Source organism: Chenopodium quinoa, unplaced genomic scaffold (assembly GCF_001683475.1).
Source record: "Chenopodium quinoa cultivar QQ74 unplaced genomic scaffold, ASM168347v1, whole genome shotgun sequence".
Classification (NCBI taxonomy): Eukaryota; Viridiplantae; Streptophyta; class Magnoliopsida; order Caryophyllales; family Amaranthaceae; genus Chenopodium; species Chenopodium quinoa.
The window spans coordinates 2,192,851-2,244,493 of NW_018744647.1; the positions used below are offsets into that span (position 1 = coordinate 2,192,851).

General features: G+C 36.3%; 2 protein-coding genes across 2 annotated transcripts; one reads left to right on the forward strand and one right to left on the reverse strand.

The window, feature by feature from the left end:
* Positions 1-15,861: 15,861 nt before the first annotated feature.
* On the reverse strand, positions 15,862-17,665 carry LOC110701669. Its single transcript, XM_021879282.1, has 3 exons — positions 17,551-17,665; positions 16,275-16,679; positions 15,862-16,076 (listed from the first exon to the last, which is right to left on the reverse strand). The coding sequence occupies exons 1-3, from the start codon at positions 17,663-17,665 to the stop codon at positions 15,862-15,864; spliced, it is 735 nt and encodes a 244-aa protein (XP_021734974.1).
* A 26,469-nt stretch (positions 17,666-44,134) lies between these two features.
* LOC110701670 lies at positions 44,135-44,909 on the forward strand. The gene is made up of 2 exons (XM_021879283.1): positions 44,135-44,483; positions 44,596-44,909. Exons 1-2 carry the CDS (start codon positions 44,135-44,137, stop codon positions 44,907-44,909), a joined length of 663 nt encoding a protein of 220 aa, XP_021734975.1.
* The last annotated feature ends 6,734 nt before the right edge of the window (positions 44,910-51,643 follow it).

Sequence of the window (51,643 nt, forward strand, 5' to 3'; positions counted from 1 at the left end):
CTCCCACTCATTTTTTTATTATGCAAAAAAAAAGGGTGCATGAACCTAGTATACGATCATAAACGACCTGGTGTACGAATCGAGTCGGAACATAAAGAAAGTGAGTGGACTATAATTGACTCGTGAGTGATTAAGTGATTTAATAAGACTCGTGGTATGATCGTATATCTAGACATGAGGACGTTATGAAAAACAAAGACCCAATGACCATATAGCACGAAAGACTAATAGACAAACTAACTTGATTAATTTTGTCCAATTTTAATGTCTATGATATTTACTAGGTGAAAACAGTCCATTGGAAATCATTAGTCATAAATAATATCAACAACAATCAAAGACAAAGAACACATGTTAAGGTTAGCACAAAAATCGATCACAAGAAATTAGGAAGAGGATTATAAATCTAGAAGAGTTATGACTCATGGGTATAAAAAAATAAATAAATAAAAATAAAAATCAATAATCCTATGTGATACGAGTTGACACAAATTAAAGGACTTGACTAAGACTAGATTAACACTAAAAGATAAAAAAAAAAAATAAAAAAAAAAAAAAAAGAAAGAAAGAAAGTTGAAGCTAAAAAGACAACTAAACTGGATAGGTTGTAGTATATAAGTTATAACTTTTGATCTGTCACTTTAACTGGTATGAAACCAACTCTAAATCAAAGAGAAAACTCGGGGCTACAGATCCATAGGTGGCACAACACGTAAATCTATCTAGAAGTCCGGCTTTGACCAAAACAAGTTGACTCTTGTGCAGGATACGAGAATAAAAATCCGGGTTAACTCAATTTTAAAGAAATATATATATATATGACTCGTCTCTAAAATAAAAAGGGGGTTTGATAAGAGAAAAAAAAATAATAATTAAAAAAATTAAATAAAAAAAATGCACATGTAAGCATATTTTCACGTATGATACTATGAAGTTCGCAACCTAAAGTCAAATTCTATGTTCGACCAGGGAGACGCCAACAAGTTTCTAAGGAACTTGTAAACCTTTCACGGGTCATTTAAGGCAACCACGATAAGGGACAACGATAGGCAACAACGATTGACCCGTGAAGGTTACATCCCATTCATAATCCATGAGATTACTAACTCCATATGGTTCGGAACCACGAAAGGAGGATCGGGGATGATGGTACGAAGTGAGTCATGGAGTCACATTCGCCCGTATTTGCCTCTTCTCGATTCTTATAGTGAAAAGCATTCCTGCGATCTCAAAGGCATACAAACAGAGATTCAATTTGATCCAAACTATTATTAAGCTAAATTAGTTTAATATTAATGCAACATATAATTCTATAAAATTAGTGATCACTTGATTAAATAACAAGATTAAAAAGGATCCTTAACCGATCGTCCAAATTATCTTATGAGGCGTGATTTTTAATTACATATTCCCTTTAAACATGCAATATAGTGATTAATAAAAAATAATAGAATAAACATTAATATTGGAAGAAATTTAACAATAATAGCATTAGTCAAATCAAATAATAATAATAACCCTAATCATGATACTAGCAATATTAAAATAAAATAAGTAATTAAATTAATTAATTACTCACATTTTGTGCGTTCCTTAAAATTGCTACATCATGGATAAATTGTTAGTAACTTCAATAAAAAAATATAAATCATATGAAAATTAAATTAAAAAGTAGAGTTGATTTGGTCTAAACCCTCAGTTATTTATACCTTTCACGCCTTGGTTTAAGGAAAAAACCCCGGGTTTAGTATAAACTCCTTGGAGTGCTTAAGGGAAGTAATAATGTAGTTAGGAATATATGTTTAAGGCTTAGAATATGGGAGAGAGAGAGAAGAGAATGATTTGATGATCAAGATTGTTGATGATTGGAAAAGGGGTGATATGACCTCTATTTATAGAGAAAAAAAGAAGGGTCGAAGAATTTAGATAAGATCCGAATTAAATCGGAATAAAACACGATAGAGTGCAATTTTTGTGGTTTTTGTTTTTTGTCATATCTTTTGATCCAGAAATTGGAATAAGATGAATAAGATATCGTTAGAAATCTCTTGCAGTCTACTTTCTAACCCAGTTTGACTCAGATTAAAATATTTTATAGAATAAAAAAAAAAGCCGAAATATGGAGATGGTGTCAGTTTTGGATTGAGTTTGATATTTTAGTCATATATGTTCCGTTATAGCTCGGAATTGATATTAAAATATATCATTGGAAAAATAATTTCAAGGGCTATCCAACCATATAAAATTTGGATAAAAACTATGAGGTACTAAAATAATATCTTTCTATCTTTGAATGTCTTTCAATTCGAATAAAATTAGGACTTTCAAAAAGGAGTTTTATTCAATTTCAAACTCTTTAATCTTATCTTTTTAAAAAGGATAATTAGGATCTTTTAGAAACTTATAGAAGTTTCTAAATCCTAATTGTTTTAGGAATTGGATTAAATCATTTGGATCATCCACATGATCATTGGGTCGTAGGTAAGGTGGGCTTAGGTTCGGTTTGGGCTCATTTTAATATTTTGGCCATAACTTATTCGTTATAACTTGGATTTGGGCTTATAATATATCGTTGGAAAGATCTTTTAAAGACCCATCCAACTATTAAATAATTGGACTAGATTATGGACCAAAATAAACTAGATTAAATATTTTTATAAATAGGACACGAAATGAATTATTTTGGGTTTAAAGGCACGAAAAAAAGGAAAATAAGTTATGGTTTGGGGAAATGGGCTAGAATTTCGGTTGGTTTATGAAATGGAAATATAGATTTAAGCACTCCAAGATTAAATACTCAACCGAAACAATAATGGCGGGGAAAGGTTCTTCATCATCGGGTTTGGTTTTGGGGAGACATTTTTAGGTGTCTACACCATCCTAAAGAGTCATCATCTTTGACTCTTCTCATATATAATTCCATCACCATAACCCTTGCAGCCAGCCTTAGTATCACATTCACACACTTCACTCACACATCCATACCCATATCATCCTTCCCTCTAGGAATCCTTTATCATGAAATCTTGTTTCCCTACCGTGCATGCTTCATCATCTTTCAAGATAACATTCATTAGAAGAGACGTTGTATACTTGCTTAGCTTCCTGACCTGAGCAATGTACATTGTTTCACGCATCGCATAATGTGCTTAGCAACATTTATATATTATTTAATACAACTCATATCATGCTTAGATCCTTGACCTAAGAAACATTCATTATGCAATACTCATCAATCATTTCATCTATATACGTGCTTAGCTTCCAGACCTAAGTGACATTCAAGATCGCTTCTTTACACCATATATGATTCTTTGCTCCATGACCTAAGTTCATTCATCTATCGTGTCACATGATGTAATTTTCCTTAGCCTCCTGGCCTAAGAACATTCATCATGCATACATTATTTTCAAGACAAGCAATTCAATCCATACGTTTCATTTCGTCTTGCTTAAGGAGGAAGTTCAAAATTTCTTCCCTTTTTCATTATTTTCTTTTGGGGAAGTTCAAAAACTTTTTCAAAATTTTTATCGAGGGAAGTTCAAAAATAAAACTTCATTTTTCACGTCTTTCTTTTTCGGGAGAAAGTCAGTACCTTCCACTTGTCTCACGACAAAAATGACGAAAATTTTTGCTTTTTGCATTGTTAATTGCTTGTGTTTGCTCATACATTTAAATCATACTTGTACACAAACAATCACAAGTCATACACATGTCATGTCGTGTCAAGTCAAAGCTTGGTCAAGTTAGTTGGTCAAGTCAATCATAGTCTATACGAGTCCCTTGGCAAATTTTATTTTGCTGGTCTCAATTACAGCCCACGTCCGGGGACAAGCGGACCATCTACAACCCCGTTCGGGGATAAGCGAACCATTTACAGCCCACGTTCGGGGATAAGCGAACCATTTACAGCCCACGTTTGGGGACAAGCGATCCATCTACAGCCCACGTTCGGGGATAAGCGAACCATTTACAGCCCACGTTCGGGGACAAGCGGACCATCTACAACCCACGTCCGAGGACAAGCGGACCATCTACAGCCCACGTTCGGGGAGAAGCGAACCAACTACAGCCCATGTTCGGGGACAATCGAACCACCATCATTTCACGGCACAAGGTTCTCGATACACAGAGACTTGCAATCTCATCATCTGTTGACTTTCCTCAAGCATGGAAAGTATTATCCGGTGGATTTCTTAAATCATAGAAAGCTGCCAAAATGATCTGTCAACTTTCCTCAAGCATGGAAATTGTCATCCAGTGGGTTTCTTCAAGTATAGAGAGCTACCAAACTCATCTGTCAGCTTTCCTCAATCATGGAAAGCATTTCAACAAAACATCATTGATAGAGGAATAAACGAGTCGTCAATTGTCTATCGCAAAATCAAACACAATTTATAACAACCTATACAAACCTAATACAAGTATAAGGCAAGTATAGGGTCGAACCCAAAGGAGTGAGTCGGTATTAACTATAGCCTAAGTCAAGCTACTTCGAAGATTGTAGTGAGAAAATGGTTGGTACTATAGTATCAAAACTAGATTGATCAAGTAATTCAAGAAACTAAATACTAGGGATTTAGGTTCCAGATGCAAGTTCAATAATCATACGAATTGAAAGTTCATTCAATTGATTCAAGCATTGCAAAGGACAAACAATAGTAGCAATCAAAACAATTCAAGAGCTATCTCCTAGAGGCCAAGCTAGGGGTCACTATGAATGGCTAATCAAGAAAATTCACAATCAAACTCAATCAATTAAAGAAATTCTCAAAATGATGGTTCGTATCATTAAGAATTGCAATGCAATCTAGATTAATCTTATAGGTTGATCACTCCTAATATAATTAATCACATGCAAAACTATGTCAACCAATTTAATTGCAACAATTCAATCAATCAATGATAATCAACTAGCACAAAATATCAATCAAGCATGCTTCCCCTTCTCCCTAGCAACTAATCTACTCACTAATCATGGTGTAACTCAAGAACAATTCACTAGAAATTGCATTTATCGCCATTCTAAATCAAAATAAAGAGAAAATAATATCAATTACATTATCAAATTCAAATCCAAGCAAATCAAACAATTAAACATGAATCTAGATCAAACAAGTAAAAAGATGAGCTAAAAGAAGAGATTCTCACTAATATTAATGGATTGAAGATGAACAAATCCAAACACAATTGATCCAATGTTGAAATAGAAATCCAAAACCAAGAACTTCTCTCTAACTTCTCTCTCTAGAACTAAGTTAATGAAAATTATCTAAAAGTTGGTTTTCAAACAGGAATTACAAGTGTATTTATAGGCAAAGAAAGAAAACGGAATCCCCGCGCCCTCTCTAAGAAACCCCGCGCCCTCGGGGAAATGGGTACAGAAGACATAACAAACTCAGCGGGCTATCTGGGCAACACCCGCGCCCACGGCAAAAGCCTCCGCGCCCGCGGCAAGGGCGCGAAGAATCCCCTGCTCCCAAAGGGTGATCAGAGGGTCGCGGTTTCTCTAATCTGAAGCGGTCTCTCCAATCTACCCGATCCCACGGGGAGCCCGCGGTCAGACCGCAGAGAGTTCCTGGTCGAAATTAGCCAATTTGGTGCAAACGAGCCCGCGCCCGCGGCAACCTCCTACAAAAAAAAAATCAATATAGCATCAACTAAAATTTGTTGCTATTCACCAAAAATCCGTTGCCAACTCTATTTAGCAACGGGTTGGAAACAAAAAATTTTTGTTGCTAAAAGGGTTGTTGCCATGGGATTTTGGAAAGCAGTTGCAATGCAATTTTGTTGCAATATTGCATCAATTTAAATATAGTTTCCATGATTGTTGCTGTTTTTGGTGCATTCATTGCCAACTTTGGCAACTGATTACCATTGGTTGTTGCTAAAATTAGCAACAAATTATGAATGTTAGTTCCTAATATAGCAACAAATTATTAATGTTGGTTTGCAAAATAGCAACAAATTATTAAAGTTGGTTCATAAAAATAGCTACAAATCATTAATATTGGTTGCTATCAACACTACGAGACAAAAACCCAATCCCTATTAGCAATTCGGTTCAACCCGATCTCGGCCTTACCAATCTGAAATCTCACTCAGGTTAGGTCAACTCGGCTCGACTTTGCATGTAAGGCTCTTTGAATCCCCAGTCTCAAGAATCGCATTTGGTAGGAGTCGAACTTACGACCTCAAAGTCAGATAGTGAATCTCTTACCAACTATACCAAGTACTATTTGTTTACTTCTATGCATATAATTTATAATAAGTGAACAAAATATTAGAGACGAAATTGAAAAATTTGTCTCCAAATTAGGGACAAAATCAAAAATCCGTCTCTAAATTAGAGACGAAATTGAAATCCGTCTCTATTTGATGTCATTTTAGCAACAAATAATTTTATACATTACAACAAAAAGTGGCTTACATATAAATTATCAACAATAAGTAACACAACTCGTTTCCAAAGGCAACAAACAAAATAATGCGTTATCAATTAGCAACAATAATTTAGAAGACTTGTTTCTAATGGAAACAATTCAAAAATTCATTGTATTTGTTTGTTTCTAAATCAATACAATAAAATATTTGTTGTCATAGTTTGTTACTATTTGGAAACAAGAGGAAAATATGATGTCATCTAGTAACAACTAGTAAGACATTTTGTTTTATAAAGAAACAAATCAAAAATATGTAGCCATTGTTTATTAAAAACTAAAGCATAAAATGTCGCTTTTGATTAGGCAATGAAAAAATTTAGATTCGTTGCTATTTAGCAACATTTTAAAAATCTGTTGCCAAACTTAGTTGCTAAAAAGCTATTATTTTTGTAGTAATTGGCAGGACTTAATGCCCTCTCAAAGGCCTCTCCAAGCCCTCTTTGAGACCTCTCCAAGCCCTCTCCGAGCAGATTGCTTCCTCCTTGCTTAGTCAATATAGCTCATCTTGATCCCCTTGCAAAGACAACTTCTAGGTACCTACAAGAACAAACAAAGGAAAGGAATAAAAGTGAAAAAGGGCTAAATAAAAGGAAAACACTAAGAAAACACGAAAAACACAAAGAAAGAAAGAAAGAAAGGAACTAAAGGAAAAGGACCAAAAATAAGATAAGAAAGCATGAAAAGTATATGAAATTATCCTAAAAGGCTACCCTATGAGTGCCATGAATGACACTCATCGAATTCCCCCAACCTAGACTTTTGCTCGTCCCGAGCAAAACAAAGGCTAAAAGGGAAAAAGAAGGGCTTATTCAAAATAAAAAGGAAAAGAAGGAGGTGAGAATATACACTAACTCACTTTCGTAGGAATCACGGTCAATTTTAGCAACAAAAGACGAACCATTTAAACCCCTAGATCGCCCTAGAGGACGAGTGATGCTCTCGTAAAGGTTTCCTAGAGATAACCTATAACTCTTATTAAACAAAAAAAAGAAGAAAAAATGAGACAAAATACAAGAATAAAGAGCAAATTTTGAAAAACAATGATTTAAAAATCTTTGTGAAATGGACTTTACAAAGTGACTATAATTCAAATGAATAACAACCTTTCTAAAGTTAATCATGGTATGCACGTTATAAGATACCTTAGGTTGATTGAAACATAAATATGCTAAGCATAGGAACTAGTTGTCACACTCCACATTCATCCCAAACGATCTTACCGCGTTCCCCCTACTAATCTCATATCTCCCCTTAGTGAGCATCTTATAGATTTCGCGAAGGAACCGGAAAAAGATCAAATTTTTGGCTACTCGACATCTTGACTTCGCATCCCCTTTCCTTAGGCTATAACCCATGATTCCCTCCACCGATGAATGACTCAACCCCTAGGTCAAAAGGTCTTCCCAAAGGTTGTAACGTAAGGCAAAAAGGGTTAAGGTAGGCTAAATTTAAAATCTGGTGGTTAACCTAAATTGTGAAGCAAAGATTGCGCATTTCTTTACACCATAACTAAGAAATCACCAAACAAAAATACCAACACCCCCAAGCTTATTCAAAGCTAAGATCACAAACATATACAAAAAAAGCGTGAGAACGTATCCCCCCTAAGCTTAAATGGAGCATTGTCCTCAATGCTCAAAAAGGGAGAATACTCACATCAAAATATTTTTGCATTCTTCACTTTTTTCACTTTTTTCATTTTTTTATTAGTGCTTTGTCCTCGCTTCTTTTAACTTTGGACGGCTTTTTCAACTTTGCACTTGCATTATCCTTGCCCCTTCTTTTTTTTATTTACTTTGGACGGCTTTTTTATTTAATCACTTGCCATTATTCACAAAATATACACAAAACACGATCTTGCTTTCATTTTGAACCAATAACCAAACTTATATACCACAATCTCCAAAATATGACCATTTGCTTCACAAAAACCCAAAGATGAAAACGAAAATGAAACAAAAGGCTCAAGATCTAAATATGTGGCTTGAAAAGAAGGGTAAAAGGCTCAAAGGGTTAGCAAGTAGACAAATGTATCCCTAAACCCAAAAGTAAAATTAAAAAAAGTACACTATCCTAGAAAAAGGAAAAATACCTCCCCGAAAAGATGTCTTTGTCCTCCCTAGGTGGTTCGCTCTCGGTCTTAGGAAACATACGTTAAGATTCAAGATTAGGTTTGAAAAAGTCAAGGATCCACGCCGCTCATTCAAGAATATGTTGAAAGCTTGAAAAAGTATGAATCTCACATGGTTGTAGCAAAAACTCGCTAAGGTTGTCAAATCGAGGATAGGGAGCAACTACCAACATGCCATAAACAAGTATAATCCGGTTTCATGATCCCCCTAGTTCTAGACAACTACCTTAGCATGCTTTATCCTAGAATAAACCAAACGTATTCTCAAATCGTGCATACCATGAACACCTAGTAAGATTATTATTAAAAAGCAAGGGTCCATTGTTTACAAGTCCAAGTCAAAATAGAAAGAGTGAAAAATAAAGCCTCAAAAAGCTATGTACAAAACCAAGAACAAAAAGAAAAGAAAAGCAAATAAAAGAAAACATGGAAAGTAAAGATAAAGGAAAAGTAGGAGAACAAAGAAAAGGAAAAAGATGCAATCATAACACGTATTTCCCAATTGACATACAAGCGGTCAAATGGCCACATCGCCAAAGACCCCAAACACACTAGGTGTTATAATCATACATCCTCGAACCGTTCAACTCCCCTAAAACAAATCCTAATCTAAGAAACCAAGAAAAGTAAAGGAATAAAAGTAAAGAGATAAAACAAGAAAGGTCTCACCAAGCGTCCAAGTTATGCTACAATAACCAAGGAGCAAGAACGACCTCCTTCAAGAAGCTTCAAAGACCAAAGCATAAACTACGAGCAAGGTGAGAAAAAGAAAAGGACTATATACAAAACAAAATTGTTAGAAACTTCAAAACAAAAGCAAACACAAGAAATCTTACTTGAATACTATGTACAAAAACCCTAAGAAACCATCATCATCATCATGATCAAAAGAAACCTCAAAATATCATCATCATTAAAATTAATACAACAAGACAAACACCATACAAACTAGACTACCAAGAGCGGAGCAAGAAAAATCCACCAAAGCCTTTTCAAACACATTCCCATGAGTCCAAGGTGCCTCCCCCAAAACCTACCCAAAACATCCGTTTTAATTCCCCCCTCACAAAATAAGGGCATCGACCGCGATGCTCAAGAACATGCAAAGCTAAAAGAGAGGAAACAAAAAGGTAATCAAACAACCATGAGGGAAACTATTGGCCACTAGGGCTGGCACCGCCATCTCCCACATCCCAACCTCCGGTAAAACCGGGAGGGAACCCATAACGACCCTTGAAAAGGTCAAGTTGGGATGTGGAAAGTTGGTCAAATGGCTCGGGCTGCATACAAAGCGTGAGTGGGGTGAACATAGTAGTATTCGTGGTCACCCCGATAATCACTCCACCCCCCTCCCCGAAACCCGATAGTCATAATGCCCGGACTCATCAAGGAAGTCACGCCTTGGCTTATTGGGTGTGTAACTCCCGGGCCAATAGGGGTACGTGGGGAGGTTGTCACCACCCCAAGATGGCACCGGCCCATGTTGGGGCAGCACATATGGGTAGTTCACTAGAGGAGTGACCTCCCCCCTACGCACACTAGCGTCATATAGGGCGCTAGTTTGAAAACACAAAGTTTGATGGTTTGAATACATACCTTGCATGCTCAATTGCATGCGCTCCATATGCTCACGCATAGCCTCCATCTTACGGAGATAGGCATCTCCTCGGTAGTCTTGTTGTTGATTTTGTTGTCTTCTTCTTTATCTTTGATGGGGTTGTTGTTGTTGTTCATGTTGAAATTGTTGTTGTTGTTCTTCTTCTTCTTCTTCTTCTTCTCCATCTCCACCATCTCCTTTCCCACCTTTTCCATCATCATCATCATTATCACCATCACCATCATTCACATCAACATCATCCTCCTCCATAACATCCTCAACTCTCCCATTATCCATAGAAATCCTCTATACAATCCTATCCTCTCGAGTAATTGAGGTGGCAGGCGGGTTTGGGAGCAAACAATGGTGCACGTTACGCACTAGCCAAGAATAAACACCGTTTCCCTTAGTTTTAGAAATGAAACGCAAAGCGTTAAGTTCCTTCAAACCCAAATACATGTCTTCACTCCCTCCAACCGGAGTGCAAGACCTCAAGAAACGTTCTTGCTTGAAATAATGCACCAATCTAGTAATCATACCACCACAATGAATCTCACCCGTCCTCTTCCCATTGATGATTACTTGACATAAATTCATGAAAATATACCCCAAATTCAACCTCGGCCCCGAATCCGGCCTTGTAGCCATCCAAAGCACTAAGATCTCCTCCCTCGAAAGCTTTCTAAGATCTTGCTTATTAAACACGGTATAGCCAAGAATCCGATGAAGAATTCTAAGAGCTGGGTGAATGATCTCACTAGCAAGTGATTCCTTAGAGTTAAACACCTTCTTTTTAGCTATGGCTCTCCACCATGCAACCTCATTGTAATCGGACTTGAGAAGGGAAACAAAGGGCTCATAGATATCGGTATTGTGGTTGAAGCCAAGGGCTTTGTTGAATTCGGCAAGGTTCATGGTATGCTTGGAATTGAATAGCTGGAAAGAGATGATATATTCGGTATCCCCCGTCCTATTATACTCAAAGGTGGAGAAAAACTCAATGCACAGTACCAAATAGGTTCGCGGGGATGACTTTACAAACTCATCCAAACCAAGGTTATGGAGCAAGATGTCAAGATCGGCATCAACTCCTAATTTGACCATATCATCGGGAAGATAGTTACGGGTAGGTCTAAATTTCCAGGATTTCATTTTGTTATAGATAGGGGCATGTTTAGACCGATTGTGAAATTTGAGAGGAGGTAAAGAAGGAGGAGGGGTATCATCTTGAGTAGTTTGGTTTTGAGGAGGTTCGGTGTTTGAAGGTTGGCTACGAGAGGATTGGCCTTGGGAGGATTGGCCGGGGGATTGGTTTGAACTTTTCTTGCTACTCTTAACTTTCCTTAACAAATCCATAGTCTCAAGCTAAACCAACACAAGAAAGTACCCAATCACCCAAAATCAACACCAACAATACCACCAATTTTTCAAACTCCTTCACAATACCACCCAAAACCACCACAAACTACAAAGTACCTGTTACAAGCAAGAAAACAACAAAAAATCCAATAACAACATTAACAATCTATCAGAAAAATAAGCACAAATCACTCAAAATAAATCCAAAATCAACATACAAACTGCCAAAAACATCATAGTCATGCTTAATCAAGGCAAACCAAAACCAATGTATAATAATCAATTGAAATTGACAAAAATAAAACAAAGGTTAGAAGTATACCAAGATTGAAGACTCAAAGTAAGCTCAAAAACCCGTCTAGGACTCGAATTTCCCGAAAAAAATACGAAAAAATAGATTATACTTGATGAAAATGGAGTGAAAACAAGGGTGAATTTGTGTGAGAAAGATGATTTGGGGATTAGGGTTTGAGAGGAGGAAGAGAGAGAAAGCGGAAAAATAAGGGTGAATTGGAAAATAAGAGAGGAGAGAGAGAGAGAGGGGTGAAGCCGGGTTACTATACAACCCAGGTGCCCGCGCCCTCTCTCTACATTGCCGCGCCCACGGTGATTAGCCAGCGCCCGCGGAGAGACCGTGGGGCAACCGTGGGGCAATTCTGGAAAAAATTTGATTTTTTACCTTTAATGGGGCCGCGCCCTCTCGCGACTTTGCCTTTAATGGAGCCTGTGGGGAAACCACGGAGAGTTCCTAATCCATTTTCGAGAAAATAGGCCGCGCCCTCTCCGATTCTACCCGCGCCCGCGAAGAGCCCGCGGGGAGACTGCAGAGAGTTCCTTGTCCGATTTCCCTCTTTTTGAAGCAAGGACACCCTAGGCCTCTCCAAGCCCACGGGGTGCCCTCTCCCCTGCACTCTGAATTCTCCTTTTTCCATCTTCATCAAACACATTAAGTCCATAGATGATGAATGAAGGCAACCTACAAAACAAACCAAAAACACAAGGAAAGGTAAGAGAAAAAATCAACAAAGAAAAATAAAAGAAAGGAAAGAAAAGAGAGTAGAGGTGAGAATCCGGGTTACCTCCCGTAAGCGCATTTGTTTAACGTCGTTAGCTCGACGTTTACCACCCCACTCAAGGTGGCTTGAAAAGAATCATTTTATGAATAAGACCAACAAACACTCCATCAAAATATCTCTTGAGCCGATGACCATTAACCTTGAAAGAAGATGACGAATCCAAAGAAGAAATCTCAACGGCACCATTAGCAAAAACATCTTTCACCAAGAAAGGGCCACTCCATCTTACATGAGCTTTCCGGGAAACAACTTCATTCTTGAATTGTAGAGGAGGACTTTATCGCCAATACAAAACTCTTTTTTCTCAATAAGCTTATCATGAGCTTCCTTGGAACGAGCTTTGTAGGTGCTAGCACAATCGTAAGCATCAAGTCTAAGCTCCTCTAGCTCATGAAGATCCAACCACCTTTTCTCCCCCACACTTTCTAAATCAAAGTTTATCTTCTTGATTTTCCCACAAAGCACGGTGTTCAAGCTCCACCGAGAGATGGCATGATTTGCCATAAACAAGGCGATATGGAGTGGTGCCAATAAGTGTCTTGAAAGCCGTTCTATAGGCCCAAAGAGCATCATCTAACTTGTCTGACCAATCCTTTCTATTCCTTGCAACCGTCTTCTCAAGAATAATCTTTATTTGACGATTCGAGACCTCGATTTGGCCACTCGTTTGAGGATGATATGGAAGGCCGAACCGTTGATGAACTCCATGTTTCCTCAACATCTTTTGGAAGGCATTGTGAACAAAATGAGAACCGTTATCACTTATCACAGCCTTAGGCACACCAAACCTTGGGAAGATGATTTTTTTGAACAACTTCAACACTACTTTGTGGTCATTTGTTGGGGCAATGGCCTCAACCCACTTAGAAACATTGTCCACAGCCACAAGTATGAATTGATTCCCATATGAAGATGGGAATGGTCCCATGAAGTCAATCCCCCATACATCGAACACCTCCAACTCAAGAATAGGTTGTTGAGGCATTTCATTCCGCTTGAAGATATTCCAAACTCTTTGACATCGGTCACATGACTTTACAAAGCCCCATGAATCCTTGAAGAGATGAGGCCACCACAAGCCACATTGAAGAATCTTAGTGGCGGTTTTGGAAACACCCATATGGCCACCACTAGGATCCGAATGGCACATCTTTAGAACACTAGGCACCTCTTCCTTCGGAACACAACGCCTAAGAAAGACATCAACCCCTCGTTTATACAAGATGGGATCATCCCACAAGTAATGTCTTTCCTCCCTCTTGAGTTTCTTCCGTTGGTTCTTGGAGAAAGAAGGTGGAAACTCCCCACAAGCTAGAAAGTTCACCAAGTTGGCATACCATGGGAGCTCTTTAACCTTAATGGCATACAAGACATCATCAAGCACTCTGTCTTCAATTGGTAAACCATCATCATGAATTTGATCACCCTCAAGGCGAGAAAGATGGTCCGCCACAACAGTTTCTGCACCCTTCTTATCCCTAATCTCTATTTTAAAAGTTTGTAATTCAAGCACCCAACGAATCAACCTTGGCTTGGACTCTTTCTTGGCAAAGGGATACTTGAGAGCCGCATGATCCGTGAACACAACGGTCTTGGAACCCAACAAATAACATCGGAATTTCTCAAAAGAGTGAACAATGGCCAAGAATTCTTTTTCCATTGTTGTGTAATTCTTTTGGGCCCCATTTAGTGTCTTGGACATATAGTAAATCACATAAAGCTTCTTGTCCACACGTTGGCCCAAAACACCTCCAATTGCCCAATCACTAGCATCACACATCAATTCAAAGGGTAAATCCCATCTTGGGGCTTGAACAATGGGGGTAGAGATATGGGCCTTCTTCAATCTATTAAATGCCTCCAAGCATTTACCATCAAAAACAAACTCAACGTATTTTTGAAGAAGATCATTAAGGGGCTTGGAAATGAGTGGGAAATCCTTGATGAATCTTCTATAGAAGCCCGCATGTCCTAAAAATGATCTCACTCCCTTGACATTCACCAGAGGTGGAAGCTTCTCAATAACCTCGATCTTGGCCTTATCCACCTCTATTCCTTTATGAGAGATCTTGTGTCCAAGCACTATTCCTTCCTCCACCATGACGTGGTACTTCTCCCAATTCAAGAAAAGATTAACCTTCACACACCGTGCCAAACATTTCTCAAGATTCACAAGGCAGTCTTCAAATGAAACCCCACCTATGGAGAAATCATCCATAAATACCTCAATTTCTTCCTCCAACATGTCTCCAAAAATGCTCATCATCCACCTTTGGAAAGTTGCGGGGTCATTACAAAGACCAAAGGGCATTCTCCTATAAGCAAAGGTCCTATAGGGGCATATAAATGTTGTCTTCTCTTGATCTTCGGGGTGGATTGGGATTTGGAAAAATCCCGAATAGCCATCAAGGAAGAAATAGAACTTGTGCCTTGTTAGTCTATCTAACATTTGATCAATGAATGGAAGGGAAAGTGATCCTTTTTGGTGGATTTATTTAGATGTCTATAGCCTATACATATCCTCCAACCGGTGATCGTCCTAGTTGGAATGAGCTCACCTCTCTCATTCATGACTACGGTCATACCCCCCTTCTTAGGAACGACATGAACGGGAGAGACCCACCTAGAGCTTGAGATGGGGAATATGATTCTCGCATCTAAGAGCTTGGTGATCTCTTTTTTCACCACCTCTCCCATTTGAGGGTGTAGCTTTCTTTGTCGTTCAATAGAAGGAAGGATGCCTTCCTCAAGCGTTATGTGGTGTGTACACAAAGAGGGGCTTATACCCTTAAGATCATCAATAGTATAGCGCCCAAAGCACCTTAGTGATTTCTCAAGACACAATATAACGCTTGAGCTTGGCTTTCACTCAAGGATGCACTTACAATTACGGGGTCAATGGAAATTTTGCCTAAGAATTCATACCTAAGGTGTGATGGTAGAGGTTTGAGCTCTACCATAGGCATACCTTTACCTTCTTTTGTTGTGGCCGCTTGCAAAGCTTCATGGCTTTAGATCTTCAAGCACAATTGTTCATCCACTTCCTCCAAGCTTCCATTAAGCAATTTCTCATACAATGCCATCTCCTTGCATGGTGCACCTAGCTTATCTTTGTTCAACAAAACATTCTCAAGAGCATCGTTAAAAGTGAGCAAGTTCTCATGAATGGAAGACACAACATGATCAAGAGAGTCAATCATCATGCAATTTTCAAGAGAAGAACTTGGATATTTCATGCTTTCATTCAAATCGAATTATATGACCTCATCTCCTACCTTAAGGGAAATCTTTTCACTTTTGACATCTATCATAGCACCCGAGGTAGCAAGAAAAGGTCTACCTAGAATGATAGGAATGGTATCATCTTCATCCAATTCTAGAACAACAAAATCCCCCGGGAACACAAACTTCCCAACCCTCAATGGAACATCTTCCACTTTACCTTTTGGAAACTTGATTGACCTATCGGCTAGTTGCAGGGTAATGTTAGAATGTAAGAGTTCCCCTAGATCAAGTCTTTGATAAACCGAATATGGAATTAGGCTTATACTAGCTCCTAAGTCACATAGGGCATTATCAATTTGCATCTTGTTAATGGCACAAGGGATGGAGAGGTTTCTGGGGTCTTTCAACTTGGGTGGCATTTTATTCATGATGATCACACTACAATTCTCAGTCAAGTTGATGATCTCCACAACATCACAAGTCCTTTTCCCACTCAAAATGTCTTTGAGGAATTTGGCATAGTTAGGCATTTGGTTAATCACATCGGTGAAAGGTAGAGAAAGGTGAAGTTGTTTGAGCATATCAATAAATCTCCCAAATTGCTCATCCAATTTGTGTCTCATGAATTTTTGGGGATAAGGGAGCTTGGGTTTCACAATCTCTTTCTCTACTCTCACCTCTCTAGGTGTCTCAACCACAACCTCATCTAAAGATGCTTTATCTCCCTCATTCTCTACCAAAGCTTCCTTGGGGACCTCCTTGTCTTCACTCCTCCTAGGTAATCTCTCCTCAAGAACCTTCCCACTCCTTGTAACAATAGCATTCACGGGTTTCTTGGGATCTAGGCCTTAGGAAAGTAAATAAGAAGGGCTTGCTTGGTCTTTCAAAGCATTAGCAAGTTGAGAAATTTGGTTTTTGACCATTTAGTTATGGGTCATCATCTCATTGAATTTCTTGTCACTAACGGCCATGTATGTGTTCAACAACTTGGTTTGATTTTCAATTATTTCCTCCAAATTAGTCCTAGAAGAAGAAGAAGTTTGTGAATAGGAATTTTCACCTTGAGTCTTTGGAACAAATCCGGGTGGGGGACTTCTTGAAGAATTATTTTGAAAATTGCCCCTACATTGATTGTTCCAATTACCCCTATTTTAATTTTGACCATAACCTTGATTATGGTTTCCACTAACTTGGTTATGATTTCCATAACTTTGGTATTGATTACCATAATTTTGGTTTTGATTTTGACTACTATAACCTTGATTGTTATAGTTACCATGAGAACCTTGGTTCCCTTGGTTCTTATAACCACCACCTTGGTTATAGTTGTCAAAATTACCTTGGTTTTGGTAATTCCTATTCCATTGACCTCTTTGATTATCAAACCTTTGCACATTATTATTTGACACATAATTCACATGCTCACTCTCATTGTTATCAAAAAATCATCACCACATTCCGGAGAAACATGAGGGCAATTACAAGAGTCATGATCATAAGATCCACATGCATCACAAAACAAGAAACCACTAGGAATATTATTTGAGGAGGGAGGGGTTGAGAGTTAGAAAGAGTACCTCTCCCCTTAAATTAGGAGGGAAGATTCGAAGCTTGAAAAGAAGAGGAGCTTTCCAACTTGGCCTTGATTGCGGTCATTTCTTTCCCCAAGTTTGTCATTTGTGAGGATAGGTTGTTGATTGCATTTAGATGGTCTATACAGTACACTGAAGAGCCACTCTTGCTAGTTGAATCCCTCTCACCATCTTGCCAATCTCTATAGTACTTCACAACATCCTCAATAATGTCCACCACTTCTTCTTCCGTCCTATTCATTATGGGACCTCCGACTCCCCCATCAAGGCATAATTTGCCTTGAGGACTTAGGCCACCATAGAAAATTTGAATGACTTGATATGTTGGAATTCCGTGGTGGGGACACTCCCTTTGGTACTCATTATACCTCTCCCATGCTTCGTAAAGGCTTTCATTAGGTCTTTGCTTGAACCCTTGAATCAAAGCTCTAGCCTCCGCCGTTTTCTTTTGTGGATAGAACCGGGACAAAAATTCCTTGGTGACTTCGTCCCATGTTCTTAGGGAATTTGGCTTTACCTCCTTATCCAACCACTCCAAGGCTCGGCCTATGAGAGAAAAGGGAAACAACTTTAGCCGGATGAACTCTTGAGAAACTCCGTTTACTTTGATAGTGTTGCAATATTTTTCAAACTCCTTGAGATGGTTCAATGGACTCTCATTCTTAGCTCCGCTATATTGTCTCCTCTAGATCAAAGCGATCATAGTCGGCCCAATTTCAAAATCATTCGCCGGTGTTGTAGGTGGAGCAATTCCACTCTCAAACTTGTACACACCGGGAATTCCCTATTCTTTCAAAGCAACTCTTGGTTGTTCTCCCATGCTTAGTTCTTCATCAAATCCTTCTTCGCTTGAGGAACTAAATTCCAAGGATCGACTAGAAATTCTTCTCCTTGAGAGAGTCCTTTCGATTTCCAGGTCAAAAGGCACATTGGATCGATTACGAGCTCTATGCATGCAAAACTCAATGAAAATATTAGTAGCACGGCTACAAATGTAGCCTTAAGAAACAAAATTTTTTTGTATTGTTCAATTAAAGTGAAATAGACTCAACAACTAAAGCTAAGCACCAATATCACTCCCTAGAAACGGCGTCATTTTGATAGAGGAATAAACGAGTCGTCAATTGTCTATCCCAAAATGAAACACAATTTATAACAACCTAAACAAACCTAATACAAGTATAAGGCAAGTATAGGGTCGAACCCAAAGGAGTGAGTAGGTATTAACTATAGCCTAAGTCAAGCTACTTCGAAGATTGTAGTGAGAAAATGGTTGGTACTATAGTAACAAAACTAGATTGATCAAGTAATTCAAGAAACTAAATATTAGGGATGTAGGTTCCACATGCAAGTTCAATAATCATGCTAATTGAAAGTTCATTCAATTGATTCAAGCATTGCAAAGGACAAAAAATAGTAGCAATCAAAATAATTCAAGAGCTATCTCCTACAGGCCAAGCTAAGGGTCACTATGAATGGCTAATCAAGGAAATTCACAATCAAACTCAATCAATTAAAGCAACTCTCAAATTGATGGTTCATGTCATTAAGAATTGCAATGCAATATAGATTAAACTTATAGGTTGATCACTCCTAATCTAATTAATCACATACAAAACTATGTCAACCAATTTAATTGCAACAATTCAATCAATCAATGATCATCAACTAGCACAAATCAAGCATGCTTCCCCTTCTCCCTAGCAACTAATCTACTCACTAATCATGGTGTAACTCAAGAACAATTCACTAGAAATTGCATCGATCATCATTCTAAATCAAAATCAAGAGAAAATAATATCAACTACAATATCAAATTCAAATCCAAGCAAATCAAACAATCAAACATGAATCTAGATCAAACAAGTAAAGAGATGAGCTAAAAGAAGAGATTCTCACTAATATTAATGGATTGAAGATGAAGAAATCCAAGCACAATTGATCCAATGTTGAAATACAAATCCAAAACCAAGAACTTCTCTCTAACTTCTCTCTAACTTCTCTCTCTAGAACTAAGCTAATGAAAATTATCTAAAAGTTGGTTTTCAAAAAGGAATTACAAGTGTATTTATAGGCAAATAAAGAAAACGGAATCCCCGCGCCCTCTCTCAGAAACCCCGCGCCCTCAGGGAATTTGGGTACGGAACCCATAACAAACTCCGCGGGCTATCTAGGCATCACCCGCGCCCGTAGGTCTTCTAGCCCGCGCCCGCGGAAAAAGCCTCCGCACCCACGGCATGGGTGCGGCGAATTCCCTGCTCCCAAAGGGTGATCAGAGGGTCGCGGTCTCTCCAATCTACCCGCACCCTTGGGGAGCCCGCGGCCAGACAGTGGAGAGTACCTGGTCGAAATTGGCCAATTTGGTGCAAACGAGCCCGCGCCCGCGGAAACCTAGCAGGACTTGATGCCCTCTCCAAGGCCTCTCCGAGTAGATTGCTTCCTCCTTGCTTAGTCAATATAGCTCATCTTGATCCCCTTGCAAAGACAACTCCTAGGTACCTACAAGAACAAACAAAGGAAAGGAATAAAAGGGAAAAAAGGCCAAATAAAAGGAAAACACGAAGAAAACACAAAGAAAAAAAGAAAGAAAGGAACTAAAGGAATAAGGACCAAAAATAAGATAAGAAAGGATGAAAAGGAGATGAAATCATCCTAAAAGGCTACCCTATGAGTGCCATAAATGACACACATTAATCATCCAGTGGATTCCTTCAAGCATAGGAAGCTGCCAAACTCATTTGTCACCGATACACTAGTGCCAGATATGTATTCTATCCCTTTACTCATTTGTCTGTGTAACTAAAAAAATTTTGCAGGTATCGGCATATACAAAGTGATTTGGGATCGCAAAACGTCTTAAATCATTCTCCGTCCCTATTGACTACTTTGACTATCGTATTCAAAACTGACGTTTCTACAAACTCAGTCAAAGTGGGGGCTTCTGTAGACATAAAAAAATGTCTCCCCAAAACCAAACCCGATGATGAACAACCATTCACCGCCACTATTGGTCGGGTTCAGTATTTAATCCCGAGAGTGCTTAAAAAATCTTGTTTAATTAAATTCAATATTTTGAATAGTCCATGGATCGGTCTTGATGTTTAGTCAAAGCATAGTTCTTTTTTTTAATTTCAGCCCAAACCTTTTTATTTTATTATTTTGGCCAAAACCTTTTATTTATTTTATTTATTTATTTTAGCCTAATTAATAATAATAAATCAGAAATGGCCCGAAATTATCAATCGGCACTTAAAAATACTGAACGAAATTAGGGTTAAAAATGAATTTAGACGGAAAAATAGACTACAGGATCTCGCGTCACGGTAGAAGTCCACCGTGTCACGGGAATGTTCCCCGTCTGATGGTGGGATTCCCCGTGACACAGTGCCCCTGCTGTGACACGGGGCAATTCCGTGTCCTTTCCGCATAAATCCTTCACGCATTTTATTCCCCGTACCCTAAATATTTCCCGCGTCACACAGCTGTCCACCGTGTCACGGGAATGTTCCCCGTCTGACGGTGGGATTCCCCGTGTCACGGTGACCTCTACCGTGTCGCGGTGTAATATTTTAGGGTTCCGTGTGTTCCCTCAGCACATTTTTTCTATAAATACCCCCTCATTTCTGATGTACGGGGCATCAATTAATTCTCTATTCTTCTCTCCTCTATTCTCTAGCCCAAACACTAGCTTACCCTTCTTCTTTCAAAATTCCTTCTTCAAGCACTCCAAGGAGTCCATACTTTACTTGCGGTTCTGTCCTTAAGCCAAGGCGTGAAAGGTAGAACTGTTTGAGGGTTTGGCCCCAAATCAACTCTATTTAATTTAATTTAATTTAATTATCGTTTTATTATCATTTCCTTGAAGTTACTAACTCGTTTATTATTTTATAGTTGCAAGCAAACGATTTTATGTTGTTGGATTTATTGTTAAATTGCTTCCAATATTAATGATAATTCTATTATATTTTCTATGATCACCATATTGCATGCTTAAAGGGAATATGTAATTGAAAATCACGCCTAATAAGATAATTTGGACAACCGGTTTAGGATCCTTTTTAATCTTGTTGTTAAATCAAGTGATCACTAATATTTTAGAATTATATGTTGCATTAATATCCAACCAATTTAGCCTCATAATAGTTTGGAGCGAATTGAATCTCTGTTTGTATGGAATTCTATTATATTTTTTATGATCACCATATTGCATGCTTACAGGGAATATGTAATTGAAAATCACGCGTAATAAGATAATTTGGACAACCGGTTTAGGATCCTTTTTAATCTTGTTGTTAAATCAAGTGATCACTAATATTTTAGAATTATATGTTGCATTCATATCCAACCAATTTAGCCTAATAATAGTTTGGAGCGAATTGAATCTCTGTTTGTATGCCTTTGAGATCGCAAGAATCACTTTTCACTATAAGAATCGAGTAGAGGCCAATATGGGCGAATGTGACTCCATGACTCACTTCATACCATCATCCCCGATCCTCCTTTCGTGGTTCCGAACCATATGGAGTTTGTAATCTTATGGATTACGAATGGGGTGTAACCTTCATGGGTCAATTGTTGTTGCCTATCGTTGTCCCTTTATTCGTGGTTGCCTTAAATGATCCGTGAACGGTTTACAAGTTCCTTAAAAACTTGTTGGTGGCTCCCTACTTTCCTTGACCCTAATTGTATATGTGAATTCCCACTTCCTATGAGTGCCAAGCATATTCACACATGCTTTTACGTAGGCGCACTTTGAGCGACGCCTACACTATCACAGCGGAAATTGGAGGCAGTTACAAGCGTAGCAGTCTTCAAGCGGTATCCACTAGCTTAAGGAAGATCGTCAAAAGCAGCATTATGGCATTCCCTAGCTTGTGGAAGGTTGTCACAACAGCAAACACAAAAAATAGGGTACTCACAGAGACGTGTGCTCGACGGTGCAAGATACGCGTTTCTTAACTCTCGTATCTGTTTAACTAATGCTAGTTTGAAGGTATCGGCGTTACAAGAGTTATTTAGGATCAAGTAATGTTTTGAATCATTCTCCGTCCCTATCGATACTTTGACTTTTGTTTTCGAAACTTGCGTTTCTCCAAACTCATTCAAAGTGGGGGCTTCTATAGACACCCATTTGTGTCTTCCCAAAACCAAACCTGGTGATGAATACCATTCACGTCGAATCATAATCGAATGAAGTGAAAGTGTGGAAGGTTTATTGTTGCGGTTGGTTTTATTTCTCTTCTTTCTCTTTGTTTTTGAAAACCTATTTCATGAAAATACCCAATCTAGTTTAGTTTGGTCTATGGAAAGGGTCCAATAATAGTGTAGTTGAATTGGGCTCGAAAAGAGCTTTCCAACGATATATTATGAGCCCAATTCCGATGAATAACGAGGAAGTTATGGCCATATTACTAAACTGGGCCCGGTTTGATCTTTATATGTGTCCCAATGATCTAGAGGAGGGCCTATTATGATTTATCATTCCTAATGCAATTAGGATTGGTTATAGTCTTCTAGAAGGTTCTTTTGAATCCTAATGTGATTAGCATTGATAATTGAGTTTTATGAGTTTTATTTAGAAAAAAAAAAAAGTGTTTGAAATGAAATTACAGTTTTACCCCTCGTACGCTTAATTTTATCAAAAATTTGAAAAAGTGTGAAAAAACTGCCTGCAACGCCGCACCTGGCTGTAATCTGGCGACACGCCTGTCGCTCGGCGACAGAGGCTAGTGCAGCGCCAGCGTCGTGTTTTATTCTTCTCAAAACTCTGATTCTTTTTTATCATGTTTCGGTTTGTTTTCGTTATAAATAGCCTCCTTAAACCTCCGTTTTTAAATACCAACTCTCATCAAGAAATTCTTGATACTCTCTCTCTCTCTCTTTCTAAACCAACCCTTTTACAAACAAAATTCCGCATTCACAAGATCTAGACACACCAAGCCAAATTCAAAGTAGCCTTCGCCCTAGACGTGAAAGGTTTGATAATTCTGAGGGTTTAGTCCCAAATCATATTTCAATTATTTAATTTAATTCTTTAATGTTATATTTTCCTTGAAGTTACTGACGTGTATATTTTGTTATTAGAAATAGGTACTAGGCATCCAAGTAAGTGTTTCAATTGTTTAATTGATATTTTGATATCGAAATCATGTTTAGGTTTTTATTTTGATTCCTAGTATCATGTTAGGATGCTTTTCTTAGTATCATATTGAGGGTGATTTGATTATATCAATTATGATTTCTACGGTGCCTTTTATCGTCTTTCTTAATTGCATGTTAGTATCATGTTAGGGTTAAAGCTTTGATTTTTATATGTTTAGTGACGTGCTAGGGTTTGTTATTAATCTTGTTAGTATCATGCCTAGGATCTTGCTATTATTATGCTTTATTGCTAACATGATTATCGTTGTAATTATGATTATGATGATTTATTATGTTGCTTGATTATATTATTTGTTATTGCTTGATCACGCCTTTTATGCATGTTTAAAGGGAATTTGTACTTGTAATCACGCTTAATAAGACGATTAATAATCTTTTTTAGGTTAATTTGATTATAATTCGAGTGATCGCCAATAATAGATTTATTTGTGCATTAATATTCAACCAACATAGATTAAACCGGTTTAGTGTAAACCTATTGATTGCATGTTAGTCAGAAAGCGCACATGAATACGAGAAGAATAAAGTAGAGGCCTATTATTAGGGCGGGTTATTTCTTTTAGATTGGATTTGTACCTTCATCCCCGAACTTTCAGTCTTGATTTCAGACGTATTGGAGTTAACGATCTCTTGGATCGTTAAGGGGTGTAACCTTCACCCTGTGAACGGTTTACAAGTTCCTAAAACTTGTTGGCGACTCTTTTTGCTCTTGTTTTTTTCCCTTTGGACGCCACCATTCTTAACTTTATGATCACAGTGGGGTTCAAGTTTGGGATAATTCTTGAAATATTCCCTACACTAATATATCTCACAAATGATTTTATTTTATTTTTTATAAAAAAAAAAAGGAGGGAACTGTTGGCATACCAAACCGTTCTCTTTGGTAAAGCAAAACAGAACGGTTAAGTATTATGATCGTTGTCTTTTCCTTCATTATTTTCTAAATTTAGTTAGGGAATAGAGGACGGTGATCACACACAACCGTTCTTTATAGTTGAGTATACAAAACGCCTATTCGAACCGTTCTTTATACTTTACACATCGCTTAGTAGAAGAACGGTTCTGAGATGTTCTATAAAGCCTATTTTAACCGTTCTCTAAACCATTTTTTGTAGTAGTGTGTATGGAATATTTCAAGCATCCCACACTTGAGCCCCACTGTGATCATACACTTAAATATGGTGGCGTCCAAAGGGAAGCAAGCTAGAGTAAAAGAGTCACCAACAAGTTTTAGGAACTTGTAAACCGTTCACAGAATGAAGGTTACACCCCTTCACGATCCATGAGATCATTAACTCCATAGTGGTCTGGAACCATGGCTGGATATTCGGGGATGAAGGTACAAATCCAACCTAAAAAAGATTGAATATGCCCTAATAATAGGCCTCTACTTTATTCTTCTCATATTCATGTGCGCTTTCTGACTAACATGCAATCAAAAGATTAACTCTAAACTTGTTTAATCTATGTTGGTTGAATATTAATGCACAAACCAATCTATTATTGGTGATCACTTAAATTATAATCAAATAATTAGCCTAAACAAGATTATTAATTATCTTATTAAGCGTGATTACAAGTACAAATTCCCTTTAAACATGCATAAAAGGCGTGATCAAGCAATAAACAATAATATATATATCAAGTAACATAACAATAATGATCATATAAATCATCATAAAAAACCATGTTAACAATAAAGCATAATATTAATGGCAAGATCCTAGGCATGATTCTAACAAGATTAATAACAAATCCTAGCATGTCACTGAGCAATAAAGATCAAAGCTTTATTCCTAACATGATACTAACATGATATTAGGAAAGAATAGGAAGCACACATGATATTAGAAATCTTAGTTATTACCCTTAACATGATACTAGGAATCATAAAGACATCCTAACATGACACTAGGAATCAAAATAATCAAAGAATGATTTCTATATCAAAAGAATAATAAGTAAATTAGTTACTGGGATGTCTTTTATCTCTTTCTAATTACAAAATACACGCGTTATAAACTTCAAAAACAATTATTATACAATTTAAATTAAATAATTGAAATAGATATTTGGGACCAAACCCTAAAAAATTATAAACCATTCACGTCTAGGGAGAATGCAACTTCGGACTTGGCTAGGTGTATCTAGAACTAATGTATGTAGAATTTTGTAAGTGGGAAGGTTTAGAAAAAGAATAGAGAGAGAAAGAAAGCTTCTAACTTTTAGAGAGAGAAATAATAGAGAGATGATGGTTGTGAATGAATAAAAACAGGGAGATACGACCCCTATTTATAGAAAAAATAGTCCAGAAACAAATCAAGTCCCATTTGAAATAAAATACCTCATGTCACCAACGACAGGAGTTATCGCCAGGCGACGGACTTGTCATCTTGCGCTAAGTCAGAAATCAAACGCGCTTTGTACGCGGAATCCTCTTCTTAATATGATTAAGCAGCTAATTCCGCGTTTATCAAATTAAAATCAGGTTTGGGATAAATCACTTATTTTATTCAAAATAAAACTCTTTAAAATATAATTATTAATCCTAATTCCATTAGAATTTAAAAGAACCTTCTAGATTATTCTAGAAGATTAAAATGAATCCTACTAACTTTAGGAATAATAATTAATAGGACCTCCTCTAGATCATTGGGCCGCATATAAAATTCATTTCGAACCCAATTTAGTATGTTGGCCATCACTTCCTCATTATTCATCGGAATTGGGCTTATAATATCTCGTTGGAAAACTCTTTTCGAGCCCAAACCAAATATTCTATTATTGGATCCTTATCATGGAACAAAATCAATTGGATTGGCTGTTTCATAAATAGAGTGTAAGAAGGAATATTTTCAAAAACAACAAGAGAGATATTTTAATAAAAATAACCACATCACTAGACTTTCCACACTTTCACTTCGTTTGATAATCAAATCACGTGAAAGATATTCATCACTAGATTTGGTTTTGGAGAGACACATTTGGGTGTCTACAAGTACAAACTGAAATTAAACCGAGTTAAGCCAGGTTGGTGTACGGATGAGGTATTCATGTTGTGTGTAGAGGGGGAGCACCAGGTAATTACTATCCACCTAACCCAAATTGGACTTTTGATCTTGAATATGTCCACAGCTACCACTTCTCAAGAAATTCTTTCTATGGTTGTCTGGAAGTAAAATTTGGGCCAATCAAGGGGAGGAAAAAGTTGTTTGTAGTTAAGAAATTATACAGAATTTTACTTAAATGTTTTTATTTATATATCCTTTAATTTACTGATGGGTTGAATAGTAATCTGGGTAATTCAAAATGTCTTTCTTCCTTACTTTGTCTTTTGTGATTCTTTTGTAGTTTGTATCCAAATATTTTTGAGAGCCTATTCATTCCCACAAAAAAACTGAGCAATCTTGATAAAGATGTTGAACAAGTTTTTCCAAATAGCAGTAAAATTTATGATAATGAAGAAAAACATGTTGTTGAATACGGTCATGTGTTAGGACCTCTGCCTCTGCACTTGATCAGGTATGTCATATTTGTATCATAATTATTTCCCCCTCTGATTGTTCTGGCAATGTAACACATAAACCTTAATCTTACAAGCTAAATCTTTTAGTGTAGCCTTAAATACCTTTATTGCCAATAGATGTAGAAACATGTAATCAGTTTATGAGGTTAGAAGTGATCATTTTTCTTATATGCGATGCTCATCAAGGAAGACCTAATTTATATTCATTTGAACAATTTTGAGAGTGATGATATCTTTTCAAGCTTGAACAACAAAGTCAGCATGTGATATTATAAGATGAGATGAGTAAAGCTTTTCATTAGCATTGTAGAATGAAGTTTATTCTCAAATTCTCATAATGGAGAAGCCTTTAGAGTTAACAACTCTGTCATTGTCAATAATCATGGAAAATTGTATAATACTTATGTATGTTAATGTGAGATTATATATATAGGATTTACATCGTTTGACTCTCCATTTTTTTCATTATAGTAGTGGTGGTGGATGTTTGAGGATCAGGTGAATTTCGATGGTATTTTCACAGCGACCCTCTCTAATGCTTATCTTTCATTTCTTTGTTATTGTAGACAAATTTTTGTTCTTTTAAGGTGGAATATTGAACTAATAGACCCACAAACCTCGTTTGTTTTACCAGTTTTTTTCTTGCTTTGGCTTCCAATTTCTCTGATCTGATGGCAGAACTGCTGCCATTTTGCCAACACCTCTATCAGGTACTGCCATAGCCTCACTGGTTTCATTTTCCCCAATGGCTTGCTAGGTAATTTGGCCTCATTCCCATCCCCCTTTTTCCCGAATTCCAGAATAATGATGCTGAATGAATAGTGGGTTCTATTAACTGGTTTTTGGTTTATTTCTTAAGATATACTGCTTTGGAAAACCTCTCATCTTCTTATGATGCTTTGCTTTATACTGTACAATTATATTTAGATTAGAGAAATTGGCAGCACATTATACTTTTCGTCAAATATGATAGACAATGAACTTGGTTATTGCTTGTATATGTTAAGCATTTTTGGTTGATGGCTGCTCGTGCAAGCTCTCATGGGAAGACCCACAATTTCTATGGAATTCTTATTGTGTGATTTCTTATAGTGTGTTAAGGTGTCTTTTGAAGCATTTAAATGTCTGGATATCCTCTACTTATAATATGTCTTGCAATTGTATCTAAAACTATGATTAATATCTTAACCGAAAAATCTATAGTGGTTAACATTAGTATTATCCAAAGAAGAAATTAATATTGGAAGTAGTATAGGATATCAATAAAGAAAGATCATGTTGAGTAATTAGGTTTTGATGATTATAAACTATTGATGATTATCTATCTAACGTGTTTGTTATGTTGTGCATAGAAAGAACAAGTTATGCTAAATATAAGGAACCTGAGCAATATATGATAAGCAATAGAAGGTACAAGAACAATGATGAGTTATGGTTGATAAGAATGATGATGGCTAAGGAACCATGAAGGTAACTATGTATATAGGTGTTTGCATATGTTAGCTTCATGAGATAAGTACACTATGCATACATGAGTCGTATATGTGTAGGAGTATTTACATAAGCTTTAAGTTTAATTAGTTCTCTTACTTGAAGTTTGTTTATGACAAACAAACTTCAATCTAATGTTCTCTTAAGTGTTTATGAAGACAGGAAATGATGACTTAGGTGAATTCAATGGGTTGGAACCTAGAAGACTTCAAGAGGAACAAGAGAGAATGAATAAACCTAAAGCAGGTTCTCCCACAAGAACCAAACCACGAAGGAACCAGAAGATATTCTCTAACGAGATGCAGAAGGAACCTTTGGCAGGCTTTCCCACGAGAGCCGGAGCATGTTCCCTAACAGGTACATGAAGTGTTCCCTAACAGGTACACACAAGGAGCTTCCTAACAAAATCATGACAACAAGCTAAAGGGTGAAGCTTGGACTGCAAAGATGACAGCAAGTTCCAGAAAGGAACCTGGTCTGCGAGTTCCAATAAGGAATGAAAAAGAGTGACAGCAAGTTCCAGTTAGGAACTTGGCCTGCGGTTCCAGAAGTGGAACGTTGCCACGAGATGTAGAATACATCAATACTACAAGATTCCAGAACAAGAATTCAAAGAAACAACATGAAGATGGAGAAATCGAAGTATATCGCTCTAGGATTCATGTAAGTATGTTGGACATAAAAGTCAGTCTGGAACAAGTCTAAAGAACCAAGGTGAACTCATGATAGTCAATGAAATTAGAGTTACTGACTTGTCAGGAACTCAGAGATTTTCAGAGTTCTAGAACCTCATCGAAACATAGGTCTGTACGTCGTTAAAGGTCGCAGGTCGAATTTAATGATATATATTTACCTAATACGTGCATATCTTTTAGGGATTTGATTTTACAAAATAAAGGTATTTATTTTCTAATAAATCCCTTTAGAAAAAGAAAAGTTATTTTTGGAAAATATTTTTAGCAAAGTAAGTTAAATAAAATCTAACTTTATGCTAAGTATATCTTTCGTAAAAAGATATGGTAAGTATATCTTTTGTAAAAATATATATTAGTATATTTGGAAAATATAAGATTTAGATAAAATCTGATTTTATGGTAAATATATCTTATTATTATTGATAGAATATATTCTTAACAAAAAATATATTTTTGGAAAACTTATTTTTGGAAAATATCTTTTATTTCTATCTTTTAATAAAACTTATCTTTTACGAAAAGAATAATTTGGGTGTACTATAAATATGCTCATATGTATTCATTCAAAGTCGAGGCTGATGAAGCTTAGTGGTCGTGCTTAATGGTTTCATCCTTCACCACGAAGCTAAGTCAAACCTCCAGGTCAAAGTTCCAGTCAGGTTTGGTTTCAGTTCGTCCAGTAAGTTCCAAACAGATCTTGAGTGTCCATCATATTAGTTTTATCTCTTAATTCATTTATATGTATTTAAAGTTATTCTTTGAGATCTTGTAATTGGGAAAAGGGTTTAGAGTGTTTTATGTATTGGGGTGTGAGAGTTCGTGAGGATTCTCGTTATTATAATTGTATTGTAAGAGTACAATGTGTGAGCTTCTAGGGTGAAGCCGATTGAGCTTCTAGTGAGAGGCCAAGTGGGTAGTACTCAAGGAGTACGAGTGAATCTAAGTGTGAGACTTAGCTTGGGTAAGATAGGGTCTTATCAAGTAGCAAGTTCAGTCAGGAACTTGTCAGTAAAGGTCTGAGTATAATAGATTGTAATTTGTATGTTTGCCTTATTATAGTTGATTGGTTTGGTTTGAAATCCTTTAGAGGGTCGAGGTTTTACTTTCCATTGGGCCCTGGATGGTTTCCTCGTCAAATCCGCTTTGCATTGTCTAAGTTCCTAACAGCAATCAGTTTTATATTCCGCGAAAAGTAGGCACTAGGAATATACTATAATTCACCCCCCCCTCTTGTAGTATATCATCCGAAATAACAAATCAACTGTCCAAATTTTCGATTAGAATGTGTTTTTTTTTCATAACTTATGTTCTTTTTTCTACTAGGCCAGCATATATGTGAATCCACTTATAGTTCCACCACTTATTGGTGGATATGAATTTGGCTCTAGTATCCATTCTATGGTGGATGGGGTTGGTTACTGTTTTCTTTTTTTTACCTTAGGCCCAAGTGTAGTAGTTGGCATTGGTGGTGGATTTGACCTCATTATCTTGTTCGTGGTTATTGGAGCGGTTTCAGCTATTGTTTGGAGGTTTCTTGGACCTTGAAAAGAAGAAGATGATTTTAGAGCAAAAGATAGATAACCAAAGGACTCTATGAAGTTAATGTATAATTGTATCTGACTGATGTTTTGCTACTCAAATAGCCAAAATTACATACTTTGTACGTAGGTGTAATTATTCCTGAAATTTGAGTATTATCCAAATATAATAAAATAAGGGAAAATTTGCGAGGAAGGTCCTTTTATGAGGTCGACCTTGTATGGAAGGTCCTTTTATGAAAAAGGTGACACGAAAGGTCCTTATATGAACATTGGGTTGCGAGGAGGGTCCTTTGACCAAATTCCAGCATTGACAAACTTTCTCCGGCCACTAAAAATCACGTGCAAATCACGTGACCCCTTAAGTTACCCTTTTTTTCCCTTTCCCATCTTTTCTCATGATTTTCCCTCTTTTCCCATTTCTCCCTTATGAAACCCTAATTTCAGAACAAAATTAATCTCAAATCTTCAATTCTTATCCCTAAAATTACAATTGAATGCCAATCAAAGCCATTCAACCATAGCCGGTGCTGCGTGCTCTTCTTTCCTCCTTACCTTAGTGATGTTAGTTGCTTGAACTTTTCCCCATTGTCTTCTTCGTTCTTTAAATTTCGTCGGTTATTGGTGGGTGGGTGTTCGTGGGGGTCGTGGGGTTGGGTTCTAGTGGGGTGGATGTTCGAGGTGTGGGTTTTAATGGGTGGTTTTCATCGGTGGCCGATTCTAGTTCTGGTGGTTCTAGTGAAATCAAACACCATAACAATTAACAACCATAATTCTAATTCTAATTGTTGTTTCCAAGCTTAATTTAAAGGGGGAAAAAGGAAATCAAGGGAAAAGAGGGGAAAAGGAAAGAAAAAACCTCAATTAAGTGGTCATGTGCACATCACGTAATTATTTTTAGTTGGAAAAAAAATGGTCAACGCCAGAATTTGGTCAAAGGACCCTCCTCGCAACTCAATGTTCATATACGGACCTTTCATGCCACCTTTTTCATAAAAAGACCTTCCACACAAGGTCGACCTCATAAAAGGACCTTCCTCACAAATTTTCCTAAAATAGAGTATTGTTTTAATTCCACTGTTCAGACTTTTATTGCTTTGACATGAGCTCCTATAAGAGGATTATATACATACAAATGCAAAATCCATACCATTCGCAAGGTACTTCCAATGCACTCATATATTCTTAGGAAAGGAAATAAAAACTTTAAAAAGTGACAATAACTTGGGGCACCGCCAAAATAACTTGGGAACCAAAATCACTTTAATATTTGTAGCACTACATAGTACACAAACATTATACAAGGATCGTGCTAGATTCATATATAAGTGCTCTTTTTTTTAAAAAAAAATGTTCGTATAAACATAGTTATAATTAGCTTTAAAAAAACAAGGGATGAAAGGAGAAGGGAAGAGATAGTGAGGGAGAGAAAGGGGATGGAGAAGGAGAGGATGAGAGAGGAATAGAGGGAGAAAGGGGAGCTGAGAGATAGGAGTGAGGGGGAAGGATCCCGGGATAAGAAGGGTCGAGAGATAGAACGCGGGCCAAAAAATGACATAGTGGGATGGAAGAGAGCGCGAAAGGGAGGACTAGAGAGAGAGGAGGTCTAGGAGAGAGTAAAAGAAAGAAGGGTTATGAGAGAGGAGTCGAGAGAAAAAAAAAAGAGAAAGAGATGAGTCAAAAGAGAAAGCAATAGCACAAAAATAGATTAAGGGGCCCAAAGAGAGGAGGGTGGGAGAGAATAAGAAAGATGGGGACCAAAAGGAAGAGAGGGATAGAGAAAAGCTAAGAAAGATAAGGAGGCTGAGGGAAGAAGTAGAGCAAGTGCAATATATCATTTTTCAAAGCCTTTTTAAAGATAGATCAAGGACAAGAGGGATTACAAAAGAAAGAGAGAGTGGGAGAAAGAGTTTCGGCTAAAAGAAGGAATGAGTGAGACAAAACAAGGAGACAAGGCCAAGGGAAAAGAAAGAGAACACATGCTGAGAGAGAGAGAGAGAGAGAGAGAGAGAGAGAGAGAGAGAGAGAGAGAGAGAGAGGAGGTCCAGCATAGAGCAAATGAAAGAAGGGCTATGAGAAAGGAGTAAGGAGAAGAGAGAGAGAGGGGACTAGCAGAATAAGAGAGGCGGGATTAAAAGAGAAAGCAATAGAGTGATAAGAGATAAAAGGGCCTTGAGAGAAGGGGGGATATGAGAGAAAAGGAGAGGAGAAGGCTAAAAGAAAGAGAGAGATGAAGAAAGCAGGAAAAAAAAAGAGTTGGGGGAGATTGAGGGGGGAAGAGCAAATGCAACCTATAATTTTCAAAGCCTTTTTAAAGATGGAATAGGGACAATAGGGATTAATAAAGAAAGAAAGAGAGTGAGAGAAAGAGTTTCGGCTAATGATAGAAGGAATGAGTTAGAGAAGAGCAAATGTGGCTTATAGTTTTCAAAGCCATTAAAAAATAAAATAGTAAAAAGGAGGGAACAAAGAGACAAGGCTAAGGGAAGAGAAATAGAGAGTATAGTGTCACTTCTTTCCAAAACAATTTAACTCATCTCACTCTTCCTTAGCTTGATTCTTTTCTTTTCTTTCTCAGTATCAGCTTCTTGTAATCTCTTACTAATACTTCGAACATTATTCATCAGCTTTTGTTAGCCAGGATCGATCAAGATACCAATTCAACCAATCAAGATGAATGATATACTTAATCATTGCTCTTTCTTTGCAACTAACCTTGATGTTAGAAAACTCTCTTTATTACTATCTTCCATGGCTAAAATAAAATCAAGAATGAGAGAAATAGTTGCAATATACAACTTACATAGGTTTTAGTGCTTAACAATGAATGCTAAAACATAATAATGTATAGAAATGTTTAGCATTGAAACAAGAGTTAAATAACATGCAAACTTATGTATTTTGTGAAAAAAATTTCCATTCACCTAAACTTTATCTTCTACTTTAAAGCAACATATTTTATAACAGTCAACACATTGATCTAATCGCCAAATACAATTCTTACATATATTTTACATTTGATCCATTTTACGTAACCTTAAATTTTAATAATATTACATTTTCTTATTACTACTTATTATCGCAGTCATTTTAAAACAAAGCTATTCAAAAATTATTTAGATAATAAAAAACCGTATTGCGTTTTAAAATAATATCTAAAATAATGGTATAATGTATTTCAAATCTTTAGATTCTAACAAATTCTAGATAACCTCACTTTTAATCATTGCTTTTTCATAGATATTTCTCCATAGATAATTTATTACTACTCCTTGTTATTACTTCTAAATTCATGTACCCTTGCTATTAAAAAACCCGAACACAACTACGAATATTACAAAACTCGAACACTGCCGCTAATATTTACAAAACTCGAACACTACCACAATATTTTTATTTCAAACAACTAGTAAAATAAAAAGAAGAAGAGAGTGAAGAAAGGATAGTAAGGGTAATTTTGTATTTTTATTAGTGATTCTAATCTAATCCCAACCCAATCCAACCAATGAAATACACTATTTTTATCCTTATCACGTCTATTAATTCCACAGTCTTATCTCACCTTCTTATCCTACTTAATTCTATCCCTCCTACCAAACGCCTCGATAAGGTATATCTCACTTTTCTTTTGTTACACATTAATCTATTGTGCATTATATTAATTTTACAGTAATATATGAGTAATTTCCTAAGATGCTTAAGTTTGTATATATCTAAATATATATTCAGATTCCATATGGTATAGATCTAATGTTAGCTTATCGTCTACAATGTATTTCACATCTAAATAGATCATCTATTTTGTCTTTTGATACTGTTTACAAACTATACTTTGATTAGATTTTGTAATATATAAATAAGAAAAAACATAGTCATGTGTGATCTTATTAGATCCTCTAATGTGCATTTTCAAAGTATCAACATTTCATGATTTTAATTATTGATGATTAGATATATACACAATTGAATTAATGCATAGACAAATGTGATATAAAAAACGTGCCAATTTATTTGAAAACCGAGAAAATCAATGTTATCATTAGTATGTAGCCTAATTTTTATTATGCAAAGAGCCCGTAAAAGATGGTGCTCTCAGCGTAGCACCATTTACTAGCTAGTGTTACAACATGACCCCTAACCACATGTATACTCCACCTTCGGACTTCAGTCAATATCAATCAAAACGCCCAGAGTACTCCATTCAATGACTCGAATTCACCACCCAAATTCGACACAAATAATTCCAACTAGCAAATCTAAGATTCGTCCAACTCAAACACGTGAAAAACAATCCTGAAAATCGAACAGTCCCCAGAACAAACGTACACTCCCCTTCTCCCGGGATCTTGGCAATCAATAAACACACTGAATCTGTCATATCGTAATTAAATACCAAGTTTTTTCTATTTTTGCTTGTGATAAAATGCATTTATTGAAGTTACAACACATATAAAAAAAGCTAGCCTAAACTCAAACAAGGCTTACCGACCACAAATAATTCCAAACCCCAAAACAGTATAGCTTACAAAAAGAACAGACCAAATTTAGATTCTCTTCCAATTATCACCACCTTCATTGCGTGGCATAATATTAACCACTAAACTAATACTAACAAGAGCTGTAAATCTTGGAATTTCTATGTAATTATGATATTGATTGATCAATGATGTGCTTAAACAACAAAAGCCTAGTGTTTAAAGTTATGTCGTAAGCAAAATATATATTCTTTACAATGACATTATGTTGAAAATTTATGACAAAATCATGGTTCATTTATACTACTCATGCATAAGGACAAAATGTATCTTATTTGAAAAGATGATAGCTAATCACGGGTATAGGCGCATGTATCGTGCTAATGTGCCTCGTACTCAATTGGGTCTTGCCTAATAAAAAGGTCAAGAAGAGAACGTGTCATGTTTGGCTTGTGCTGATCTTTTAAAAACAAAGCCTATACATTGACCTGACTCACATGCTTTTATATTTTTGGCTTGAGACAAGCACAACCCAATGACCCAAACAGCCATACCCCACTCGTGTTAGCTAGAGTCATTTTCATATTGTGCCTAACTAATCCTTGTGTCTGCTCAATGAGTGCCCCGCTTTGAGAATAATATTATGTTGAAAGTTTATGATAAAACCAAAAATTATGTTTACCATGATTATTGCTTTAGAAAACATTCAATACTTGAAACAAATCATTAAAAACTACTTTACCAATATTTTTCTTGTAATGTTATGTTTAGGAATAATGATTAGGAGTCAGCAGTGGTGAGAGCCCACAAAAGACGTGGCAGAAAAAGAGTGGTTGGAAAGAAACAAAATTCGAAAGAGCTGGGCTAAGTTGGCTTTGGCCGGTGCTGGAGTGGTGCTAAGTGATTGGGGCGGTGCCTCACAAACCTCATGTGATTAGGACAGCCTCATTTCTTTCTTTCTTGACGTTATTTTCTAACCCCCTAACTAATTCTTCTAAACTTGCATAAAAACAGTTCCGCCTACCATAGTATTCTATGACCATTTTCATCTAAATTGTCTCTATTTATTTGTGTAAAGTATTGACTAGGAAAAGATGTTTATAATTCATATTATACAACAAAATTTTGAATTTTTTCTCCTAACAAATATATTACTGTAAATACAACTAATAAATTAGAAAATTAGAGATGTCAATTTAGATCATAAGTTGATTCGAGTTGGGCTTTGATTAGTTAGGTCAGGTCATTTCAATACAAATTTGAGTCTTATATAACTTATACCGCTTAATTATGCATTGAATTATCTCTATTTATTTCAATTCGGAACAGTTTTTAACACCTCTGTGTTAAAATGGAAAAAAAATAATTAAAAAAAATAATATAAATAAGTACTATTTATTAGATGTGCCGAAATTTTAATGATTTACATATTTATAATTATTACTAAAAATTTCTCTTCTCGAGCTCTAGTAGTATATGTTGTGACATTAGCCCAATACACCTATTTATTTATTTATGAAGATAACTCTTCCACTAATTGAACAAACATATTTAAGAGCATATATAAGAAGCACTGCTGATTAATTATGCACCACTAGTTCTAAGAATTGTAAAATAGGTTGCTCTTATTCCCCTAAGTATTCGTCACCCTTTAATGTTCTTTGTTGAATACGTCTTCTTTAGAATTTGTTCACAAATAAGCGATTAATTAAGGTATTGGCTTTAATTGATTTTAATGTTGAGTGCAGCTGTTGCATAATATGGAGTAATAATTATTGTTAGACTAATAAATTAAACTCAAGCCATACATTGTTAATTTGTTAGGAGTAGCTAACCTAATAAAGATTACAGGAGTATTAATATTGTAATCGAACATTCAAGAACTTACTGTTGGAATACATGGTCCAAGTCAGCACAAGGAAGCAGAGTCAACAATGTCAGCAGCACAATTAGAAGCACAGTCAGCTAACTCCAGCTCAGCATAAGTTTGTTAGAGTTTCTGTAACTAACTCTTGTATATATACACATATTATGCTGTAATTTCAGATTATCCAACAAATAATAAAACTTATTTTTCTTCTTCTTCAAGCTTTTCTCTCTTCCTTTCTTCTTACATTTTCTGGAAAATTCTTCCAGAATAAAGTTCAATTGATGAACTTCAACATGGTATCAGAACTAAATTTAGCTCGATTCTGATCTAATTTCCGCATTATCTTTAGTTTTATCTGAAGTTTGATCGTTTCATATTTTTGTTGTTCTTCTTAAGTTCAATCGAAATTCAACAATGGCACCTCGACATTCTACAAAAATTTCTGGAAATTCTAATTCTGATCCAAATGCAGAATTAGATCCAACACAGAATCCAAATTCTGTATATTTTCTGAGTAATGCTGATCTTGCTGCAACAAAATTGGTAAATGTAGTATTTGATGGAACAAGCTTCAACGACTGGAAACGTTCTATGACAATTGCGTTATCAGCAAGAAACAAATCATGTTTTGTTGATGGAGGTTTGAGTCAACCTTCAAACAATTCACCAAATCTCAGAATCTGGAATAGATGTAACAATCTGGTGATTTCTTGGATCTTAAATTCTCTTGAGCCTTCAATTGCTCGAAGTGTTCTTTACTTGAAGACAGCTAGGTCAATTTGGCTGGATTTGGAAGAAAGGTTTAGTCAATCTTCTGGACCTCAGTTGTTCTCAGTGCAACAACAACTAGCAGACATATCTCAAGGAGAATCTGAAGGTATTCCTGAATTCTATACTCGAATTAAGCAACTATGGGATCAGTTGGATGGATTAGATCCTTTACCTGCCGGTGTTTGTACTGGTTGTAACTATAATCTAACATAGCAATTGTTTAAGTCTCAGCAAAGTCAGAGATTAATTCATTTTTTTATGAAGGTTCATGATAAGATTTCTCATACTAAGAGTACTATTCTGATGATGAATCCTCTACCAACTGTAACTAAGGCATATGGTTTGTTGCTTCAAGAACAAACTCAAATGAATCTGAACAACATCAAGAATCGGCAGAATTTGGAATCTTCAGCATTTTATGCTAAGAAGTTAAATGATACCAGAACTCAATTAAGCAACAACAGAATCTATAATTCTGCTAGAGGTGCAGGACAAATGTTTGAAGCTAATTCTGTAGGCTCGAATACAAGGAATTTTGTTTACACCAGAAACAACTTGTACTGTGATCATTGTAAAATGAGAAACCACACAATAGAAAATGTTTCAAGTTTCATGGCTACCCTTCTGATTTCAAAAATAAAGCTAAGAAAGTAGCAGCATCAGTTACTCAAGAACAACACAAGCATATTCTGCATTATCTTAATAAACAACAATCTGCTGAGCAAGGTGAACTCTCTAGAGGTTCAAGTTCCCTTGGCTTAGCAGTAACTTCTCACTTAGCAGGTAATTTCTGTCTTGCTTCTCCTATGCTTCCTACATGGATTCTTGATAATGGAGCTTCTGATCATATGTATGCTGATATTTCAATGTTTAAAACATACTCAAAGATACTTGATGAAAGACTTATAACAATACTAGATGGAAAGAAACTGAAAGTTGAGCATATAGGAACAGTTTTGCTTAAATCAAGCATTACTCTTAATAATGTCCTGCATGTTCCTGGTTTTCAGTTTAACTTGGTGTCAATATCAAAGTTCTGCAAAGATGATTCAGGATCTGTATCATTCACTAATGATACATGTTTACTTCAGGGCCCTTCTTTGATCAGTCTAATAGTGCTTGGTAGATTGGACAGAGGATTATACAGTCTTAATGAAGATTTCTTGAGTGAAAATAATGTTGTTGATCTTGAGAATCACAGTTTAGTAGCAGTTGAAGAAGCCAAATTATGGCACCTTCGTTTAGGATACATGTCTTTTGATAAAATAAAGTCCATTAAGGGCACTGATGTTCATGGTTGTTTAGCTGAAAACTTGTGTCAAGTTTGTCCTTTAGCTAAACACTCTAGGTTTTCTTTTCCTACTAGCTCAATAAAATCTTGTAAATCCTTTTAACTCATTCATATATATGTGTGGGGTCCCTACACTCATGCCACACATACTGGTTGTAATCAATTTCTTACAATTGTGGATGACTATTCTAGAATGACTTGGATTCATTTCATGAAAAATAAAAGTGATTCAATTTCTCTAATGTCTCATTTTCTTAGTTATGTACATACTCAATTTTCTTCCAAAGTCTTGGCTGTGAGATCAGATAATGCCCCTGATCTTACAGAAGGAAAAATGAAACTGTTGTTATCTCAGTATGGTATATTGAAACAAAAATCTTGTACTGATACACCCCAACAAAATGGGGTGGTTGAAAGGAAACACAAGCATCTCTTGGAGACTGATAGAGCATTATTTTTTCAGTCCAAAGAACCTGCTAGATTTTAGGGAGATTGTATTTTGGCTGCAGCCTATATAATTAATAGGATGCCACTCAAATCTGTTGGTTTTGTAACCCCTTATTTAAGAATGTATGATTATGTTCCTGACTTGTCTCATCTAAAGATTTTTGGTTGTCTTTTCTATGTTTCCACTTCTAAAACTCACAGAAACAAGTTAGATCCTAGAGCAACACCATGTATGTTTCTAGGATACCCTCCAAATCAAAAATCTTACAAAGTCCTTAACCTTGCCACAAACAATATATCAAGGATATTATTTTCTATGAAAAACATTTTCCTTTTCATTTTTCTCCCACACCTCACAAAAATTATGCCAACAAATTTTTCCCACCTGTTAACACCCCAATTTCACAATCTTATTCTGATATTCCTGAAATTTTCTCTGATCTTAATAATAACTCTGATCCCACTCCTATTTCTGTCTCACCTAATCCTGTTCCTCAAACCAATATTTTTTCTACTATTTTACCTGAAACCTCAAATGTTACACCTAATTCTGATCCAGTTAGAAAATCTTCCAGAATATCTAAACCACCTAATCATTTTTCTGATTACCATTGTTATGCTGTCACCATTCACTGGTGTAACTTGGTTTTTTTTTATTCCCTTCCTGAGAAACAGCAGCTAGATATATGTGTTCATCAATCTCTTGTTGAACCAACAAGCTATAATGAAGCAGCTCAGAATTCTTCCTAGGTAAATGCTATGGATAAAGAGATTTCTGCTCTTAACAAAAACAATATATGGGATATTGTTATGCTTCCTAAAGGAAAGAAAGCCATAGACTACAAGTGGGTGTATAGAATCAAGAAGAATGCTGATGTAAGTATTGAAAGATACAAGGCTAGACTTGTTGCCAAGGGTTTTACTCAAAAATATGGGGTTGATTATGAAGAAACTTTTTCTCTAGTTGTAAAAATGTCAACTATAAGCTAGATGTTTGATATCTCTTACTACTCAGAATGGTTGGAATTTGTTTCAATTAGACATAAACAATGCTTTTCTTCATGGTACACTTTATGAAGAAGTCTATATGAAGATTCCAGAGGGTGTTTCTGCTCCTACAGGGCATGTTTGCAGACTTAAGAAGTCTTTATATGGCCTCAAACAAGCTTCCAGGCAATGGTTTGCCAGATTGGTTGAAGAATTGAAGTTTCAAGGATTTACTCAGTCAAAAAATGATTATTCTCTGTTTCTGAGGAAAGATGGTGTTGATACCACTCTTATTGCACTTTATGTTGATGATATCATCATCACTGGTTCAAATGATCAGTTAATTTCTGATCTGAAAGCTCACTTGCATCATACTTTCAGCATAAAGGATTTGGGACACCTGAGTTATTTTCTTGGCATTGAAGTTAGTAAGTGTCAAGATGGCTATATTCTGTCTTAGAGAAAGTTTACTAAATAACTTCTGTAAGACTGTGAGTTGGACATTTCTAAGCCTGCTAACACTCCTTTTCCCTCTCACATGAAGCTATTTTCTGATCAGGGAGATCTTTATGATAATGCTGCTCTTTATAGGTGTTATGTTGGGAATTAAATTTTCTAACTAATACAAGGCCTGATCTTGATTTTGCTATCCAAACCCTAAGCTAGTTCATGCATTCTCCCAGGGTTCCACATGTTCTTGCTTTTCAATACACATTAAGATATGTTGCTTCTACTATTAGTCAGGGAATTCTCCTTAGAGCTACTGATCAGCTTACTCTACAGGCTTTTTGTGATTCTGATTGGGCAGCCTGTCCTAGTTCAAGAAGGTCTGTGACTGGTTATGTCATGCTCCTTGGTAACTCTCCCATTTCTTGGAAATCCAAGAGGTAAAGCACCACTTCAAAGAGCTCAGCTGAAGCTGAATATAGAGCCATGGCTCATGCTGCCAATGAAGTTGCCTGGCTTATTAGGATTCTTGGAGAGTTGGGTTTAGGAGATTTGAAGCCTGTTAGGCTGTTCTGTGACAGTCAATCAGCTATTCATATAGCTTAAAATGCGGTTTTCCATGAGAGAACTAAGAATATTGAAGTGGATTGTCACTTTACAAGGGATAAAGTTCTTGAAGGCTTGATTGAGATCACATATATTCCCACTGGTATGCAGCTTGCTGATGTCTTTACTAAGCATCTTTCTCTTTCTCAGCTGATGTCTTTAGGCTGTTCTGTGACAGTCACCCCTGCCAAGTTTAAGGGGGGGGGTGTTGGAATACATGGTCCAAGTCAACACAAGGAAGCGGAGTCAGCAATGTCAGCAGCACAATTAGAAGCACAGTCAGCTAACTCCAGCTCAGCATAAGTTTGTTAGAGTTTGTTAGAGTTTTTGTAACTAACTCTTGCATATATACACATATTATGCTGTAATTTCAGATTATCCAAAAAATAATAAAACTTCTCTTTCTTCATCTTCAAGCTTTTCTCTCTTCCTTTCTTCTTACATTTTCTAGAAAATTCTTCCAGAATAAAGTTCAATTGATGAACTTCAACACTTACTAATAACTCCTATCCTCACATCAATGATCAATGTTTACTTTACTTATAAGAAAAAAAGAATTCCCAGTTTAAGGGTACGGTTGTTTAATTGACAAGTGACCAACAAAAATAAAGAAAAAATAAAAAATAAAAAGAAGAATTATTGGTAATACTGTATTTCTTCCTCCTTTGTACAAAGGTTGTAATTAGTTCAGTTACTAATTTTTACATATTATTGATTTTCATTCAATTATATAATACAGTATAATGTATGTATGCAAATTTGCAATAAGTTGTTCAATAATGAACGAAGAGGTTAGATGGATAAAGGAACCAATAAACAAAAAGAAAAAAATTAAAAGGATTATATTATTCTTCTTTAAAACATTGAAAAGTTAAGTATTATAACATAAAGCGAATATATAAATACTTCTCTTTGGTGTCTTCTAATTGCAAAAAATACATATGCCGCATTATAAAAAAGCAAGAAAGTACATGAAAATAGTTTAATTTAACTTTTATTTTTAAGAATCAAGGTTGGTGAGGTTGTAGCACCTTCACCTCTCAACCTCAAGGTGGGTTCAGTTTGTGGGTTAAGTATTGGTACATAGCTGCTATTTAAGAGTGGTGAATTTTATTTTTTTTCCAGTGGTACAATATTTGCCACCACTATTACCTAAATTGCTATAAATAGTAATACTAAAATAGTATATACTCTAGTAGTAAATTAAAAATTCCACTATAAGTATAATGGTAGATTAAACATACTACTGTAGCCAAAAAAAAAATCTCAAAAACTAAATTAATTTACCAATTAACCCTCTTATATGCATCCTAAACATATAGAATCTATGTGCCTATTTGCACTCCGGTTTGTGTACTATGAAGAATAGGTGATAGCTTGGTCTTTGAGTTGCACATAATATTTTCCACTATCTTATTAGTTAAAATTATAAAAAGATTAAACTTTTAGAAAATGTATATTAGGAATTTAGTAGTAATCTAAAAAGTTCTTTTTTTTTTCTTTTATACTTCTTATAATTATGATCAGTTGGAAGTTCTTGATAGAAAAAACAAAGAGATTTGGGGAAAAAACAAGAGAGAGAGAAAAACAAATGAAAGGGGAAAAGTCCCACATTGGTTGGGGAGAAAGGTTTTGCCTTGTTTTTATATTGTAGTGTCTTAGCACTACTTAGTTGAGTGAGTGGGTGGTATGTGTTACTCCACACACACACGCACGCGCTCGCGCACCGGGTTGGGTCGGGCTCGGGTCTTGGGGAATGCGATGCACGGGCGTGGGTCCTTGTTATCTTTTTGGAGAAATTTTATTTCCTTTCTTTGTTAAATAGAATATTCTTTTTTTACTGTTGGGATTACGGAATTAAATCAGCCATTAATCCCTTGATTACAGCTAACTGATTCAATTCCCTAATTACTGCTTGACTAGCTAAATTAATTTGGTCACTTTCTTAGCCAGATTCTTCCCACGTTTTATGCTATCCGTTTTCCCCCTTCTGCCTATATATACTCAATGGTTTTCCCAGCCAAATTACACAACAACAATCATTCTTCTCTCTTCTCTAAAAATATCTAAACACGAAATTTTATGTTCTGTTTTCTAGGCAAGTATTCTGAGTTCCAGTCGGGTTTGTGAGTGCACATAAACTCCGGCGCCGTGCTTATCCTGGAGGGCGACCGCTTCTAGTCTACTGCACCGGTTGGTAGCGCGGAATTGTCTTTTAGGTCAGTGGCTCTCCACGACGCGATTATTGTTAGTTTGGTTCATGCATCAAGAGATAAGTAATTTCTGTTTTATTTCTTAGTAGTATAACAATCTAAAAGACTATTATGGCTTCCAAATTTCTGATTCCTGACATGTCTAAGTTAGAACTACTCGATGGAAAGAATTGAAACGTTGGGCTGTTAGGATGCGTGTTTTTTTGGAGAAAATTGATGTTGCATATGTTCTTGATGATATTGTTGAATCTGTTGATGGAGATGATTTGTCTGAAAATGATGTTAAATTTGCTAAAGATGATAGAACCTCTAAGGGCATGTTGTTGCATTACATGTCAAATAATTTGTTGGATATTTATATGAGTTTTTATCATGCTAGGGATATTTGGGATGATTTAGAGAAAAAATATGGGACTGATGATGCTAGTACTAAACGTTATTGTGTTAGTAAGTGGTTGAGTTTTCAAGTTGTTGATGATAAGCCTATTATTGATCAGATTCATGCTTATGAGAATGTGTATATTAATATGGCTGCTGAAGGTTTGTCTATTTGTGGTATTACCCTTGCTATTGTTTTAATTGAGAAACTCCCTCCCTCTTGGAAGGATTTTCGTAACCAATTGATGCACAAAAAAGAAAAATCTAACCTTAGAGGAGCTTGTAGGACACCTCAAAATTGAGGAGGAAAATCGTATCAAAGACAAAGGCCCTTCTATTTTTCCTTCCTCTTCTTCTGCCAAATCCAATCTTGTTGAACCCAAACACAACAACCAGTCCAAAGCCAATAACAGTTCCCTTAAGCCTAAAGGGAAGGTTCAGAAGTACAAGTTTAAGGGTACCTGTTTTGAGTGTGGTTTTACTGGTCAAAAGGCTAAGGATTGCAGGGTCACGAAGAAGAATAAGAATGGGCAAAGTCAAGAAAATCTTATTGAGGATTATAACGTTATTGTTGCTGTTATTTCATAAGCTAACTTTACATGTAATGCTATTGAGTGGATTGTTGACACTGGAGCTACTAAACACATTTGCGCCAACAAGGACATGTTAACTACCTATGACAAGGTTGAAAGTGAAAATGTCTTCATGGGCAACGCATATTCTTCTTCTATCCAAGGTAAAGGGAAGATCGTTATCAATCACTCTCACTTCTGGAAAATTGCTTACTCTCACTAATGTTTTGCATGTTCTAGAAATGCGCAGGAATTTAATTTTTGGCAGTATGCTCGTGAAAGCTGGACTGAAGCTCTCTTTTGATTCTAATAGATTGGTTCTTACTCACAATGTGAAATTTGTGGGGAAGAGCTTTTGTAATGGGGGGCTTTTTACTCTTGATGTTAAAATTGACACTATGAATAAGAATGCTAGTACTTCTTCTGCTTATATTGCTGAGTCTATTGATTTATGGCATGCTAGATTAGGCCACGTTAATATTGATTCAATCAAAAGGCTTAAAAATTTAAATTTGATTCCAAGTTTTTCTAACACTGATTTTTCGAAATGTCAAATTTGTGTTGAAGCCAAATTTACAAAGAAGTCATTTAAATTAGTAGATAGACAGACTGAAGTACTAGAAATTGTTCATAGTGACTTGGGTGATTTTAATAATCATGAAAGTAGAGGGGGTAAAAAGTATTACATTACTTTTGTTGATGATTGCTCACGTTTTTGCATGGTTTATCTTCTCAGGTCTAAGGACGAAGCTGAGGAAATGTTCCTCAAATATAAAGCTGTGGTAGAAACCCAATTGGAAAAAAGGATTAAGCGGGTTAGGAGTGACAGGGTGGTGAGTACAACCGTGACACTCTTAAGGCATTTTGTGAGCAACTTGGCATTGTTCATGAGACAACGACTCCCTATTCACCCGAACAAAATGGTATAGCTGAAAGGAATAATATAACTTTAATGAATATGATGAATTCTATGCTTATTAGTTCTGGGCTTCCTAATAACATGTGGAAGGAGGCCATTCTTTCTGCATGTTATGTTTTGAACAGGGTTCCTCACAAGAAGCTTGACAAGACTCCATACAAAATATGGAAGGGTCGAGCACCAAACCTGAAATACTTGAAAGTGTGGGGGTGCCTAGCAAAAGTAGGCATACTTAATTTCAAGAGGGTTAAAATTGGTCCTAAAACTGTTGATGCTATTTTGATTGGCTATGCTTATCTAAATGCATCTTATCGTTTATTTGTCAAAGTTACTAACAACTCTTATGCAGGTGGCCATATCATTGAGGCTAGAGATGTTGGGTTCTTTGAGAACAATTTTCCTTGGAAAATATCTCCCTCTAATGATATTGAATTACTTCTGTTAGTTTACCTATTGCTAATGCTCCTACTACTAATAATGATTCTGTTTTGGAGCCAAGGAGAAGCAAAAGGGCACGAAAGGAAAACAGTGTTGGTCCTGATTTTATTTCTTCTCATTTATCTGAATCTTCCTAAATTGATGATGATTTTGTGCATATATTTGTTTTGGAAGATGATCCAAGGACCTACGATGAGGCATAGAGATCAGTTGATGCTGTTTTTTGGAAAGAAGCAATTGATAGTGAATTACAATCAATTCTCAATAATAACAATTGGGAATTGGTTGAACTTCCTAGAGGTTGTAAGCCCATTACTTGTAAATGGATCTTTCGGAAAAAATTGAAGGTCGATGGATGCATAGATAAGTATAAGGCAAGAATAGTGGTAAGGGGTTTTACACAAAAGTTTGGCATTGATTATTTTGATACTTACTCCCTGTTACTAAAATTGCAACCATTAGGACTTTAATTGCTCTTGCTTGCATTTTTATCTTGTTGTTCATCAAATGGATGTCAAAACTACATTTTTGAATGGTGACTTGGATGAGGAGATTTACATGGTCCAACCTGAAGGGTTCGTTGTTCCGGGCAAGGCGAACAAGGTTTGTAAGTTAGTCAAGTCATTGTATGGGCTTAAGCAAGCTCCAAAGCAATGGCATGACAAATTTGATAAGACTATGACTGGTAATATAATGGTTTTCATGTTAACGAAGGTGACTCTTGTGTTTGTTTTAAGCATGATAGTCATGGTTGTGTAATTATTTGTCTTTACGTGGATGATATGTTGATTTTTGGGACTGACTTGGATCGAGTAAATAAGACAAAACAGTTTTTGAGTTTGAATTTTGAAAGGAAAGACATGGGTGAGAAAGATGTGATTTTGGGAGACAAAATCAAAAGGACTCAAAATGCCATCTGTCTTAATCAGTCACACTATGTTGAAAAACTTCTTAAAAAGTTTAACTCAATTAATGTCGATCCAGTTAAGACTCCATATAACCCAAGTTTCCACCTAAAGAAAAATAATGGTGATTCAGTTAATCAGTCTAAGTAGGCTAGAATTATTGGTAGTGTTATGTTTCTAATGAACTACACTAGACCTAACATTGCTTGTTATGTTAGTAGGTTGAGCAGGCACACTCATAACCCAAGTAGTGATCATTGGATTGCTCTAAGGAGGTTGCTTAGGTACCTTAAGGGTACTTCGGATTGGGGTTTGCACTACTCCAAATTCCTGGAGTTTTGGAGGGTTTTTGTGATGCCAACTGGGTATCCGATAATGATGAAGTTAACTCCACTAGTGGTTATGTCTTCACCCTTGGGGGTGGAGCCGTATCCTGGAAATCTTGTAAGTAATCTTGTACTGCTATGTCTACTATAGAATCCGAGTTTATTGCTCTTGCATTGGTAGGTCACGAGGCAGAATGGTTGAGGAACGTGCTTGCAGATATTCCACTATGGGGGAAGCCAGCTCCTTCAGTTGCACTTCATTATGATTCACAAGCTGCAATTGTTGTTGCACACAACCATGCCTATAATGGGAAGAAGAGACACATCCGTCTGAGGCATAAAGCCATCAGAAATTTGTTGTCTGAAGTGGACTATGTTAAGTCAGAAAAGAACATTGTGGCTCCGTTAACTAAAGGCCTATGAAAAAACGAGTTTTGGAAACATCGGAATAGATGGGGCTAAAGCCCGTTGTATGAATTGTGAAATAGTGAACTCCTACTCACCATGATTTCAAAGGGGAATATTATGTAATAATTCGGAAGCACTTTTTTATTTTATTTGTCCATCTCTAGATGTTTGTTTGTGCTTAGATACAAATGAAAAGGAGGTTGAGCATACAGCTCTTAATGAACCCATATCCATATTTTTGGAGGTGTGTTGTAGCTCACACTTGATGGAGTTCACCTACTTAGGTGTGGAAAGGTGGCCGCTTCCTATGAGTATTTTGTGGGCTTATAATCTAGAGAACCTATGAGCATCCAGGCTGGACGTATGGCTAGTAAAATGCGTCACCTTTATTCGCGGAATTTCAGAATATTATACATGTTCAATTGTGTGGCTCAAAGTGACGGGTCCCTAACTCTCTATTTAGTTCAAGACGAAGGTCACTTGGTAGGTGAGGGATCATAGCTTGATGTCCACTATGTATTAATTCAAGTCATGAGACATTGACACTTATGCAATTGTTTTGTTTTGCCTAGAATTCATTTTTCCTTCCTTTCTTTTTCATATCTTCGAACCTATGAGGGATTGTTGGAAGTTCTTGATAGAAAAACCAAAGAGATTTGGGGGAAAAACAAGAGAGAGAGAAAAACGAATGAAAGGGGAAAAGTCCCACATTGGTTTTGGAGAAAGTTTTGCCTTGTTTTTATATTGTAGTGTCTTAGCATGCACTACTTAGTTGAGTGAATGGAAGATATGTGCTACTCAACAAACACACGCGCCCGCGTGAGCGCCAAGCCGGGTCGGGTTGGGCTCGGGCCTCAGGACTTGGGGTCTTGGGGAATGCGATGTGCGGGCGTGGGTCCTTGTTATCTTTTTGGAGAAATTTTATTTCCTTTATTTCTTAAACAGAATATTCTTTTTGATTGTTGGAATTACGAAATTAAATGAGCCATTAATCCCTTGATTACAGCTGACTGATTCAATTCCCTAATCACTGCTTGACTGGCTAAATTAATCTGGTCACTTTCTTAGCTAGATTCTTCCCACGTTTTATGCTATCCATTTTCCCCCTTCTGCTTATATATACTCAGTGGTTTTCCTAGCCAAATTACACAACAACAATCAGTCTTCTCTCTTCTCTAAAAATATCTAAACACGAAATCTTATGTTCTGTTTTCTAGGCAAGTATTCTGAGTTTCGGTCGGGTTTGTGAGTGCACATAAACTCCGACACCGTGCTTATCCTAGAGGGCGACCGCTTCTAGTCTACTGCACCGGGAGGTAGCGCGGAATTGTCTTTTAGGTCATTAGTTCTCCACGACAGGGCTATTGTCAGTTTGATTCACGCATCAAGAGATAAGTAATTTCTGTTTTATTGCTTAGTAGTTATAGACACCCATTTGTGTCTCCCAAAAACCAGACTCGGTGATGAATGCCTTTAACATCGAATGATAATCGAATGAATTGAAAGTGTGGAAAGTCTAATGTTGCTTTTTGCTTAAAAATCTCTCTTTCTGTTTTTGAAAACCTATTCTATTTTATGAAAGTAGCCAATCAAGTTTAGTTTTGCCCATAACAAGGGTCCAATAATAGTGTAGTTGGATAGAGCTCGAAAAGAGCTTTCCAACGATATATTATAAGCCCAATTCCAACGAATAATGAAGAAGTTATGGCTAAACTACTAAACTGGGTCTGGTTTGATCTTTATATGCGGCCCAATGATCTAGAGGAGGGCCTATTATGAATTATCATTCCTAATGCAATTAGAATTAATTATAGTCCTCTAGAATCTTCTATAAGGTTCTTTTGAATCCTAATGGGATTAGGATTGATAATTAAGTTTTATGAATTTTATTTGTAATAAAAGAAGTGTTTTAAATGAAATTACGATTTTACCCTTCGTACGAATTTTACGATATAATTTTATTAAAAAATAGAAAACGTGTGGAAAAATCTCCTGCAGTACCGAACGTCAGGCTGTCGCCTGGCGGCAGACCCTGTCCCCACGCGATAGGGGTTGTTGTTGGCGACAGCGGTGTGTTTTATTCCTCTTCGAATTATGATTCATTTTTATCGATTCCGGACTATTTTATTATAAATAGGGTCCCCGGATCTCCGTTCTCAATAATCAACTCTCAACCAAAATTCTCCAATTCTCTTCTCTCTCTAAGCTAAAGCTTATTCTCTCTCTCCCTCTTTCTAGCCTAACCTTTTACAAACAAAATTCCGCATTCACAAGCACTAGACACACCTAACCAAGTTCGAAGTTTCCTTCTCCCTAGACGTGAAAGGTTTGATATTTCTGAGGGTTTGATCCCAAATCTCTATTTCAATTATTTGATTTAATTGTTTGTTTAATATTTTCCTTGAAGTTACTAACGTGTGTATTTTGTTATTAGAAAGAGATATGAGGGATCCAAATGAAAAATTTAATTACTTTATTGATATTTTGATATAAAAATCATGCTTAGATTATTTTATTGATTCCTAGTATCATGTTTTATGGTGTTTTGATCTTCCGAGTATCATGTTTAGGGTAATAACTAAAATTTCTAATATCAAGTATGATTGTTATAATGCTTCCTATTTCTTTCCTAATATCATGTTACTATCATGTTAGGGTTAAAGCTTTGATATTTAATGCTTAGTGACATGCTAGGGTTTGTTATTAATCTTGTTTTTATCATGCCTAGAATCTTGCTATTAATATTATGCTTTAATATGATTAATTTAATTATGATTGTTATTTCGATTATGATTATAATTGTTATTTTTTGGTTATTATTTTGCTTGATTATATTTATTTTTATTGCTTGATCACGCCTTTAATGCATGTTTAAAGGAAAATTGTACTTGTAATCACGCTTAATAAGATAATTAATAATCTTGTTTACGTTAATTTGATTATAATTCAAGTGATCGTCAATTATAATTTTATTTGTGCATTACTATTCAACCAACATAGATTAGACAGGTTTAGGGTAAACCTATTGATTGCATGTTAGTCAGAAAACTCACATGACTACGAGAAGAATAAAGTAGAGGCCTATTATTAGGCCAGGTTCTTTCTCTTTTAGATTGGATTTGTACCTTCATCCCCGAACTTCCAGTCTTGGTTCCAGAACTATTGGAGTTGACGATCTCTTGGATCGTTAAGGGTTGTAACCTTCACCTCGTGGACGGTTTACAAGTTCCTAAAACTTGTTGGCGACTCTTTTTCTCTAACTTCCTTCCCTTTGGATGACACCATACTTAAGTGTATGATCAAAGAGGAATTCAAGTTTGGGGTAATGCTTAAAATATTCCCTACAGTATTTTGGCGACTCCGCTGGGGAGGATTTCTATTTTAGTTCCTGAAATATATTTCGGCAATGATTTAGAATGAGTGGATGAGAGTCGAAAAGTTCTAAGTATTTCATTTGCATAATTTTGATTAACATTATTAATTGTCATATGCATAAAAAAGGTTCTCATTGGAAAGACCATCCTTAATGAGTCAAAAACATAGGATTTTTACACACAGAAAATTTTGGGAATATCTTTCACAACTAGAATCGAAATAATACTGCGAAAACTGGAAAATTCTAAGAACACAGAAAACTGTTGAGGCATGTAGGAACTAGTGTCTAGAAAACAGAGCCTGTCGCCAATGATATGGCTCTGTCGCCTGGCGAAAACATTGTCGTCTGGCGATAGGGCTTATATCCTGGCGACAGGGC

What these genes read in the sequence shown, in the direction of transcription:
- LOC110701670 (XM_021879283.1), top strand. Translation starts at nt 44,135, where the DNA reads ATGCGTGTTTTTTTGGAGAAAATTGATGTTGCATATGTTCTTGATGAT. An exon ending in TATTAATATGGCTGCTGAAG is followed by an intron (nt 44,484 to 44,595) that starts GTTTGTCTATTT and finishes ATCTAACCTTAG; the next exon opens with AGGAGCTTGTAGGACACCTC.
- LOC110701669 (XM_021879282.1), bottom strand. Translation starts at nt 17,665, where the DNA reads ATGAATAGGACGGAAGAAGAAGTGGTGGACATTATTGAGGATGTTGTG. An exon ending in GAGTGGCTCTTCAGTGTACT is followed by an intron (nt 16,680 to 17,550) that starts GTATAGACCATC and finishes TACTTTCCTAAG; the next exon opens with GCCTAGATCCCAAGAAACCC. An exon ending in CATCAACTTGACTGAGAATT is followed by an intron (nt 16,077 to 16,274) that starts GTAGTGTGATCA and finishes CCCTGCAACTAG; the next exon opens with CCGATAGGTCAATCAAGTTT.